This window comes from Thalia democratica, chromosome 8 (genome assembly GCF_965202585.1).
Source record: "Thalia democratica chromosome 8, ktThaDemo2.hap1.1, whole genome shotgun sequence".
Taxonomy (NCBI): Eukaryota; Metazoa; Chordata; class Thaliacea; order Salpida; family Salpidae; genus Thalia; species Thalia democratica.
Window position 1 is genome coordinate 46987838 of NC_139172.1, and position 72089 is coordinate 47059926.

The window sequence follows — 72089 nt, forward strand, 5'->3', positions numbered from 1 at the left end:
AATGTTTGTGAGTTTTCAGAATAAAATAAATTTCATATAAATTTGTTTTTGATTGCCTGGTTAGAAATGTTTAGCTTTTTATTTTCAAGTAATTTAAAACATTTTTTAGTGCATAATGTCATTAGTACAATTTGTTTATTTGTTTTTAATTGATTTTATTATTTTAGATAATAAGTTTATTTTATTTGCTTTACTTTAAAAATTCTTAAAATTAATTCTTCAACTCTGTTGTTTAATGACGTCACGTTGTATAAATACAGTTAAAAAACTATAATTTTATATAAATGCATGTAAAACTGACATCTATAGTTTAAGATCTTTGTTTCAAATTTTAACGAGCGAAAATGCTAGCCTACAACTAACCTTCAAATTTATTACTTCTAATTTAAATACTTGAAACTGTTTTATGTTTAAAAATTGAGCTGCATAAGATGCATAAACGAACTAAATATTTTAAAACAGTTTTCTATCTTTACACGTTCGGATATATATTTATTAGTTTTATTCAGTCTATTAACTGAAATATATATGTTTGAGTTATTTTTAAAAGTAACTGAGAAGAATAATTCATTTTTGTTTAGCTGATTAGCTTTCGATTAATGACATGAAATTTATATAAAACTTTACCCCAAAAAGATTTGATTCAAAAAGTAAATTTTTAAAACCGCTTTTTATACTTTATATAATAGACTTTTTATAGGTTAGACTAATTAAGATTTATATCTTTATAAAAATTTAGACTAAAAAGAACACCTTACCTAAATATTTTAATTTTGTTCATTATTATTTCTATTTTAAATCTTTTATTTTTGATTTTTTTTTTTCAATCGTTTTTATACTACTTTTTTAAAAATTGATAATTAAAAAAAAGTATCGAAATTAAATGAATGCAAAAGTATTTTAGGTCATACCATGATTTAACTACAATTTCTCACAATCGATTTTTAGTACAATGTTATATGTATTTTAATAAACAAGGTTATTATTACTTTGATTGAAATTTCGTATGGGTAAAGATTTCTTTTGTTTTTTTTTTAACAATCTTTTGAATATGTACGCGGTTTAATTAATGCACGTTCAAACTTTTTTTATTTAAATTTATATTTTGATTAAGTAATTATAGTTTAAATAACAAGTTCTTACTTGTCTTTTTTGTATGTTTGAAAAAAATTATACTATATTCTATATTGCTTAGCAATAAAACTTTATGAAATATTATACTTGCCAAAAATGTTTAATTAATAATTTAAGAAGTTTTCACAGCATTAAACATTTATTCAAATTTATAATTTCAAAAGCCTACACATTTTCCATATTTACACATAAAACTTTAATTTAAAATTCCGAAAAAATTAAAGTCTTTAAAAATACTCAACATAATACGAAAAAACAATCTATTCAAAAAACTAAGTTTACACGAAAAAATCCACGGATTAAACATTTTTAAAATTATTTTTACGAACTGCATCGTGACGTACAATATAAAAAAACCATATAAGTTTTTTTTTGATAAAACTTAAAAAAATTGTGACGTAGTACCCTAAGTAAATTGTTGTGAATTATTGATTTAAACAGCTATAAGCTTGATGCTTTTCTTTATAACCTAATGTTTACATATTACTTTTAATCAAAAATATAAAAATTGATATCTAATTAGTATTAAAATTATTTTACATAAAGATTAGTTAGAAAAACATAAAATATACTAGCTAAAATTAAATAATTAAATTTATATTTCACGAGAACATACAGTTTTTATTCTATACTCATTAATAATGTGAGTTTTCAAGATTTTATTGAGCTTAACAAAATATTATGGCAAAACTAGACAAACGAAAGTTTTGATTCATATATTACATCACTAATGTTTTGTTACATACAAAGATTAAATACAAAGTTCCGAAACTTCACCGTGTAAAAAATAAAAGTTGTGATAATGTTGCAATTTTGCTTTTGCTTCCATGCAATAAACATAGTTTAACGAGTTTAAGACTCTAGTATATAGTTAGATTTTAATATGATATATAAAATAGTTACTATGTTATATATTAAAAATACATTTAAGCTACTTTAATTTTATTAAACTTTGTGAATAAATACTTATTTGGCTTTTTTGCGTTATATAACTAACCATTTTGCAATATAATTTTAAAATTGCAAAAATTTTTTTTTTTTTTTATAATTAACTAACATAAATAAAAAATATGAATTTAGAGTTTTAAGAGCTACTGTATAAATAGTATAAGCTATTTAAAATTATGGAATATTGATGATACTCATTTTTTAAATTATAAATTAGTGCTAATATTTATTACTAGCTATGGAAAAATATATTGTCACGTAATTTTAGACAAGCAAGCTACATGCAAAAAACTATTAAAATTTAAAAACATATATTTTTGTTTTGTTAACAATACGGTTATAAAATCTTACTTAAGCTAAACATTCTTAGTAAACATTCAAAGTTGTTGAACTTGTTTACTGATACTATTTCCAAATTGATTAAGTTCCTAAAACATTACTCATAAATAATGAACATTTTGTTGAAAATGAGCATTATAAGCTTTCAGAATTAAAAAGTATATTTTTAATAACTTAAGAGAGTTATAAACTTTTTAAAATAGGTTTAAAACTTATGTCATCACAGGATAGTATTACTTATAAGTTAAAGTTTTTTACATAATTAGTAATTTTAACAACAGATTTCGAAAAAATCTCAAATAATGATTAAATTGTACTTATATATTACTTATTAAAGTTTGTATTATATATAAGCTTTATTTAACAGGTCAAACTTAAAAGCTTTGACTTTTATTAACTTTTCTTATAAATTTCATTTTAAAATATGATAAGTATTGTTGATTTTTGCATTTTTTTTACTATACGAATAATTGATATCTATTTAAGATGTTGATTATACTTTTATAATATTAGTTAATCCAAAAAAATCACAATAGTAAAGGAGAGCTAAAAACCAAAATAAATAAGTACTAGAGTCAGAACAATTAATATAAAAAAAATTATTTTAAAAAAATTATCAAGCTTTTATAAGCTGGCTCATGAATTTTTTAATGACGTTATACTGTAGTATACACTGATAAGAAATACCATTCATATTATACTAAGTATGTATTGTATTGAGACATAATTAACTATCTTATTTATCTTTATGGATTGTTTTAAAAGCTTTAGTAGCTCTTTGAAAAAAAATCAATCGTTTTTACCGCGTAAAAAATTTCGTAGTAATTTTAATCCACTAAAAATTTATTTAACATAATATTAGATACTATTTCCGAGGTACAGTTTATTTCTAAACTCTGTTAATTTAAAGCTTGTTTAGACTTTTAAAATGATATTTATTGAGCAAATTTGGTATAGAAACGAAAAAAAATTAAATTTTTTCACATATGTATATCAGTGGCGTAGCGTGGTATTTTGGTCAGGGGTGCGCAAATTTTTTTCTTAAAAAATCCTCTAAATTAAAACTTTTTTAATTAGCTATAAAAATTTTTTATAAGTAATACAATTGAAATAAATTTATTATGTAAAATAATTTCGTTAACTATTTTGAAAAAAAAATATATATTACAAAATTAAACAGTTAAATAAAAGTATAAATTTCATTAGAATTACTTATACTTGCAAAAATGTAAACTTACTAAATAAAAAATGTTTTTATTACTTACAGTAAACTTTATATCTTTAAAAATTAATATATTCAATAAAACAAAAGTATCTGTTTATTTACGAAAAAAATATCAATCTCTTTAATATACAATACTACAGTAATAACAACACCTCATTGAAAATAATTTCAATAAAGTTACATAGAAGTTAAAATAGACCAACTTTATAACTGTTATTACAGTTTATTAAAACTTTGTAAAATAGTTAAAAGTATACTTTTTAAATTTAATTCATTTGATTGTATTTGTTTAAAATAAAAATCACAAACAAAGTTTATTTCTTATAGGCCGACACGCTTTTTCTTGTATGTTTACAAAAACAAAGTTTAGAAAACTAGCATTAGTCTTAACAATGTAGCATAAAAAAAAATTGTTTAATTGTTTAATTTTTCTTTAAGCGTGACGTATTTTTGTAAACCTTTTTTAGAAAAATAATCTGCCATGAGGTTATACTACACTGGTGCGCTATATTAATTGCGTGCTTTTTGAGTATAAAGTCTTATGAAGTTCATGAAGTTATAAAGTTTTTCCTTATGGAGTTTTTCATCAACATCGGTGCGCATTTGTTATACTTTCACAATACCTCACTTTAACTTTAAATTAAACTTCAATTATTGTTCAATACTCTATAAACACTATTATAGCCATCACAAAACAAACTCCTTATAATTATAAGCTTTACTTCACAGATTTACTGTCTAGGAAAAATTTCTTTGCCATGTACATTTTTGAAATTTACTACTTTAAATTTAAAGTCGTTTAGTTAGGTTTAATTAAGTAACGTACTTATAAAACATTTATTAGATGAGTTTAAAGGCTAGACGCATAGACGAAATAAGTATTTACCTTGTAGTTATTGTTTAATTTGAAATTTACTATTGCGTTTTATCCTTACGTACATTATTTTGTATTTCGTATAAATTGTTGATTTTAAACAATATAGTTTTCCTGTTTTTACTTTTTTTATACTCCTTTATCTATTTAATGTTCAAAACTGTTTTATGGTAATAAAACATTATTAATAGAACATTTAAAATATAAAAACATCTTATACTTCAGTAACTTTTAGTTAGTGAAATTAACTATGTTTTAATTGTTTAAACCATAAAAAAATATATAAAAATGAACATCAAACATTACATTAATGTTTATCAAGTGTTTTTAAAAACTAATATCGGCTTCTATCCTATAATACTTTTTAAACTGTTGATATTTTTTAGTATTATAAATGCTATAAAAACTTTAAAAGAAAAATTAAACTAGCTGAATTAGCTATTTATATTCTTTAACTTCGTTAACTACAAAAATCATGTGGTTTTGTATCATGTAATAAAAATATAGCTAATACAACATAAATCACTTTTATTTTTTAGTTTTGTGTCACAGCTGTCAGTGACGTAACAATATAACTTTACTGATAAAGTTTTAGTTTTAGTACATTAAAGCGTTTTGCTTCGATTAATATATATTTAATTTCAAATGTTCGTTGGTTTATTTAGAGAGTTAATTGAGCTCTAAGCATTTTTAGAATAACGATTAGTTAATAACTTTTATTGTAACAAGATTAGAACTTTCTTGTTAATTTTTCGTTTGTATAATAAGTACATATCTATTTAATAATAAAAAATATTTATGTGTTCCTTAAAACAAAGCTTCAACACAAGATTTAATTAAAAACTATCGTATACAGAATATTTTCCTCATATAAATTATTTTTCTGTTTGAAATGTTCAATTTATATAACATATTTTTTGAAAACTTGTTTTGGCAATTTTCTTTACGGCTGGAGTGAGATTTCTTTGTGAATTGTCAATAAACATTAAGAAATTTGCACGAAACATACTAACTACTTTAAATGTCAAATTTAATCTGCAAATTTATTTTATTAAATGAAAAAATTGTTTTTTTTCTTTTGAATCTTTATTTCAAATGCTCAGGCTTATTATTAAAATTAGTAATTAAGATAATTTCCATTGTAAAACTTTATTATACTCAATATAGATAGCTAATCTTTTTCACATTTAATGTTTTTAAATTTGTTTCAAATAAATTATTTAATTAGTTTATATCGTCAATTTTCATTTTAAATAAACATAAAATTATTATAAAGTACGGTTAAGCATTTCAACTTAATAATATTTATATTATAACATAATTTAAAAAAAACCAGACAAACAAATAAAAGTTGTTTTGTATTGACAATAGAGAAGTTTATAAATCAAATTGTGGTTTTAAATTTGTTCATACTTTTATATTTTTAACTACTTTTTTTTCAATTACTAAACAATTGATGTATACGTATATATATATTGTAAAGTGTATTTTGTTATCAGATCAAATTTGTGTAAGTTATGGATTGTAAAATACAAATAAATATACTGTGTTGCATGAACTAAATCATTAAAACCAACTAGTGTATAAAACAACTCGTATATTGCACATTTCTAATAAAAATACTTTTGTTAACCATAAGGTATTAAAAAAAATGTCCGACTTTTCAATTTCTGTATAAGAAATATCAATTTGACTATTGTATTTTTCATTAAGACTTAATAAGGAAAGAATAGCACTGAAGTAGTTTAATGCTTCAGTAACTTTTGTAGCTTTAAAAAGTCAAAAATACTGTTTTGCATATTAGCTTTCTTATGACGCAATAATAAAGTTTTTGTAGTTAAAGTTTAGAGTTAAGTTACTAATTGACATGAGCTTAGTGAGATTCTATTCTAGTTTTTTCGTTTGGCGGGAACGTATATTTGAAGAGATATTTAAACTCTAAACATTTACAAAACAAAAACCAACTAATTATCTCAACTACTATATTTCAACTATTTTAAAATATAAAAACATCATATGATTTAGTTACTTCTATATTCGGTATGTGTAATTAATTATGTTTTAAATTTTTGTACCATAAAAAGTATATCAAAATTGTTATCTAATAAAAAGATCGAGTACAATAATCACAAGTTAGAATTTATACTAAACCTATTTTATAAACTACATGATGTTTTATAAAACTAAGACTATTTTTAAATTTGACAATAATAAAGAATCTCAGCTTGTTAAATTCTTAGAACTATTGCAAGCATATTTTCTAACATGAAATTAAAAAATAAGTAAATGTAGAGCATATTTACAAGTTGAAGTTTAATGCGAGCTTTCGGCTCGTTATTGTTATGGACACTGTATTTTTTTACTGAATAAAAGATTTTACATCATTTTATACAAAACTTTTAAGTTTTTTAACATAACCTGTTATGTCACGTCACTAAATAGTTCAGGCATCGGCTAAATTTAACAAAAATTTGATAGTTTAATAAATCTTTGAATCATCATATTTGAAATATAACAAATACTTTATATATTAACTAGTTATGTACACAGATAATTTGATTTAATAACTATTTTGGTTTATTACTAGTCTATAAAAACTTGAATTTCGCTTAAAAAGCAAATGTTATAAAAAAAATATTAGTTATCAAAAACATATGGTAAACTTTATTTCTAATCTATAATTTTATGAAATCATACTATATAAATAATAATATATAATGTTTGGTTGTAAAACACCAGTTTTATGCTAAAATATAAAAGTGTTTGTTTTTACACAAAACAAGTAAATTATTTTTAAACAAGTAGATCCTATAAGAAGTTCAAATTGTTTCGCCATAAAATTGTGGTAGACTAGAAATGAATACGAAATAAAACATCCCAAACTGAAATGTACTAATGATTATATCTGTTATTATCTGTAAAATACAATGTTACGTCTCAAGCCTGTTTACATTAAAAGCTTAAGTATTTCTATTCTATCTTTAAACCACACTGTATTTATTATTTTAACAGTAGTTTTATTAAAAAAAAATATTTATAATATCTTCTTTTTAAAACTTCACTGTATAAGTTATTAAATTATGAATACAAAACATAAAGCATAAAATGTTGTTATAGCTGTAGGAAAGTCTAACAAGTTTTTTTGATTCTAATATATATTCTTATTTGTTTTAATATATCTGTTGTATAACTTAATTTATATGACTGTAAGTAGTTTACAATATACAATCGAAATAAGCCAAATGTTACAAATCTACGATAGTATAAGGTCAAAAAATAAATTTTAAGTAAAAAAATTGAGTGAATTAACAAAATTTTTTTTTTTAAAACTTATGCAAATATTATAAAACTACTTACTTTCGTAAACTAAGCTTAAACATTTTTGAAAGCAAGTTTTTAATAAAAATTTACTTTTTTTTAGTAGTCAAACTAACAAAATTTTATAGTTTAACTTTAATAAAAGCCCAAAAAATTTAGCTTGGTATATTTAGTCATACATCTACTAAGTAGTAAAAGTATATAACTGCTTGTTTATCTAGAAACTATAAAAATAAAGATAACACTTTATAAATTTACCTATTTTAACAAATAACATAATAAATTTCTGTAAATCTTTCTGGTATTGAAACAAATAAAAGGTATAAGAAAACATAAAACAATAGAAGAATATATTAGGAGTTGAAACTATTTTTGTAAAGACTTTAATTAAAAGGTTGTTATTTATTGGCTTAAATAAATTTGCAGAAAAAAAATATGGTAATATTGTAAAAGAAATAAATCAACACAATACAAAAGTATAGCTTTTCAAAAAAATATGAGTTTAAATGCAGAACCAGGCTTATAAACTTTACAATTTTGTACGTCAGCTGTTTTGTGACGTAACACTATAGTTTTTGCTAGCAATAGACCTAAGCTTAAATACAATGTAATGATGTTCTTAACACAATTATCGCAAAACAAAATTTTATTCTATTTTATTTGAAGAGCTGCAAACGCTCTTTACCAACATGAGCAATAACTAATTAATTAATAATTTTAGTTTGTTTCAAATAACTAACATGTATTTAAATTACTGGCTTCTTTTAAAATCTTAGATGTTTATATTCCAAAGCTATTTATAAAGTAACAATGTATAGTAACCATTTAAAGTTATTTGTGTATGGACGATATTTATCTTTTTTCAATGCAATAAACTTCTTCAACAAAGTTTTGAAAACTTTATACATTTTCAATTTCATATTTATTAACTGGTTAGCCATATTTTTCTTTTTATTTAAAATTTTAATGTACATATAAATCAAAATATAATATCGGCAATTGAAGTTAATTAGTAGAGTTAACATTTAAAAGAAAAAAAGCTGTATCTAATCTTACCTTTTATAAGTTTTGTTGTTTATTTACTTAAAACTGTAATAATTGAACGTTAAAAAAATATTTGAAATTTATTAAATTTTTTTTAATAATTTATGTACTACATTCATAATCATATAAACTTTGTTTTTTTTTTTCCTATAACCAAAAATATTGTCTAATAACTACTTTTAATATTTTATATCTAACATTTTTGTAAGTTCTTTTCATAAGTTTTTTAAATTTGATTTTGATTTCATTTTATTTCCGATTAACTTTTGAATTTAATAGAATATATTTTATTCTTTCAACTTGAAATATTTCGTAAAAATTTTAGTTTAAAGGTAAATAAGTTTTAAGTTTTTATAAAGTTTTCAAATGAATTTAGTTTTATTTTATTTAAAACATCTTTAAACTAGCTTTGCTCTTTTATTTAAACTTACACATAACTCGAAAAAAAAACAGAAAAAATTAAGAAAAACCTAGATTTTTATTCACAGAAGGACGTAAATCATAAAACAACTAAGCTTCTCATAAAGTTGTTGTGTGACGTAGTGTTTAAGTTTAAGTAAAAAAATATTTTAAGTGTTATTACTGATGCGCTTTGCTAATACAACAATGTTACAAGAGAACCTAGACTAAAAATGTTTTAACGAGCTAAAATAGTCGCGCAAATCACAAAAGTTTAAATTATTTAGTTTATCTTTTTAAGCCTTCAAAATGTCCAATTTTACCTTGTTTTTTAAAATAATTTTTCGCGATATTAACTTTTTTTTTTGAATTTTAGCTAAATATATTTTTTTATTGTTTAGTCTTTTTTTTTCTTTTTTAGTTTAATATTGTTATTGCTTTTTTTTTTAATTTTAGCTATATATTTTTTTATTGTTAAAAGATTTAGCATATTTATATTTCAAATAATAGTAAAACTATTTTTTATATTTATAGCTTTTTTAAGCTAGTAGATGAAAATTGTATATTAAGAATAATACATTATGAAAAAATGAAGTAAAAATTATTAAATTGTTTTAAATCAAAAAAAGACTGTAATCATTTGTATTATAAAAAAATGCAAGTTAGAATATAGGGTGAAATGCTTTCTAACGTTGAAAGTTCTTATAAGAAAAATAACATATGCTTAGGTACAGAACAAAATTAGCTGTAAAAATATTAGTTTAAGCTTCTTAATCGGTTAGTGACATAACATTTCACGAAAAAATTGCAAATTCAATAATAAATCAGCATTGTTAAAATAATCTTAGTTTGGTTGACTCAACAATATAATTTGCTAACTATTTGAAAATCTAAATTTATATATATGTGTGTAATATATAAACAAAAAGATTTACCAGTTTTTAGTCTTTTTTCTTGAATGTTTTACAGTTTGATTTTTGTTTTTGCTGTTATTTGTTTAAATGATAATATACTATACATTAAATAGTATAAAGTTTAGTATTTTATTTAGACGAATATCAATATTTTAATGATAAAATAAATAAATACTTTTTAAGAACTGTTTAGTCGACTATTAAGTAAGTTAAAATATTTTAAATATATTTTTTTTTATCTTTTTTTATCTATTGATTAAATTTTTATAACTTTTTAAACTGAAAAAAATCTATTATATAACAGTTTTGTTGTTTAGTTTATTTAATTGATTTTTTATTTGACCTTAGAAAAAAATTTATAATGCCAAATTGTTGTATCAGTTATACATTTTTTTAGTTTAAGTAAACAATAAACATTTCGAATTTAATAATGCTTTGAAACAACTTTATTTCAAGGTTTTTTTGATAATTTTCAAAATTAGATCATACGTATTTAACTATTAACATTATTAGAATAAAATATATTAAGTTTCTTTCCTCATAAAGTAGTGTTTTTTTAAGTTCTTGCGCATTTGGAGTATAGTGTTTTATAATTTATAATAAAAAAAAAGGTTTAGTCCTATATTTTGTATAATATTAAGCACTTTTAAACTTTGGTTTAATTTTAGTTTAACTATTTCAAGCATTTGTAAATCGGAAAAAATGTAATTGATTTTATAAGTAAAAAATTTTATTTAGTTTTAAGTTGATGTAAAGCAAATTTTCTATATGTACTTTCTGTTTTTTTATTGAAGAATAAATAATTCATAGTAGTATTAAGTATATTAAAAAAAAGTTTTTTGATTAAGTTAATGCTTAATTGTTCGTGTGCAAAGAGACTATTTATTAAATTTAATTAGCAAACTTTTAAATGCTTGTAATGTACTGACTAAAAATGCAAATTAGTTTGATAAATTTATCAATTTTGTATACTTTTTATTAAGTAAACTAATATTTTTTAAGTTTTGTGACACAGGTTATAATTTAAAATATGTATGTTTTTTCCGTAAATACTTAAAAGTAAATTGTAATTTAAACGAGCAAAATGTTCATGATGAACAAACAATTGTTTTGTTTTTAAATCTTTCTGTAATTTTAACTATTTTATTAATGTTTTCATCTATGTATCTTAACTTATTAACTATGTAACTAGCTAAGAAATTAAACTTGTTAAATAATTTGTATAAATAATTTAAGAGCAAATTTTTATCATTTTATAACTTTAACTATAAAACCTTAAAGTTATAGATTTTTTTTGCAAAAATATGTTTTTCATGTGTACGATATTAACTGTTGCTTAAATTTTGCACACAAAAGTTATTCTATTTCTTTTTTTTTATTAATATGTTTAAAAGCTATTACATTATTAACTTTATATTAAAATAATTAAGAAAACGTTGTTTATATGCAAAACACTGCGAAAATAATAAAACAGTTATATACTGTAGATGACCAGATTTTCTGACGTAGCGTTAACATTTTGATAGAGAACAAACTCAGATAAGGTAAATGTGAATTATGCGTTCAGTCGAAGTTATTTAAGTACTTGACGATGTTGGAATGTTTTTTAAACGAGCTGAATGCTCGCACATTCATGCAATCAATTACCTCAGTTTGTTTGTAAATATATATTATAACGTTTAATATAACTGTTTTTTTTTTGCTTTGCTATGAATTTAAAGACTTAAGTCAAGTGTATAAATCTAAATGTTTTCTCAAAAAATTTATTTGCTTTGTCGATAAAAATTTATGTTTAAAACTTAAATGATCAGTAACTCAAATTTACATCATGTATTTTTTTTACAACTACTGTAGTTAAACTTAAAATAATAAAACTAAAAACTGATATTTAAACAGAACTGTGTGCATTGCTAAAGTTTTATTGAAATATTTTTGTAATATAATTTTACTTCAATACTTCATACTAATAAGTTGTAAAAAGTATTTTGGGTAACAAATAACCGATTTTGAAATAAACAAGTGTTAAAAAATACAGTTTAAAATCATAAAAAACTCAACTAACAATAGTTTAAGTTTTTCCTCTGAATGGTTTTGTGACGTGAAATTGTAGTTTATACTAGAAACAAATACAAACTTAAATATATTATTGATTATTGATTTATAAGTTATTATAATTAGTAGTAGTAAACATTAAAAAATAAATAGACTAGTTTAAATATATTATTTTTCGTTAGTGTTTGACAAGACGTTACGTTTAAGTATTTTAATCATAGATAATAACATAAATGCATTGAAAGTATTATTTTAAAAATGTGTATTTATTGTATTTTCAAAAATAAAAAAATTTTAGCTTTTAAGAATCAAATAAGTTAATTTTATAGTATTTTTTACATGGTTTTAAAAAATAAATATAGTTTTATCTTTAATAGTCAATGATTATACGCATTTTTGTTTTGTAATTATTTTGAAAAAATCTTCATACATAAAATTGTAAACTACTTTCATTCACATTTTATTGGTAGTTTAGGTATGATCTTGTTTTATATAAAAGTTGTAATAGAATTTTATTAAAAACCGTTGCAAGATGCTTGAAGCGATTTGTTATACAGTTTTAAGCAAAACTTCTTTAAAACTGCTCATGTGCGAGACAAGAGAAGTAAAAAAAAATATTTTGCATTAAACTGCATTGTGACGCGATTTTAATTTTTCACAGACTAAAAGTTGCGCACTTTAGGATTTGAGCGTATTATGTTTTAGTTGAGTTTAGTTGCATTTAATTATGTGGTCGTGCTGTAATTATTGAAAGAGCTAATTTAGCTCTACAATTTTTAAAAAATACAAATAACTGATATTTATTTTTTTCCAAATTGATATATATTTTCTACTTTGTGTGTTAATTTCTAAAAATCTTAGAGGTTTTTATTATTGCGTTTTTATTTGATAGTAATAATATTATAAAGTATTGTTTAAAAGGAAACAGACAAACCATAGTTAAAACATTTAAACTATAACCGTATTTAATTATACGACACTTTCCTAGTAAAAACAAAATATTCGTATACATATAAGTTGGTTTCCAGATTTTTGGAATTTTTTTTTTTTTTCGAAAAAATGCTTTGCTAATTTAAATAAAATGAATATTATAGCTTATAGAATATACTTTGAAAAATTAACAAATATGAATTTTAACAACTAAGTGTAAATTGTTAATAAGTTTATATTCAAACGTAACAGAAGAACTTTAATTATTCAGACTGTATTGCTTATCAAGCTTAATAAAAATTAGCAGCAAAAATGTTTAGCCGAATATGTAAGTTGTTATTCTTTGTTTTGATATGTTTAACTTACATGAGCTATACATAAAGTTTAAAACTTACTGAAACTTAGTAGTACAAAAAATTATATTTTATTTTTAGTTTTTATAATTAAAACATTTACTAAAGCATTTAAAAAAGAGTTTTTATTAAAAATTCTATAGCTTAATAATTTTGGAAGTGTTTGTTTACGTTTATGTCTAAACTGAATTTGAAACATTTGTAGCTAGAAATTTCAGCTTTATAATAAAATTATAATTTTACCTTTTAAGTTATTTTAATCACAAAACATAATGTAAGATTATTTACATTTAAACGTAAATTTTTTACGTTTTACATTGAACAATTTAACTTGTTTCGAGAATTTTATTTTAATGTTTTAAAAGTATACGTGTGTTTAAAATCTTAGTTGCATAAGTAGCTGCATAAGTTAAGAAAATCATTTCTTCTCTTATTCATAACTTAAAATCATAGCTTTACGAAAACTCAAAAGTATTGAATCTTCCAAGTTGACAATATATGATTTTTCATAAACAAATTATCAGCATATTTTCTTTTTTCAATTAGTTTTCTTATTTTTATTTTGTTTAGTGCAAGATTACTGAGAATCTCTAAAGTCTGAAGTTGTGTTCATTTAATCTTAAATATTTAATTTTACTTTTTAATTCACGACATTATTTAAAGCGTGATAAGAGTTTTTTAAATAGATTAAAGTGAAAATTTAAAAAAAAATACTGTTAATGTGCTCTAATGTTAATTTAAAAAACAACTAATACTTTTTTTGTTTGTCCTGCATTTATTATTATTCATGTACGAAACAGTACACTGTCATTATTCAAAGCGACAAACTTAAGCTACGCATTTGATTTGTTTTGTAAAGTAACAAGCAGACTTTGCGTAGAACTTTTTTTACAATTCGAATAAATTATCAGCTCAAATTCAACCAACGTCTCATATGCCAAATATGACGCAAAAATTTGGGTGATAATTTAAAGAGCTAAAAAGCTCTAAACTGATGTAAGTATCTAATACGATTTTGCAACAGTTTATAACTTTATTGTTTTCCTTTTTTATTTTATTTGTTCGTAAACCTTTTTTTTTTTTGGTTGTACATTTGAACTAAGTTTTAGCTGATAAATTCAGAAGTGCTTACAAAAGCACAACATTTTCTTTAAAGTTGAGAAATACTTATTAATATTGTACTTATTGTTAATTAATGTAAAACATTTTTTTAAAACTTTTCTCACCTACTAGGCGAGCATTTTAAAAAAGTGTTATAAGAGTTTTAGTATATTTAAGCGCTCTGACCATTCTTATTATTTGTTTTAATACATTTCAATCTTACTCTAAAATATTAAAAGTATTAACATTAACTTACAAAAAACTGAACGAACTTACTTAAAAGTATGTGTAAATGTTTAATGAACTTTTTCTTATATTTATTAAACGTACAAACTTTTTAATGCTGTAAAAATAAAGACATCAAGGTATAAGTTTATTTGTAAAACACAATATAATCAGTTTTTTCGATTCTTTTTCAATCGATAAGTTTGTATCAAAAAAAATTTAAAACGTAACGTAAAATCTTCAAAACTTAGGTTTTTAATAAATATATTTTTATTCATAGTGCAAAATAAATCATTAAATCTGTAAAATATTTCGACCAGTTTGTTAAGACAAGATAGAAAAAAATTAAAATTAACTTTCTACATGACCGTTTAAATAATAATGTTTTTAGATTGTTATAATAATAAAAAGATTATTAATTTCTCAGTTTTTTTCGTAAATATAAAAATGTTTCAGAAAAAAGTCAAAAAAATTTATGCTTAACATAAAAAATTTATATACCAATCATTTTAACCGCGTAGTTTATAAGAAAGTAAGTTTATAAACATAAAAAATTAGCTTTGCAAATGAACTGAGTTGTGACGCAACGTTAAAAAATTTGTAAGGAAGAATAAACGTCAAAATACTCATAAATTATGTGTTGTGCTGGTGATGTAGAACGTTAAAAATTCTATTAAGATGCTTTGATTAGACGACCTAAGATGCTCGCAATAAAAACAATTGTAAGAGTTGCACTTTTAACATATTATAAAACTTAATTCAAAGTATGTTTTTGAGTTAATGACTTTGTTTAAGGTATATAATATATTGATGTTTTTTGATATTTGTTATTAAGTAATAAAGATTTTTAAAACTATGATTTAGTTTGTAGTTATTAGATATCGTTTATTTCAGTAATACTTTTTCTATAAAAATCTGAAAAAATATATAGATTTTGAAACTAGTAAGATATTTCCTCAAAAATAATTACAACTGTTAAAGTTGCATTTTTAAACATATTAGATATATTTTTAAATTGTTTTTGCTTTGTTTTCATCTATATAATAAACTTAGTCTAAATTTAAGCTGCTTAGTATACATTGATGTTATTTTTGATTTCCGTATTTTTTAATTATCAATACTTTAATTCTTTTTTAATACTACTAGTTTTAAGTGTGTACATTTGTCCGAATCTATTACTTTAATCGTTTTATGTTTTCGTAGTGTTACAGCTTACAATAAATAATATTAATCACTGCTTTAAAAAACCTTAACAGTAAACTTAAAATAAACAGAAAAACTATTTTAAAATTTTAGTTTAGATACAAAGAAAAATGGAAACAATTTAAACTTTGCATACAATTTTTTTTTACGTAGAGTTTATAATGTTTCTACGAAAATAAAGTCTCAGTTGAGATTTGTGAGATGTTTAAAAGATAAATTTTAGTTTTAGTAAAGGTTTACGACTTGAAATATGTTTTCGAATTGATACGCTCACACATAAAAAAATAAAAGTATTATTTATCTACATTATGTATCATATAGTATTTTACTCTTAATTTGCTCTGCTTTAGAAATTACTTAATTTGACGTTATTTGATTTGCGAAAACTAGTATTTAATCGTTATAGATTTTTATTAATATTGACACAAGCATATTAAATTAAGTAATTTAATCACTAAATTTTTGGAGCTTTTTTAATTTAAACCAACATCAGTTTTGTTTTGCAACATAACGTAGTAAACATTGTATTAACAAGCTTATATAAATTAAAGTTGCGATATAATAGTAGCATTTAAAAAAAATTAATCAATTGACTTAAAATAAAAGCGTTTTTTTTTTTAAGTATTGTATATATGTGAATAAAAGTCAGTATATTACAAAATACAAGTTTTGCACCTTACATGCTTTATGACGTAGAATTTAAAGTCGTTACATGTAAATGAGTTAGCTGCAGTACTTACGAGTTATGTGTTCGGATGTTATGTTTTGTGATATGTGACTACGTTCCTATATATTTTTACGAGCTAAAATACTCGTTCAAAATCACAAAGGTTATGTTGAAGAAGCTGAAGTATAATAATACTTAAAATGTACCAAATTTTTGTTCTGCAACAATGTTTTCACACAACTACTAGAAATTTATCCTAAATTTCTATTACTAAATATTAATAAAATTAGTTCCATGCAATAATCAACTTTTAAAAATTGAACAGTTGATATAATTGTTAAAATTATTAAAAAAAAATCAATCTACAACTAAAGAATTTTATTACCAAAGACAGAACATAAATACGTATTAAAACAATGTTTTTGTTACAATAAGATAAAAATATCACTAACTGAACTCAACCGCTAAAAATATTATTTAGAATTTTTATTCATTTATAAAGTTATTATAGAAATAAGTGACAAAAAATAGTGTAGAAAAAACATTTAAATTTAAAACCATGTCCTTGAACTGCTTTTTGACGTAACATAGAGCTTTCGCTTACAAAAACTTTAACACTTGAATAATTAATAGGTTTCATTACGATCGGGTCAAGTATCGATTATTCGACAAATGTTAGGATGAATTTAAAAGAGCTAAAAAGCCCTCACATTAACATTTACAGAATACGATATGAAAATATTTTAGTCTTGAAGTATGTGTTCGTTAAGTTTATGAATTTCCTTAATTAGTTTTTTTTTTTGTAAACTTATATTAATGTAATACTATATTGAATTTATAACTAATACTGTTAAAGCTTTTGCATTTAAAATTATCTAAATGTTTGAACTTTCAAATAAACATTTAAAAAACAAATATTGTTCGATATAAAAGCAATTATCTTTAAAATTTCATAGTATTTTACTAATAACAATAAATACGTCTTTATTTAAACATTTTTATCAGTATTTTAAAATCGTATCTCTGTATAAAAATGTAGTACAGTAAAATAAAAAAAATTAGAACTGATTATAAACGATAATTCGTTTAAATATCAAACAAAACCATAAACACATTGTAAAAGACGTAGCAATAAAACTTTCGCCAGGAGTAAATTTAAATTTTAATATATTATATTGTTGTGCTTATATAAACTTATATTTATAATTGCTTACGGTCGTTATTTTACGAGCTGAGAACTCTTATTAGCTACAAGTTAGAAACCTTAAGTATTTAATCACTTAAAAGTTTGTCAAATATACTAAGTAGACTTAATTTTTTTTTTATTTCTTAGTTTTATATCGGTTGCGTTCATATAAAAAATTGAAAATAGAGTTTTATTAATGTAAGATTTAATAAAGATAGTTTATACTACTATTTTATATATAGTATTTGTGATAGTAAACTAAAATTATTTCTAGCTTTAACATTTTTATAATGTATTAGTATAAACTATAAACTATATAATAACGTATTTTTATATTTTTTTAACTTGGAAACGTTTTTATTACAGTATATGTCTTTTTTAATTTTTCATAAGATACGGTTTTTGATAAATCTAGGTCGAAAGAACAAAATTAATACTGAAATAATTTTGTTATACTTTTCAAAATTAAGTTTAAATTACATTTACTTAAAAACTGAAAGTTTATAAAAAATTTTAAAAATAAAAAAAGTTTTTTTTTTTATTTACTTTTCATAATAAAAGCCTTTAAGTAAATATTTAGCAAATATTTTTACTTAATTAAAACTTCAGTACAGCTGAAGAGCTAGCGTAGATTTAATATTAACTTATAATAAATTTATTTTTGTTAAACTACTTTTAAAATACTAAACAGTAAAATATTTATTACAGTAAAAAGTTAACTTTGTTTACTTTTTAACTAATCTGATTGGCATACATTTAATAAAATATGTAATCCTCCAAAAAAAAGCCATATGTTACTATTAGAAATGACTATTAGAAAACTTGTAACACGTTTTTAATATGTTTAGATATGTGTATTTTTATGTGCGTACCAAAAGTGAATAAACTGCATTTGTTCAGCAAACAGTTTAAAAACTTCTTTCCTTTTCTATCGATGAAACATAGCTATAGTTATAAATACATGTTTAGTAGTAAAACTTTGTAGCTTTGCTGTTTTATTTAAGGCTTAATTTCTTTTTTGTATTGTATTGTAGCACATTACAGAAAAAACATTTACTTTAGTTTTCCTTAATAATCTAAACTACTTTGTTTTATGAACGAGAACCTTCGCTCTTAGTTTATAGCACAATGTAGATTTAATACATCTAGTTTAAAAACTAGTATCGATTATGTTTATAAATACTTTTAATAAAAAAGCTTCTAGTTTTTAATTATTAAATAATTATTTTGTAACATTTTCTACATGGTTTAAAAATATTAATTTACAATTTTTTATCATTTTTTCTAATATTTAGTTTTGTTTATGTTGTTATATTTTTGGAATGAATTATTATACTGCAACTATAAATAAGTTTGTGAATTTCTAAAATTACAAATTTATTTTCATCAAGTTTTTTGTTAACATACAAGTTAGTAATGTTTTAATAAAGTAGTAATAACAATAAAATATTCAAAACATTATTAATAATGCTTATAATTGTAAATAAGTTAACTTTCTAAAAAAAATATTTTTTTGTCTATAAACGAGACAAGAAAAAACTAAAAAAAAAAGATAATTTGAACAGTATTGTGACGTATTAATGAACTGCCTACTGATAAGACTTACAAAGTATATACTTGTTCTGCTAAAATATTTACATTTCTTGAAAGAAACGACGTTTCGGTGATTTATATTTTTAAAGAGCTTCAAAAGCTCTTTGCGATTTATAAATAAAAACACTTGTTATCTAAAAATAAAATACTTATATAAGTTTGTCTAGCTTACATATCTTATTAAAGTTTTAAGTTTGTTTAAAACTTAATTTTAGTTTAAAAAACAATTTAGCTATGAACTGTTTTACTTTGTGATTAAATCTAAAATGCATTGAACATACAAAATATAAACAAATAAATTATATTTTTATATCTTATATACTGTGGTTATCTCTTTTATTTTTAATACTTTTCTTAACTAATCGTTTTAGTACTTAACTGCAAATGTTACTTAAACGTACATTTTTATGAAGAATGTAAATAAAAAAACAATTCTGAGAAACTTTGTACAAGTGTCTATTCGTTTTATTAGTGAATTAAAAATAATGCATACTAAAATGGTCTCTTACTAAGGCTAGATAAAAATCATCTATAAAGTTTTTAGAATTCTATAAAAAAGTATTTTGATGCAACAGTAGATAGTTTTTTTTTGGAAACTGTAGAAGGATGTGAAGGGTTATACTTTTATGGATGTGATACATTTTATAATACTAAAAAATATTTTAATTAACATTTGAAGTTTAAATCCTAGTTTTTGTGTTAATCCTTATAAATTAGATGATTTTTATTAACACTAAAAAGAAATTTAAAGAAAGAAACTAGGCTAACAATTATTGATGATTTTAAAAATAATTACTTAAAACAAAAGCAAAATATTTTAAAACTTAGAAAGGCTTGATAATTATTTAAATTATGTTTTTAGACTTAATTTGAATTCAATTTGTCAATTGCGTTAAAAAAAACAGCTTTTTTTTTTGAAAATTCTCAACATTAAAAGAAAAAGTGGCACTGCAGCAAAAAATTAAATAATCTTAAAAATATATACTTTTTATTTTAGGTTAAAATTTTAAAGTTTATGCATTTTAATTAAAAGTGTAGCTTTCACCAAACAGACAATATAATCAGATTTTTTTTAAACTTGATTAAGTTTTTTTCTGCAGCTAAAAGTGACTTAAAGTTCCAACAGTCTAGAGTTTCAATGCAGAGCATTTTTGTGTGATATATGCAAGTATTTAAAAAAAAAACAACAAAAATTAAATTTAACATTAAATTAGTTTTAAACTTTATAGAAATTTTTAATGCACTTGTATGTAAAAAAAGTTTTACATCATTCAATGCAAATGAATTTTTAATGGTTCTTATTAAATAAGTGTAGTAGATTTAATAATTTCTCTTAAAACTTATACTGCCTTTTGCAGTGGCAAAATAGTTTCATGTAAATTTAGACTAGTATTTTTTTTTCTAAAATTAAAAGATGAAAAGTTCCTAGTTCAGAAAATATTATAAAGACTTTATTACATGAGTAACAAACATAATTAAATATCATGAAAAAAAAAATTAAAAATTAAATTAATATGCTTTTTTTAATCTTTAAGTGATACTTGTCTTATAAAATTCAATTGGGTTTAACATTATGTCATAATAATTTGATGATTAGATTTAATTTAAATTATATTAATGATAACTGTTGTTTTACTATAAAAAAAAAGCCAAATGACGTAAAATAAAAGAAACATCACCATTTATATTTGAAATGTATCTATTAAATACCAATCAAACTAAGTGTTTTAAATTTAAAGTACTAAATAATATCTTTAATTTTTTTAAGTCAACTGTAAATAAAACTTTACAAAGTGTGCTTAAGTTTATATATTTAAATTTTAGATTAAACTAAAAAACTAAACAAAAGTTATGTTTGTAAGCTTGCATCAAAAATATGGTGTGACGCAATGCAATAATTTTCATATTTTTGTCTTCGACATATCATATAGTAGGTCGTGTTGTACTTGTATTGATAATTAAAAGTCTAAAAACCAAATATTTTTTCAGCGAGTTTTATACTCGTTTTTAAATTTAATGCTTAAAATTATACAAATTAAATGATATCTATTATTAGCTATACTTTGTTTTGCTTGTAGCTTTCTACAAAAGTCAACAGTTTTCTAAAGTAAATAATTTATAGTTTACTGATATTGAACTTAAGTTTTAAAGATTTATAACACATTGCTAATAAGGACATCTCTTGTAATTGTACAAAAGTATTTAAAAGCTTACAAATACAGTAATTATATAAAAACTGTACACTGCTTAACTTTTTCAAATTTATATTTATAATTGAGTAGTTTATGTTATAATTACAAAAAGATAAAAGTTTTATATCATAAAAAATAAGCTAAAATAAAAGTAATGTAAGTTTAACTATAAGTTTTCTTAAAATATAATAGTTTAGTTTTTCTGTAAATTTTTCTGTATTGGATTGTTTTTTTGTTGCTTTGTTTTTTGTTAATTCTGTATTCATTTTTATTAAGCTTGTTCACTGTCCATAAAACACGATTATCAATATGACCAGTCGCTGTAGAACTGATTTATTATTTCAAGTTTTATTCTTCAGAAGGTAAAATATTTAATTGTATTGTAGTGTAAAAAATGTATATGATTGCAATTTATAAAACTATTTACAGAAAACTTGTTAATTTTATGCAATATAAATTAGTCAGCTTAAAACGTATAATACAGTATTTTATCAATATAAAAGTTAGTTTATAATGTAACTGTCACATTTGTAGATAAAAAATGGTTTAAACACTTATAAAAGTACTTAAAAACACATAAATTTTTCTCCTTTATAAGTCGTTATACTTTATCTTCCCAATTTACTTCAAATTTTAATTATTAATTACACAGTAAATGATAAATAAGTAATTTAATGTCAAAAAATTTCAATCTTTTTTAAAACTTTAAATAATCCTTAGTGTTGTTTTGCAATATAACGTAAATAACTTTGTATTAACAAGCTTATATGTATAAAAGCTGCGATTTAATAATAGGTTTATTAAAAAAAAGTTCAATTGACTTGAAGTAAAAGCATAATAAACTTTTTAAAGTATTGTATACAAGCTAATAAAAGTAAATATAATAGAAAGTTAAGTTTTGCGCATTACATGCTTTATTGCGTTGAGTTTAAAATAATTACTGGAAAATGAGTTAGCTGAAATACTCACCAGCAATGAGTTTGCCTTTGTTATCGTGATAAGTAACAACGTTTTTAAATATTTTTATGAGCAAAATACTCATTAAAATTAAAAAAGATAAAGGTTAGTTGTAGAAGTAGTATGGAAGCAATAATATAATGAAACTTAAACATACCATATACAAAATGTAAAAGTAATAAAACTAATTTAAAAAATAAACATTTTTACTTTTAATCATTTTAGAAACCACTCATGCAGTTTAAGTATTTTTAAACAGACTAAAATTACATCTAAAAAAAAAGTAGGTGCTGTGCTAACATCAGAACTTTTTATGAAATTAGCTCTAATAACGACAAAAAGGCATTGTGAAATAAAAAAACTTAAGGATTATTGTTTAACTTTAAGTATATAGTAATGTAAATCTGGAGTTTTAATATACTAAATGCTTGGTTGCAACTAACATGAATAAAGAAGATCAAATATTTACTTAGCTAACTATTAAGTGTTCCATAGTTTCTAAGCTATTTAAGTTACTAAACAAGATTGTTAATTACTGTAAATATTTTTTTAAAGCTTTTAAAAGTAAAACTTAAAACTTTATTTAAATTTGTGTTTATTCGTTTTATAAAACTTAAGATTCAATTTTTCAAAAAGCTTCAAGAGCTTTATGCAATTTTAAATATAAAAAATACAATAGTACTAGTATTGTTTACTCAAAAATTAAAAATTACTACCAAGATTATATAAATCTCTAGTAGTATATACAGATTGTACAGTTTATAACCAGAAAACGTTTTGACACTAGATCAGTAAGTTAAAATCATAACAGAGTTTATAACAACCATTTATAGTTTAGTTTATTTATAATAATTCAAACTTTATCGTTGTTATAAATCTTTTTTTGATAATAATTATGACTTAGAAAATTATAGAAATAAGTTTGACTGGAAAATGTTCAAGTTTTTATAAAAAGAAACTTTTTAAAATTCTTTTTCTGAGTAACATCTGTTAAAACTTTTTTATTGATTAAAAGTTGTTTTAAAACTGACTAAATAAAGAAATAAAAAAGCAGGTTTCATAATATATAACTAGTTTAAAAAAAAAAAATTTCTGTTGCAAAATAGTGAAATATGAATTTTAGAAATTAACGCATTATATGTTGTGGCTTGAATTTTACAGTTTATGTGTTTTAGTGAAATTTGTTTTTTCTTAAATGTAATATAGTTAAATATAAAATATTTAAATTAACTTTTAAGTTTACATCCTAAGTGCTTAGTGACGTAACGTAAACAAAATGTTTCTATTTTTTATGCGGAAGAGAATTTGTAAATGTATTTAAAGTTGTTTGTGCTCACAAATTAACAGTTCAAACTTATTGTTTTAGCGAGTTTTTTATTCGTATCTAACATTAGTTAAAAATATTAAGTAATTTTATCTTAGAATTAATTTACAATTAGATTTGCCGGCTTTTTTGCTATATTTAAACTATATAATTTATAATATATTTAATTATTATTAATTATTATTATTAATTTATATAATTTATATTTATATAATTAGTGATAGAGAATATATCATAAATCAATTAAAAAAAAATAAAACTTTCTTTTAGTTTTTCGTGTATTTTTAAAAGTTTAAAACTTAAACTTCTTCAAAACAGAAAACGTAAAAAACTTTAAAAGACTTACAACCAACACCAGTTACGAACCTTGTGTAAAGCCTAATCAGTAAAATATCTTTATAGTAAACAAAACTAACTTTAAAAAAATTGCAATAAACACTCAATAAACGACAATTGTCTAAATTAAAGTTTTGTTGGAGTTTTAAACATATCTAATTTTTACTCAATTACATTTATTTGTTCTATAAATTTCTAATGTAGATTATTATTGTTGAATTTTAAAAACTTTGTAACATTTTTTGTTACCAAAAGACTGAATATCGTACAATATTGAAATAATTTAGTTTTTTTTATAAATTTAATGTAAGATTATTTTAATTCAATAAAAGTTTAAATGAGTTAAAGTACAATGCTTGAACATAGTTTCATAATGCAGTTGTAGTTGTAAACATACCATAGTTCTTTACGTTACTGCTTATATTTTATAAGTTGTACTTGTTTCATTTAGTTAGTTCGTCTAAAACTTTAGTTGCTTATTATATATTGCTGTAACTTCGCCTGTCATCATTTTAATTATTAATTTTTTGTTAAAACATATCATTGACTTTTTTTCTCAAGTTTTTTCGTTAATATAAAAATAATGAAAACTTTTTATAGTAAGTTAACTAGTCTAATAATAATTTTGTTTTAATTTTAAAAATAAGTTTACAATAAACTTTAGTTTAAAGTATAAGTTAATAAACATTATTTTAGAGTCTTTATAAATATTTCTAAAGTTTTTGAACATTGAAAGTTACCAAACTTAGACATTATGTTTTGTTGTTAGATTTTCAACATAAATTTAGGTAAAACTTACAAATAGACATTTATGTTAATGTTTTTAAGAAGTACAACATTTTTGAAATTTTTATGTTGATATTTAAATTGCTAATTTAATAAAATAGCATACCGTCATAATAATATAAGTTTGTTAATTTAAGTTTATGGTTTGTGTTATTAAATTGTTTTAGTAAATTTGATTACCATTACTGTTTAAACTCACTTATATACCTTTTTTTTTAATAAAGTATTGTATTATGTATATAATATATATACTATTACATTATGTTAATTGACGTTAAGTAAACATTTAATAAACAACGCTTTCTATCTAGTAATTAGAATTATTTTTTTATTATAAAAGCTGATAAATTTTTAAAATCTACTTCATTCCACTATCAATGTTCCTCAAGGGAATTTTGCAGCATTTAAAGCTGAATGTGTGATAAAAATTAAGTTTTTAAATTTTTCCTCACACAGTTTATTTTTAGAAGACTAAAATTCTTAATGGTTAGCTATATAGAGCTATATAGACTGTTTTGTTCAGTACTAATTAATAGTTTTAAAATTGATAATTAGAATTTTGTTTAAGTTAACAAAAAATGCATTAAGTTATAAAATAAATGAATATTTTAAAAGTTTAGTAAAATATATATATTTTAGCATAGAAATTTTTTCTGTTTGTTATTGAATATTTCGATACCAAAGTTTTTTTTTAGTTTAATGAAATATAAAACGTTTATATTGTATCATATATAAATGTGTATTTTATTTCGCGTTTATCTATATAAAAATAGTTAAAACTGAAATGATACTAGTTGCTAGCGTACTACAAATAAACAATTTGGTATAAAATTAACCTAGAACTTACAATTCCTGATAAATATCTAAAAAGCTTTAATGTATTTAAACACAAATAAGTTAATATTATCTGATTTAATTTATGGGTTTTAAGGAAAGATTTATTTTCTTTATTCTTTGTTATCGTATGTCAATTTATAAAACTTCCAAACTGTTAACAAAATTCGTCCTGCATAAGACGTTAAACTGAATCTAAGTTGTGTAATACTCGACAACCGAATGACTTTTTTGTACACCTTTTAAAAAAACCAATTATTTTGAGCAACTTTTTTGTCTTTCAATAAACCTTACTTCTTTCAAAAAATAACTTATCTTTTAGGTTTATATAATATTAATAAATTTAAAAATAACAAAAAAAAAAAAAAACAGTATAATATATCTATACATATAACTAAACTACGTGCAATCATGACTTGAATGTAAAAATTTTTTGACCCTTTTCAGAATAAAATATTTCATATATTACTGAAATTGTTTACTATATCTAAAGTTTTCTAACCTATAGTTAGTCTTGAAGAAATTAAGGAATTTAAACTACTTTTAAGCTAAATTAAGGTTTAATAAGTAAGAATAAGATTTTAACTTTTAAAGACTTTGATTAACACGACGTTATAAATAACGATTTTATATTTTAATAAGTTTAGTTTAACAACCTAAAATTGTAAAGTAAATCCTTTATAAATTATTATCTTGTAAGTTCAAAATAAATAATAAACGTAGTTTTTAACGAACAAAACGTTTTAATGCAACTAACATGAATGAATACTTAATAAATATCAAACAATATGTTAAATTTGTACTCAATAATTTTGATAAATAATTAAAAAATTTTTTTTTAAATAAAAGGATTTTATTTTTGTATATATAATGGTTGAATCATAATTTTTTTAATCTTAACAAAACATATGTTTAGTTAATAAATGTATTTATATTTTTATATAGTCTTGTTTTACAGAAGTCTTAAAAAAATCTGAAAGAAAAACTTTTTGTAATTTTTTTAACTAGTTTAAATTGTTTTTTTATTCATATTAAAAAAAACTCTATCTAAGTTTAATATAAAACTACAAAAAATCTTTATAAATTAATGTTTTTATGCAAGTATATAGAGAAAAAAAAGACTTTGCACATGAACTTTTTTGTGACGTATTTTTATTTAAACCTACAATAAAAAAACATTTAGTTAAAATTATAAAAAGAGATGCATTCTGTCAATAAAATTTAATGATATTTAGATAGATGCAATTTTTGAACGATCCAAAGTACTCGCACTTATTTACAATAATTGAATTAATGTTTGTAAGCACAAACGTAAATTTAAACTTTTACTCTTTATTCTCTGAATGTTGCTTTTTATTAACTTACTTTATTATTATAAGCTTATTGTTTTAATTTGTGATTAGTTTTGATTTTTGTTGTTTTAAATTGATAAGTATTCTATTTAAAAGTTATTTAAATTATTGTATTTTGAGTTTTTAAATTTTAGTTTTTTAGTTTACATTCAGATAAAAAACGCCTTTTTAAAATATTACAAAACTTAACAAAATAAGTATTAAAAACATTTTACCGTAGCTTAATCGTGACGTAACGCGATGAACTTTCACAGTTTATTAGCTTGAATATATAATATAGTTATTTACGTTTTACTTTAAAAAAATTCAGAGTAATAAAGTTTAATATTTTTTAAACGAGTTTAATGCTCGTAGTTAATTATAGAAATATAAATTATGATTACTTTTTATTGGCTATATAAACTTGTAACTTTAGTATTTTTTTGATATTTTAACAACTTTCAATTTCATTTTTCTAGCTATAAGTTTATTGAAATATAGTTTCAATTATTCTTTATATCAAATTTAAATACTTAATATAAAGTTTAAAATTTGTTTTAAAATATTTTAATATATTTAAAATAGTTTTCTGTTGTTTAAAATTTTGTAAATATGTCTAGATTAATATTTAACTCCCTCACTTCGAATTAAAAAATAGCTTAAGAAAAATAAAGTTAGCATTTTATTGTTTATCAAGATTAGAATATCATGTATATGAAATTTGTTTTGCAAGTAAACAATATTCAAGTTTTTCTACTGATTTCACTGATAAATATGCTATACTGAAATTTAAAATTATTATAGTTTTTTACGTAATCAACTTAATTTTTTAATGCTTTTCGAGCTTTACATAAAAGTGCGTTAAAACTAATAAGGGGTAAATAGACTATCACTAAACTTAAAAACATAGCACATAAACGTTTAGAAACATTTTTTAATGCAAAAAATATCGGTTTTACAAAACTTTAAACTTTGCGCAAGAATTGTTTTATGACGTAATTTAAAAAGTTTCAAGCAAAAATATAGATAAAGTGTTTATCAGCAATCTGTTAATGAATTAAAGTTGTCATGGTAGGATAATATGGTTTTAATATTGAGACGATCTAAAATGCTCGCTGAAAAACATAAAAATCAAGTTTTACAATATAGTATAACACAAAGCATAATTGCACTAATTTTTTATTCGTTTAGGGGGCAATCCTTTTAACGATTATTTTTATATAAAGTTTTTCACTATTGTTTTTGTATGAACAAAAATATTAAAACAAATACTTAATATCAAAATACAATTTAACATATAAAAATATAAATTTATTTAAGTAATACATTTGCACAGAGTTTCCTTAAGTAGTAGTTATTTATGTAAAGTTCAAATGTTCGTACCAATGTTCAGCTTTATAAACTTTTTACATTTATATCAAATGAAACTAAACTTCTAAACTTTACTCCTCTGTTTTGAAGCTTTAAAATCTTTTAATATTTATAGATTTATATGTTATTAAACTGTGTTGTTTTATTTGGTAGATAATAAAATATGCCTTATTTGAGATCTAACCTTCATTTAAACAAGCTTAATATTTGATGATATTGTAGTCTAAGATAGTTAAACAATACTTAAGCGTGCTTTTTTGTAGTTTTTATTAACAATTACTTTTTGTCTTTTTGACTATTTTTTTGCACAAACCAAACTATTTATACAAAAGTTAAAAAGCTAAAGTATTTGCATTGCACAGAGTTAAAAACCTTGCGAAGTTCAAATGTTTCAAAGATATTAATCTAAAATGCGAATTTCTTTCTTAAAACTCAACAACTTCATTTATATCTTCAACAACCTACCCACTAAAAAAATTAAAGTCGAAACGTCTTACAACCTTCTATCAAACAAAAACTTACTATTTATCTCTATATAGTTCCACTATTTTAATGTATTGAAACACAACAACAAATTTAAAGAATGAGTTCTGTAATAATTAACACTTCTTAAACTGTACTTGTTATGTGTATTGCTTTAAGTACAGTAACAGCTGCTATTAATCTATGGTTAATACAATTTTTGGAATCGCGTTTATTTTAGAGTTACAAAAGTTTTAACTAATTTTTTTAACAATTTTAAATAAGTGAAAACCAATGCTTTTTTATTTTTTCAAATTAAGTTTATCTTGTTTTTTTTTATGAGTAATAAAGTATTTGTACGCTATAAATACTTTAACTGGCAATACAAAACTATCTTCCGTATCTTTTCAAGTTTTGCATCACAGTTGTCTTGTGACGACATGATATAATTTCACTGAAAAAAAAATAAACTTTTTTTATAGAATTGTTGTGCCGTTTATATTTTACAGCGGGACTTCTTAGCTTCATCTAGTTATTTTATGAGCCGAACTAGCTCTATGAAAATATTAAATACTGATCAACTTATTAATTATTTTGCTAGAAAAATAACATTAGTAATATTTGTGTGTTAGATTTATACTTAAATAGTTTTGGTTATTTTCTAAGCTTATAACATACCTTTAAATACAAAATAGAAATTGTTTCTGATTTTATTTTTTGCTGTTCGTATTTCATGCTTATATAATCTAATTTGTAAAGTAAGATATTTCTTTAAATATTGAAATCAAGTTTAGCTTAATTTAATATTTTTTAATAATATTAGTTATTATACAATTAAAGTATTGTGTTAGGTATGGTATTGGAAGTTTTTTTTTAAATATACAACACAGTAAACTCTCAAAAAGCTTGTTTTCTATGATGTTGGTCTTAATGTTTTTTTTAACACTGCACTCTTGTGTAAAATCTCAGTTTATATCATAATGAAACCAGAGGTAATTTGCAGCTGCAGCCTAATAGTCTACTAGTTAGTTTAACAAGTTAATTTCTTTAACATATTTGAGTAAACTTGCACTTTGTTTTATGTTTTGTTCTGTACTTAAACATGCATAAAATTTTTATTACTGCAGAAAAGTAAGTTAGTAAATAAAATTTTATTTAGTTGAAACATTTTTTTAATACTGTTTAATTCTTATGTTCTTTAAATAAATACTATTAATAAATCTTATTGTTATCTAGTTATCTATTTTATATTTATCTCAAGGTGTTATTTGATTTTCTTTTGTTTAAAAAAAGTTTTATGGTAATTATTATGTAAAAGTTGCTTTGTACATTTAGTTGTGGCTTAAAACAAATTATAATTGAAAACTAGTTTAACAGATAACATAATATGTTAATTTTTTTTTTACTAAATAACAACTAAACTTGAATTACTTTGTTCATTTAAGATAGCTTTATGCGAGCATTTTGGCTCTTAGATTGAGGTAGAAAACAAAATTGTTATTATTAAACTAACTGATACTAATTTACCAGTTAGACTAAAACTAAAGTTTTATAAATATCTTTTTTTTGTATTATTTAAAGTTTTATTTTAACAATTACTAGTTCTAAAACACAAACAAGAAATACTACCAATAATTAATAAATTTTAAAAGAATTTAATTTTTAAAAAACTTATAATGTTGTCAACAATTTAAATGTGTATTAATTAATGATGTTTGAGTGATTTTGAACTTCTTTGCATAACTTTATAATTGAAGTATTATATTAGTTTAATTACATGTGTTTGTATTGTGCATATAATTTATTTTTACAAAAAGTTTTTAAATTGTACCAGTAACCAAAAAAATTCCCAGTAATATTATAAGTTTAGCAAAGATTTTATCAATACATTGTTTCTCTAGTTTATATTTTCACACCTTTTTATTTAATTCAATTAAATTTTTTAGCAGTTATTTTAATTTCATCTGCATATCTATTAACAACTTATCTATAACTTGTTTTATGCAATAATATATAAACTTACTACATTAAAATAATCAGAAAAACTTTCCAAAAATAAAATTTTGATGGTTTTCACAAAAGAAAGAAAACTTTTTTTTTTTAAGACAAATTTTCTTCTTTGTTATAAAACTTTAAGTGTAAGAATTTTTATCATATTTTTTAATAAAATAAGCATTTAAATTTTACTTAGTTAAAATTAAAGTTAAATTATTTTATTGTTAATATACTAGAAATAAAAATTTTGTTTATATAGGTTAGATGTTAGATGATTAAGTAAAAAGCGTGTTAATTTCATAGCATTTGTAAATGCTTTGTAGAGGTAAATAATACTATGTTTATAATATTAAGTTTTTAGATTGAGGTTTTTAAAATTATTATAAATAAATCTTAATTCAAATTATTTTAAAACATTTTTTTACATTGACTTAATACTTAAAATATTTTTTTTATCGTAAACAAAAATTACTTATTTTCTTAACCCAAAACAAAATGCATATAACGATTAAAAAAAAAAAAACTTTAAATTGTTCATGTGCGAAACAAGAGAAGTAAGAAAAACTTGAAATTTTGCATTTGTACTGCATTGTGACGTAACATTTAACGCCTTACTAATGATGCATTTAGCTTTTTAGTATGTGAAAGTATTGGGTTTAAGGTAAACTAAGTGATATCTAATTATATTTTCATGCTTCAACTATTTAAAGAGCTAATTAGGCTCTATGCATACACGAATTTACCACTAACCTACTATTTTTAAGTGAGATTTATTATTGACTACTTAATGATTTTTATTTTAGGATTCATTTTAGTTTAATTTTATTTGTATTTATTTTGATTTTTAATTTGTAATCGAAAATTATGTTTATTAAAAACAAAACAAACCATAAATAAAACATTTCAGTTAAAAATTATTTAATTAACGACACTTATTTTGTAGCGCAAAACAAACCTTTTAAATGTTCAAGTCTTTATGTTTTTTATAACAAAAAAATGTTTAAAATTTCTTGTAACGTATCAATTAAACTTTCAAAGTTTTTACTGGCATAAATTATACCTTAATTATACCTTAAATTATACCTAAAACTCTTTTCTAAATACAAAGATTATTACTTATGTTTTTTGAATGAGTAGAAAAGTAAATTTCTCCTTCATGTGTTTTTATATTTTTGTAGCCGAAAACTACAATTCTGCATAATAGCTTTCTTGTGCCGTAACGATAAAGTTAAGTACATAGAAATAAAAATTCAAGTTACTTATGGTCAGGTACTATTGAATAAAATTGGGAAATTCGGTTCATTTTTAAAATATCAATCAACTAGTTACTTAAACTATTAGAAAACTGTTTTTTAAATTGTCTGTTTTACATACTTTTATGGCAAAGGTGTCATAACATATTGAAAATATAACTTTTTTTAGCTCAAACAAAGTATTGCACAGATGTGTACTAAATGTTTTTTTCTCAAACTTTTATTTGATTTAAAATCAATATGGTTTAAACTAACCTCTTAGTTGTTTTGAGATTATATAATATAATTCATGGTAAATGAAATGCAGATAAGGTTGAAAAAATAAATATGATTAGTACAATAATAAACTTTATAAAATGTCTGTTTTACAGAGATAAGATAGAAACATTAATTTTAGTGATAAGTTTAAAAAGATGCTTTTTTTTTGTAAACATAAAAAATTAGTTAACACAAATACTTTGGTATTCATCTTTTACTTATATGTTATTTCAACTGTACTATATGAAAAAGTTTATTGTGTATATGCTTTTGAATAGATTCTAAAATACAATTAAGTTTCACAGCATAATTCTTTCGTAAACTATTTTTTATACATTTACAACATTTTCAAAAAGCAAAAAAAATAAGCATCTTTAAAAAATTAAACCTTTATTACGTTAGTATTGTTTGTTAGAAAACTAATTTGACTATAATAAATTAAGTTAACTTAAATTGAAATACCTTCATACCAAAATGTTAAAACAGTTGAAGAATGTTTATAGCTTTTTATCACTTTAAGTTAGGAAGTCAAGATTTTCACTTTAATTATTTATTTTACTTGTTTCAAAAGTTAATGACTTAAATTGTTGCTTAATATTGTTGCTAAAAAACTTTTTTGTAGTCCAAGGTTGAAAACATATTTTTGATATGTGTGAACTTATTGTTAGCGTTATTAAGTTGAAAAGTATATTAGGGTTATTACAAGGTTTTATATATCTTTAAAAATGTTAAACTTTAAGCTTTTGATTTAAAAAAAGGATTATTTTTTTTATTGAGAAACTTTAAACAATAGGCTTTGCTGCATGTAATAAATAAAAAAATGTTTACGTTTGTTTTGTTTAAAAGCTTTTAAACATATTTTTAACACCATAGCTTAAAGATATTTAAGATAATATTTACGAAAGTTAAGTAATGTTTAAAGAAAACTGTAACATGAACGAATTTTTGTAAGTTAAGAATGTGTTTCTATAGATAAAAACTCAATAAACTATAAAAATGTGCGCTTAAGTTGTTTTGTGACGTATTATTGTTGTTTTGAGCGTAAATAAATCAAAACTTAAAGACAATATGGTGCGACGTTAGAATACAAATTACCTTTCCATTTCACTATTGGAGTAGCTGAAATATTTTAAGGGCTTGATAAGCCCCATGCAATTTTCAACAAAATATATTTTTTATAGGTCTTATCATACGTTAACGTTCCAAATAAATCACAATTCATTAATTTATCAAATGATAGATCTTTATAGAATATTTTGTAGCTAAATTTTAAAAAGCAATAAAATTAATATACTGTTTATTTAAAATAAATTAGTATTTAATGTTTAGTGCATTTTTAATGTATTAACGTAAATATCTGTATTTTTATTATTGAAAGCACTTGTTTAAATGTCAACATATCATATATAACAAATAACTACTGCTAATTTAGTTTGTTTTAAAATTAGAATAATCTAGGAATACTTAAGATATTTTGATAATAAATTGTTAGATTTTATTTTTGTTGTTGCCTAGTAAGCACAACTGTGTTTTGAATAAAGTTGTTAGATATATTATAACTCTGTTATCAACATATGTAATTCAGTAGTTTTTTTTACAGTTCGTTGTATTCTTGATAGGTGGTTGATTTGTTTTACTCGTATACAATTTTTAGTTAAACAATAGTTTATTAACGTTGTTTAAAAAAGAAAACCAATAGTTTTTGGTAATTTTAAACTAAGTCCTGTAACTTGATGTTGTTTTATTTGAGTCGTATAAAGTAGTCTTGATTCTTGAACATTTTATTGTCTTCATCCATGACAATACTTAACAAACTTTATTGTTATCGATACTTTTAGTTAAAAAGTTTAAATATAAAAGTGAAATAAGTCACATAATAAAAAGTAGCTTGTTTGAGTTTAAGTTTATTATAGCAATTTGATGTTCTTAATAGTGATCTACCATGTTCAAACCTTTTGGATTCGGCCGAATCCGAGTCCGAGTCTTGTTTTCAAATTAGGATTTGGCCAAATTCGGATCCGAATCTTAATTTTGAAACTTGGATTCGGCCGAACCCGAGTCCAGTCCGATTATTTTAATAATTGCAATCCTAAAGATTTAATCTGCGTGTTATGTAAAGACAATATAAGTTTATAAATACAAATTATGTATTGTATTATCACTTATTTCTTAGAAAAATTTAGAACAATGTTTATATCGTGTTAATAAATAAATACATTTTTATTTTAGATAATTTGTTTCAAAAGCGAACAAAAAAATGAATATAATGCTAAAGAAAATTAAACTGCAGAACTCAAAACTTAGTTTCAATATTTTGATGTCCATGCAAGCAACTGATTAAGTTGTACTTTTGTTATACATAACAACTTAATTATAGACTTTAATAAATGCTTAAAGCAGAAAACAAATCACAAAAAAAAAAAAAAACTTTTTTCGCTTAACTTAGGAGTTAGTTTATATTTTGACTATAAACGAATTAGAACATAAACTTTTGCAAGTGTTCATATTTATAAAACTAAGTGCAGTTGAAAAAACATTGATCTGTAATAAATTAAAATATAATACCAACTGTAGTAAATGCTTAAAAAAGAATAGGAATTGCAATTGTAGTAAAAAGTTTTTAAATTCTGTTTAGTTACAATTTTACCGTGACACAAAAAAAAACAAAGATTAAATGAAGCAACTGTTTAAAAATTTAAAACGAATAACAATCGCAAAAGATGTCTCTGTTTCATTACATAAGACTTTTTTTTTGTTTATTTAATTTATGTTGGAGGCATAAAAAATTAAGCCGGTAGATTGCGCTATCGATTGCGCTGCTGTTTATTATATATTTATGTCATGTTATATAGTTAATCTTTAAGCTAGTTGCAATGTTCTCACATAAGTTCAAAGCTTTATCTATTAAATAATAATTATGATCAAAATAAGTTTTAGTTACACTACCACTTATTGTAAGAATTTATTATTACAATTCGTTTTTATGGAATTGATATATTGTTATTCTGAAATAATACTGTTAATAACTTATAACAACATCTGGTAGTTAAGTTGTGACACTAGTTATTTCGCTATTTAATTGTTTCCTGTAAATTAAGAAGTAGTGTTAATAATTCACTAAGTAAAAAATTAGTTCGTCACATTTTTATAGCAGCCTAGGATTATTTATAAAATATTACATTTTACAATTTAGACTATTTAAGTTGACTAGTAGTACTTATCTTTATATTATACAAAAAAAAATATTTATTTAAGTCTAATATGTATATTTTAAGTTAAAAAAAAGTATTGTTACATATACGACTATTAAATTTTTACTTACGTAGTACACTTTGTAAAACTAAAACTTATTAATAGAAAAAAAAATTGTGAAGGTCTTCAGTTTTAAAACCTTTTGTATTTTCAAGCAAATATTATTTCCTACAATATTTTGTTTTATACAGCATAAATTATAAAATACTTGAAATACTTTGAAAAGCTCCTATATATTTCTCAAAAAAATTTAATTGTATTATTTTATAAACAGTAAACAAAAATGTTTAATTTTGTATGATTTCTGAAATTTATGTAAAATATTTTGTTTGAGTTCTAGTATTTTTAAACTCTAAATATTTATTATAACTTTTGTGACCTAAAGATAAACTTTAATTATAACATTTTTATGAATGTAAATCTTTTAAACCAAATAAAATTAGGTTCGTTAAAGTTTATTTTTACAAATATTATCAATTTATTTATATTCCAAGCTTTTAAGCTAAATTAAAAATTGTTTAACCGTTTAATCTACATAATTTAAAATATTGCGTTTGAGTTGTAGTGTGACGCAGCAATATAATTTACACTGGTAATATATCTTAGCTAGTATAATTCTATAGCGCTAAATCAAAAAGTCTAGCGAATTCTAAGACTTATTTCGAAGTTAAAAATTTAAAGCTATATAAGCTTTATGCACAAATTAACATATAATATATTTTAAACACTATTTATGTTATCTTACTTATTTTTAAACAATCTTAAATGTTTGAATAAAAAACGCTATAGGAGTATGTTTGAAAATGTCTGAAAATGCAAATTATATTATAGTATTAATGTTATTAGTTTAACAGCCAACTATCTAAACAACAACTTTTACCGACATGCTTAAAAACATTAAAGTTACTAAAAATGTTGTGATTATTATTTGAGATACTGTTATTTCCAGTGAGCTTAAACTTTCCATTAAACAATATAATATAGTTATCTTAATAAGTTAAACATATTAGTAAATTGTTTATCAAGTTTTAAATCTGAGTTTATTTGATTCATTTTACTCATTTATAAATTGCTAATTTATAAAATAAAGAACAGAATTATTTAATGAAGTCACGTGATTGTTTTATAAAATTTTATTTAAAAAAAAATATATAAATAAAGATAATAGAACTGAGAGATGGTAAGTGTTTCTCGCTCTACTTAGAAATTTCAACCTAGTATTCAAATAGTTCTCAGCACCAACAGGGTTGTTAAGGAGGTGCTCTTGGATAGATGACTGTTTAACTTTCGGCTAAACGTTGTCATTTACTTTTTAACGCCAAACCTAATTAATACTTTTACCATTATATTTATTGTGTCTTTTGGTTAATTTATAGTTAAAAGCACGCAAGCTGATTTTTTATTTAATTTTACTATAAATTGAAAAGAGAACTTTATTAGAGTAAGCACTTTTAAAGTTTAGTTTTGAAAAACAATTAAAAGATTTTTAAAATCTAAATTAATTTTTACAATTTAGAAAAAAATACATGTTGTAGATAAATAATTTTTATTTGTTTTTCAAATTTGATCTACTTTTACTTGTTAATAACGATATAAAAGAATATTCTATATAATGTAACTGGTAAGAAAAACTTCGCTTTGTTCTTATGAAATAACTGTTAAGTTTATAGTTTTTCAACTACTTTGTATATTTGAAAATTGACTAATATTTTTAAATTTTCAGTTTGAATACATACAACAATTAAGTCAAATGTGTATAAATGCTTTTTGATGTTCACAGCATCCTTTATTAAGCATCTTTTTGATTCTGCTAATTAAAGAACAATTTTAATAGTTTAAACAGTTTAAACAATTTTAATAGTTAATAGAGTTTACTGATAGATTAAGCTTCATTTTAATGAAATTTACTTTTAATTAATCAGCAAATTAGTTTTCTTATTTATGGCACAATTTCGTTTCTAACTGTTTTTGTTTTATCTAACATAAAAATTTGAATGAAAAATAATTTAACTAAGTGAACTACTATTTAACATAAAACTAAGAAAATTAAAAAAGAACTATTTTATACGATAGGAACTACGGGTTTACCGTTTTTTTAAATATTTGCAAATAAACGTGTTTGTGACGTAATGTTTAAAAACTTAACAAAAAAAAAACACCGTCAAAGATCATATAAATGCTGCTGTCTGTTGTAAAAATTTTTGTGGGATTAAATAATAGTCACAATGTTTAGACAAGCTAAAATGCTTGCAAATAATTAAAAATTTTAATTTAATATAATTTAGTTTTAACAACAAATTAAATATTCAAAGTAAGACTAACCTTTCTATTAGAAGTTTTTTTTTTTAATTATGTATATCAACTTAAACTACGGTTTATTGTCTTGAAGTAATTAAACGCTCCAAGATTTTGTATAGATAAACATTAAAGTTTAAATTTATTTAAATTTTAAAACGTATATGTTATTATAACAATAGAGCAAGTGTATTGCAAAGTCATAAAACGATAAACACTGTTCTAGTCTCTTGTGTTTTATTTACAACAAATAAATATTTTTCATAAAGAATAAAAATTTTTAAGTTTATGTTATTTCTCTCTTTTTATAGTAATTATTTATAATTTATGTTTATCCAAATGTAATAATTATTAAGAAGTTTTACATAATAATAGTAATTACTTAACAACTGTTTAATTTCGTAAATAAAGTTTAAATACTTTTTAAACTACTTATTAGGTTCATCAATTTTTTCAGTATTTTAATAAATCAAAAATTTTTTTAACGATAATTACATCATACTTTGTTTGTAGTTTAAAAATTCAATAGTTGAAATGAGTTTTTTAATAGTTCTTTATTAAAATAACTTGAATTACTTGTAAATACTAGTATAATACTCTTTTTATGGTTAAACTTCAAAATGTATCATCTTAAAGAATTTTCAACAAAAACTAGTCGAGCAACTAAACAATTTTTAAATTTTGTCAGACTTCTACTTTAATATTGAATTTGTTTAAAAACTAATATTTTAATTTTTGTACTAGCTGTTTAAAAACTTTAAAACGAAAATAAAACTATTCAGTTAACAAAACAACAAAAAATAAGAACTTAGAGACAATAAATTTCTAACAAAATAATTAAAATAAAAGAAATATTCAAAATAAAAATTTTTACTTGGCACAAAAAAGGTTTTGTGATGTACAATTCAATGACTTTGAAATTAAACAAAACTGAAATATATTTTTTATTGTGTGTTTAGATTATAAGATTTAAAAAAAAATGTGCAAGTTAGTTCAAAATTTAGACGAACTAAGTAACTTGCAAGTTCTGATAATTAGCAAGGTGGAATGATAAGTTTAAACATACCATAAATATGTTTGTCTGTATCAAACTTTAAAAAATGTGATTTTGATAAATTATTCTTTTTGTCCAATGTTTTTAATTTTAAAAGGTAAATTTTCTTTCAAATTGTTGATTTCAGTTTAGCAAAAATTCGATGTTAGTTAAGTGAAATTTTAATTATCTTTAAATTCTATCACAGGTGAAAATTGTGCTTATATGCAAAAAACTCATGAATTTCTAAACAACGCACGGTTACTGTTTTACGACGTAGTATTCATATTTTATACGGTATTCAACTAGATTTTATTTTTATAAACAGTTCATAAATAATAAAATGTAATCATAGGTTGTTTAGTAAGGTCCCAAAATGTATCAAAAAAATGAAAGATGTTTTTTAAACTCTTTATAAATTACTAACTGTATACAACTAATGCCTTTTATCTTCAAAACAAGCTAAACTGCTTACACATAACAAAATCAGAAAAAGTTTATATATTCAAAACTTTTAAACTGTTTACAATTGATGCTTGTTATTATTTTTAAAATCTGAATTTCTCGCAAATAACTAAAAAAAAATAGTTTAATATAAATCTAATTTAACTTATATATTTTCAAAATGTTCCTGTAAATTAGTTGTTTTTAAAAGTATTAAACAATTTAATATATTAACTCATACACATAAAAAATGTCTTCGTTGGTTTAAAGAAATTTTTGTGGTTGACAATGAATTAATGTAGGTTTGTTTTTACAACTATCGAACTATTCAAAAAATAACTTCAAATATAATTTAGAAACTCGTTTTAAAGTTTTGTCTTTAAAAATTAAGACATGTGCTATTTCAAATCATAGTTACTTTACAATTAAACAATATGTTTCATAGTATGCTAAAATAGTAGATTAACAGTGTTTAAAATTGTTATATATTTTCAACGCTTTTTTAGATAAATCTATTGTTTTAATTTTTAAATCATAATTTATCATTTAATAGATAATTCATTTCAAGAGTTTTTTCTTTAATTATAAGATATACTAAAAAATGTACTAAGCCTTAGAGTAAAACCAGCAATTTTATTTTAAATTATCTCGGAAATAATTTATGACGTAATGTCATAACATTTTGCATAAAAAAAGTTTTATTTTAAATATATTGTAGTTGATTAATAAAGAGACCGCAAAGATTATTACTTTTTAATTTGCAACGAGTTCAACGAACTCGTATAATCAATTAGTGTTGTTTAAACAATTCATATCAACAGCTTTTACTATTATATAAGCTATAATACATTACTGTAATTGTTTTAAAGTGTTTGGCGTTATTAATTTTTTCTACAGCCAAATAAAAATAAGTTTAAATAAACGATACAGCAAAAATTTAACTTTTGGAGTTATTAGTTTAGGAAAATAGTAAACTAAATAATTGTTTTAAAATTTTTGGCTTTATTAATTTTTTCTACTGTCAAAAGAAAATTAATTCTACTAAACGATACAGCAAAAATTTAACTTTTAGAATTTTTAGTTTAGGAAAATAATAAACTAAATTAATAGAATTATATATATATATATATCTATATTTGTAGTAGCTTGCTTTAAAATAATTTGTGTGATAAAATATAGATTAATCTAATACTTTATTGTACAAAAAAAAAAAATAATCGAGAACTTAAAACAGTTTTTGTACTATTTTTAACATATATTGAAAACATTTAAACGTAACAAACCATTTATGAGAAACCATATGTATTTTATGCTGTACAAAAACTAATTGAAATGAACATAAGAAAAATGATTTGAAAAAAAAAAATTGTATTGAAATTTTAAAGCAATATTTGTTCTCTAAAATAATGAAGTATATCTGTATATATATGTTTATGTTGTATGGTATGTTTATAAGCACATTAAATTAACAAACTTGTTTTATATTAATAGATTATCTTACAAAGATCTTGGTTTATAAAGTGACAATGAACTTAAAATCATATAATTTTTATTAGAATACTGAAGATAACTTATAATTACTTATTTTTTATTTCACTAAATTTTCAACTCGTTGTAATAAATTAGAAAATTTATTTAAAATTATCTTTAATTTAAACGCAGAAACTTATAATAAAATAAAAGTTGTGTGTATACATAAAGATGTTTACCTCATTTATCTGTACGACCAGTCTTTATTGTATATTCGTTATACATTCCTAATAACAAAAACTCTCATAAATTTTAGTATAAAGTTTTAATTTTGTTATTCTGTATATTTGATATTTATAAAAACAGATAAATGTTTTTTTAATAATCTGGTAATTAATTAACGATGCCGAGTTCTTCGAATAAATTTTATGAGTAAAGTAACAAAATTTGTTTTGCATCTTGACGTTAACAACTAAAAATGAAACACTTAACATTTTTTATTGTTTAACAACCTATAAAGGTTTAAAAATTAAAAATCATAGATTTTTTGCTGTAAACCACAGGGATTTAAAAATCCTATTTTATAAAAGTCATGCAGCAAAAATTAGTTTATTTAATTAAATTATAAACAGGTAATGTATATGTTTGACTAAAGGTAGCATAAACAAAAAAAATTAAGTTTAGTTGCATACTTTTAAAAGTAGATTTGGTATATTGTTTTAGCATAAAACCAATCATATAAAATCGTTTAAAAGAAAGTATTTTTTTTATTTGCAACTTTTAATAAAGTTTTGCAAATTTTTTTGAACAAGAAAAACTTATATAAAATATTAATACATTTTTTGAAGTATATATTGGCATTATTAGCAATAATTCTTGTTGTACAAATTATAGAACTTGAATCCAAGTTTTTAAATTTAAAGATATCGATATTAAACATCAATATCAAAATACTTGAGTTAATAAGATGTTTAACTTGTACACATTTTTCCTTAAAGTAATTAAACGCACAAACATTTAAATGCTGTAAAAGACAGACTTTAAGTTAAAAGTTGAGTTGTCAAACACATCATTAAACTTTTTTCTTTTCTAAATTAATAAATTTGCATCAAAAAAATCTTGTAATGTACAACAACCTCTCGCTTATTCACGCACATTGTGTCAACATAAAAAATGCGTAAAGATACGAGATGTACCAAATATACATACTATAATATAATGGCTGTTTTTTAATATTGCTCCTAGTTAAAAGCAGACTGGGGACTTTCTCACTTTTAAAGATTTTTTTATTTTATTTTTAAACATAAAAAAATAAAACTATACATATAATAAAAATTAAGCTAGTGTTACATAAGAAGAACTTAAACTTAAAAGTTAACGTCGAATTATATGTTAACTAAAAAACAATTGATATTTGTGTTAAGTGTAGGCTCTATATTTATATAGTATCATTGATACTTTTTGCTAAGAACTATCATTAGATTTCTTTTTTAGATGTATTTTCATATAAAGGGCAAATGTGCTGTAATATACGAAATTCATATTGGTAGTTATTTAAAGTGCTTTGACAGCTCTACGCAGTAGTAATTAAAAGATTGTTATATGCTACAGTTAACTTGTATGAAATTTTCCATATATATTCTAACTTGCGTTTTGTTAAACAATTTTTTGAAACATTTTTAAACAAAGTTTAAATTTTGATTTTAAGTTTCTTAAGTTGAAATTACTTTGTATTTAAAAGTTAAAATTAAGGATTTAGTACATATATTGATTTCTCAACTACTTTTCCACTTTTTACACTTAGAGAATGTTATTTTCAAAAGATAACTATTTTAATTTTAATATTTAATATTTAAAACAAGATATAGTAAACTTGAAAGTAATAACTTCTTACTCCTCTTTTTATACAACTTTAAAAACTTTGAGTATTTTTTACATATTTTCTACAATAAAGTTGTGTTAATTAGTTAAAAGAATAATACAATTTAAATCTAATCGTTCGTTTTTTTTAAAAGGCTTTATTATTTTTTTACGTTTTGGTAGCAATATTTTTAAAAATTATATAAAGTTTTTCAAAACTTTTTTATATGAACTAAAATATCAAAATAAATACTCAATATCAAAATACACATTTAAAACTGCAAAAATAAAAGTATAAATTTATTTAAATAATATATTTGCAAAGAGTTTCTTAAGTAGTAATTAATTATAAAATATTTGTACCAATGTTTAGCTTTTCTATATTTATTTCAAATGAAACGAAACTTGTATACTTTACTCTTTTGTATTGAAGCTTAAAAATCTTTTAATATTTATAAATTTATATTTTCTCAAATTGTGTTGTTTTATTAAGTAGATAATAAATTAATTTTGCTTGAGATCTAACCTTCATCTAAACAAGCTTAATATTTGACGATATTGTAGTCAAAGATAGTTAAATAACAAATAAGCGTTTTTTTGTAGTTTTTTTCAACTAATATTTATTGTCTTTTTGACTTTTTTTTTTTTGCACGAACCAAACTATTTATACAAAAGTGAAAAAGCTAAAATATTTGCATTGCACAGAGTTTAAAAACTTAAAAAGTTTAAATGTTTGAAAACTATTAATCTAAAATGCAAATTATTTTCCTAAAACTCAACAACTCATTTAGCTTTTTTCAACAACTTACCAACTAAAAAAATTATAGTTGTAACGTTTTACAACCTTCTACCAAACGAAAACTTACTATTTAAGCCACTTATAGTTCCAATGTCATAATGTATTGAAAAACAACAACAAATTTAAAAAATGATTTCTGTTGTAATCAACACTTCTTGAACTGTACTTGTTATGTTTATTGCTTTAAGTATATTAACAGCTGCAACTAATCTATGGTTAATACACTTTTTGGAATTGCGTTTATTTTAGTATTACAAAATTTCGAACTAAATTTTTAAACAATTTTAAATAAATGAAAACCAATGCTTTTTTGTTTTTTCAATTTAAGTTTACCTTGGTTTTTTGTATGAGTAATAAAATATTGGTACGCTATAAATACTTTAATTGATAATACAAAACCATTTTCCGAAACTTTTAAAGTTTTGCATCATAGTTGTCTTGTGACGATACCATATAATTTTCACTGATAAAAAATAAACTTTTGTACATAAAATTGTTGTACCTTTTTATAATTTACAGCGGGCCTTCTTCGCATCATCTAGTTGTTTGAAGAGCTAAACTGGCTCTATGCACAGATGAAATACCGATCAACTTATTAATTATTTTGCTAAAAGTACAACATTAGAAATATTTATGCGTTTGCTTTTTACTTAAAATAAATTTGGTTGTTTTTCAAATTTATAAAACAATTTTAACTACAATATAGAAATGGTTTCTGGTTTTATTTTTTGCTGCTCGTATTGTATGCTTATATAATCTAATTTCTCTAGTTAGGTATTTTTTCAATATTGAAATCAAATTAAGCTTAAATTAATCTTTTTTTAATAATATTAGTTATTATACAATTATAGTATCGTATTAGTTGAATAGTATTGAAAGTTGTTATTGTTTTTAAAAATTCAACAAAAAATAGCTCTTAAATAACTGATTATTTATGCATAAAATCTAATGATTTTCAACACTGGATTCTTGTGTTAAATCTTAGTTTAGCTCGTATCGAAAGCAGAAGGAATTTGCAGCCGCAGCCTAATGTTCTACTAATTGGTTTATAGAGTTTTTTTTTTTAATATTTTAGATTAAACTTGCACTTTGTTTTATGGTATTTCTGTACTTAAACATGCATAAAATTTTTGTTACTACAGAAAAGTCGGTTAGTAAAACAAAAATCTCAATCTCTTAAAATGATTTTACTTAAAACAAAATAATGCTTATACTAAATTCAAGTTTTGAGTTCTTAATCAAAAATATGTATAGATTTATCCAAATAAATATATTTTATTAACATCTAAGCCATTTTTTTCTCGTTTATTTTTTTTTTTTGCTATGAAGTATTTATTATTTAAATAAAGCTTTTTAACTACATTTCTATAAAATTTACTCAAATTAAGTAAGTTAAAGTTATACCATAAGTTTTGTATTTCTTAAACTACTACTCTTACTAACCCAAAAAAAAAACTTTTTTTTTGTTTTAAACTTGTTTCTAAAGACAGTTGAACATTTAAAGTTTATAAGCAGATCAACTAAAATTATGCTTTTTTTAAACACATTAAAACATAAAGCTTAAAGTACTTTTTTTTTGTTTTTTAAAAGTTTGTGTTTAACTTATTGAGCTTATTTATTATTTACTAATATCTAAAACAATAATTTAATTTAAAAATTATTTAGACCAAATTCTTTAATATATACCTTTATATTTAAAAAACAATTATATCAAAAGAATTTAGTGGTTTGTTTAGGATAAATCCTAATAAAAATAACTTGAAAAATTTTTTTAATCAAAACACAACAAGTATTTTAAAAATCTTGTTTATACGGTAATATGAAATATAAAAATATAACATTGTTTAATATTTGCTCATGAACTGTATTGTGACGTATCAAGAAAAGTTTTAAAAGAAAGAACCTTAGTTGGTGTTATATAAGTAACGTTACTTTTGTCTCCCTAACACTTTTACGTTATTAACACTTATTTAGACGAGTTAAAATAGTAGCATATAAAAAACTAAAGCAGAATCTAATAAATAATATTTATTAAACAAATTTTTCAGATATTGAAAAACTACATTTTCACAGTGATAAGACTTCCAGTGATCATTAGTTACAACCAGGGACGTAGCTAGCTCAAAAAAGTTACGAATCTGCAAAAACTAAAACATCTAAAATAACACGTCCTAGCGGTAACACAGCAATTTCAACTACCTCTAATATTATTGAATTTAATCTGAAAATATGCAGTCATGCTATTACATCAAAAAATGATTGTTGAAGTACGAGTGATAACTGTATACAAGGCAATTTATTTTGATCCACACCCCATACGACTCTTTATGTCATGCGACTTGTGTAAACCCAGAAAACTTTCATTAGAAAAAATCACAATTTAACTCAAAAACATTAATATTGTTTTATTCAAACATTTAAACGTATAAAATCAAACATTTAACAGAGTCAATAGTAACAACAAGTTATGCAAATTTTTGTAACATAAAATTCTATGGTTTTGATTTTGAAGCTACAGCTTCCAATAGATTTAATTTTGCATTGTAGCTTTTTGACAAAACAAAGCTTTAACGCGCTAAATGTTACAATTTGGATGTTATTATTTCGTTCAATTTTTTTACGACACTAAAAATGCTAAATAGTACATATATGTCAAAATTATCTCTCAGGAGTGCATAACTAAGCATAAATGAATACTAAAAGCTAAGATAGCAGAGTCTTTTTAAGCTGAAACAAAAGCAAGTTTTTTCACACATAAGTATACGTATTGTAGATTTGCAGAAACGTACCAAGCCAAGTCCCTGGTTACAACAATATCATCTGAAATTGTTTCATCTTAAAATTAAGCTAAGTTGTATAAGCTTAATTGTGTTTATTGTATAACAATACCTTTGTTTTATAAGTATTAATTAAACGAGATAAGTAAATTAACCAAAAAAATTCGTGCGTGCTTGTTTTTTTATACTTACAGTTTTATAAGGTTACAGTAGTTTAAAGTAATTTTAACTTTACTTTAATTTTCTATTATAAGTTTATAACCTTAGCAAAAGTTAAATTAACGGTTATAAAATGAAATTGAAATTTTTTAAACCAAACAATTTTTTAGCTTATCATAATATAAAGTGTGTTTAAATGAAAAACAAGACTAATTACATTTTAAATCTTGCACGTGAATAGTTAAATGACGTAACGACCTAGTTTTTGCTGGTAATAAATCCCATCTCGAAAAAATATAATGTTAGATTCAAGTACATAGCCCAAAAAAATAATTTCTAAACCTATGTATATTTAAAGAGCTATCAAAGTTCCTTGCCATTGGTTAATAGTTGTATTTTAAAATTTTGATTATAAACGTAAATCTAAAGTATTTATAAGTGATGTTTCTGTCGATACGAAATTGCATTTAAAAAAAATTGTCCACAAGTTAAAATTTTTCATAAAGTTACGATTAATAAAGATATTTTTTAAATATAACTTTATTTTCTCTTAGCTATAAGTTTTTATAAACTTTTAATTTAACCTTAAACTTAAACCGCTTAAAATGTATACAGTATAGTTACTAATACTATTGTTATTAAAGCTATTAATAAACTACTACGTGGCCATTATTTTAGATTTAAAGTCTTCAATTTAATATTCAACATAAATTTAACTATTCGGAGTTTATTAAGTTAAGAAGTATATCAAATTTAGTTTACAAAAAACATAACTCAAAAATTATCAAACGTTAAGTAATTAAGAAAATAAACCATTAAAACAGCTTTTGATAAAAAAAAATAATTGAATGATACTTTTTACTAAAATTTATTTTATTCTTCTAATAAATTACCTTTAAATGATTAAATTTAATATATTTACAACTAATTTGCTGAATTTTGCACTAATTAAGGCTAATGGATCGCTAACGAGATTGTGATTTACTTTTCCTTTGATAAAGAAACCAAGTGTTAGCTTTTTATATTTCACATATCAACATTTAAAATAACAGATACAAATCTTTACTGTTCTCGGAAGTTTATTGTTTTTATTGATGCTGTAACTCAGTTAAAACTTTTTAAATGTTTTGAAAGCTATAATATTCTGCATGTAAAGTTCTTTTATTTCAAATAAAATTCAGTATTTTAATTAAAAAAAAAACAATTTTTATAGTGAGGATTGTTTAATTTTACTTTTTATTCATTTTTTATTCTTTAAATTTTTAGCTGAGCTAGTTTTATGTGTAAAGGTCATGTAAATTATTATAAAGAATTACTTTTTTTTATCACTTGTCTTCTTAACTAATACAAAGTGTTAATTTTTAAATTAGTAATATTAATTGGTATATATCTATATGACATTTTTGTTTATCCAAAATAAAAAAGTAAAGTCATTCTGTCATAATTATCGTTCAGATATGAGTAAGATAAATGGACTATAATATTTAACAACATTATAAAATTGTATATTGTTAAAAAAACAATTATTCCGTGTAAAACCTAATGCATGTATTATGTTTTATATAAAAAAATGTGGTTAATTTACACTTATCTTTAATCAAATCAAAACTTGAAAGGTAAAGTTTAGTATTTATGATAAATTACGTTTAAGAATAAAGTTAAAAAATACAAAGTAAAAAACATAAATATGTTTTATTTTTAAACTTGGATGTCCACATTTACCAATTTTTTTTGATAAGGTTGGTGAAATTATTTTTTCATGTTCATAGTATTTCAATGTGTAGTATGTATTATACTCAGGTTTTTTTGTTTACCTAGTCAGACGACAGTTGTTTTAACAATTGTCATACAGTGATAATTTCGGTTAAAAAACTGATAAATTTGTGTACCATTTTATTCCTTTTTGTCTATAAAAGTTATCCTTCTTTGCACTAGCACAAATGCTTGTATACAAATGTTATTAAACTTGTTCTTTCTTAGTAAATTTTCTAAAGTTTTTACTCGGCAAAATATTTCAAAACATATACTTTGCTTAGTTATACGTGTGTAAGGAGTTTTTTTTTTAATTTTAATAAAAGAGAACGCTTATTATTGCTCGTAATCCACTGATTAGAAATGAAAAACAGTTTGCAAAAGGAAAACAATTCTATACTTATTTATTTATGTTAAGTTAACACCTAATTAAATGAATATTAATTACAAATGAACTTTAATGAATTAATATTGATTTTTTTTCCTAAATAAGGTTATAGTTGAAAAGAAAAAAGTAAAATAACTATAAATTATATGTTTAGCTGTAAATAGAGTAAGTATTTTGAGTTATTATTTTAACAAGCAGAATACTCGAAATGAACAAAATTAAATCACTGTTTTTATGAAACTAGTTTGGTATTTAATTTAATTATGTTTGTTTAAAATGCATTTTACATACATAGTGATATTATGTACTTTTTTTTTGTAAATTTAATGAATAAATAACTTAGTTTGATTTAAAAGTTATATTATTAAAGTTAACAGAGGATTTTAATCCTTGTAAAATTTAACTTTAAGGTGTTTATGTGAAAGCATATCAAAGAAAAGTTTTGCTACTATGCAACTTTGTTTATCAATTTGTACACAAGTACAAATGTATAATATGTTTTCTTTTTCTAACTTATTTTAATTTGTTTAAAAACTATAAACGAACGAAATAACTTTAACTATTAACACAAAAGATCTTAAGAAAAAGCTAGATTATAAGAATTAATTACGGTATTAATAAAACAGTTAAACTTTGCAGATTAACTGTTTTGTGGCATAGTGTTAAAATACTCACAGAGAAAAGTGTTAGTTTATGTATACTTATGTAATGCATTTTACTGATTTCATTTATTGATACTTTATAATTTATGGGTGTTTTTTGAACAAGCTAAAATGCTTGCAATTAGTAAGTTTTAATTTATTTGTTATCATGTAATGTAAGGTTTTGTGAAGTTTTTTTAACACCATGACATTTATAAGTTGGTTTATAAAATTAGCAATCTTTTTAAAAGTTTATTTTTTACATCTTTAATGTGACTTTACAATAAACTCCTGTTTATAATACGATTCATTTAAGTTTTATAATTTCGAAAACCTACACATTTACCATATTTACACATTAAACTTTAATTTGAAATTCTAAAAAATTAAAGTCAATAAAAAGTACTCAACATAATACGAAAAACCTATCTATATTAAAAAAAACGAAGTTAACACGAAAAAAATCACGAAAATAAAGTTTAAAAGTTATCTTTACGAACTGTATCGTGATGTACCGAATGAAAAACCATAAAAAGTTTGTTTTTAATAAAATAAAATAAGATAGTGACGTAGTATCCTAAGTACACTGTCATGAATTAGTGATTTAAAGAGCTATCAAGATTGATATGATATTCTTTTTAATATAATGTTTACATATAACTTTTAATAAAGAATAAAAAATATAATATCTAATTAGTTATAAACTATTTGACATAAAGATTAGTAACAGAAACATAAAATGTACTAGTAAAAATTTCATAATTAAAGTTTTGTTTACGTATTTAAACATAGAGCATACATTTTTTTTATACTCGTTAATAATATACGTCTCTAATATTTTGTGACATAAAAAGATAAAATACAAAGTTCCGAAACTTCATCTTATGAAAAATTAAAGTTGTGATAATGTTGCAATTCTGCTTTGGCTTCCATGCAAAAACATAATTTAACGAGTTTGACAGGCTAGTATATATTTAAATTTTAAAGTGATACTTAAAATACTACTATTTTATTCTTTAAACAAATAAGACATCTAATTTAAATTTATTAAACTTTGTGAATTAGTATTTAATTTGCTTATTTATGGTATATAAATAATCATTCTGCAATATAGTTTTAAAAACTTCAAAAAATATATAGATTTTTTTAATCAAATAGCATAAATGAAAAAAATATTTAAATTAGAGTTTTATGAGCTAATGTTAAAATAAATTAAGTTATTTAAGGTTTTAAAATAATGATAATGCTAAGTTTTTAAAACAAATAAAAATATTTAAAAAAACGTTAAAATCTTACTAGTTATGTTAGATCATAGTATATCTGAAAATAAAAATTTTTGATTATGTTTTTTTTTTATTTAAAGACATAATGAAGCATTTTATTACTATTAACATTGTAAGAACTTATTTTTTATGTTAGTTTGTTTACTAGATTACTATTCAGTTAGTAAATTTTAAAAACCTAGGAAACTTAATAAACTAGCTTTTTAATAACAGTTTCTCTAAATATTTTCTACGATCAGTTATGTTACTTAAAAAAAATATTAACCTAATATTTATAATTGTTGAACTTATTAAAACAACACTAAATTATTTTAACGATCAAAACTTTGTCCAAGTATGTTTTAATTTTTTTGCACTAATAGAAAAATAATAAAAATTCTAAATATTCAAAACGCTTCCTTTTAATATATTTTAATATTAAAAAAAAATACTTTATAATGCTATACTAATAGCAAGTTATTGAAAAAAAATCAAACACTTGTTACGATATTAAAATACAAACGTTGACAAAGTATATCTAAAATTGTTCATGTGCAAAAAAAGAGAGAAGTAAGAAAAACTTTACATTTTTACGCATTTGAACTGTTTCGTGACGTAACATCCTACGTTTTACTGATAGTACGTTTAACACAATAGTATTTGAAAGTGTTGTGTTCAAGATAAACTTTGAAGTATCTGATTACATCTTCGTGTGCAAGCTATTTAAAGAGCTAATTTAGCTCTATGAACTTAAAAATATCGAGTTAGTAACAAATTAAAAAATAGGGTTTACTGCTGTTTAATTAATGTATTGTCTATAAGAGATATATATCACAAAACTGAAAAAGTTTTTCACGCGAATTGTTTAATAGCATTACCTAGTAGTGTTCATAAGTAGAAAATCTCAACTTAAAAATATTAATTTCATTACTTATCTCTAAAATTGTTTTTACTTGACCACGTTGATATATTCTAAATATTTAAATTGCTCAAAAAGCTTTATGTCGCTAAAATCAAGGATTTTTTTACAAATTTTAGTACGCTTAATACATTTAAAGCCTGTACTAAAGTACAATATTTTTAAGCAATAATAACTTTACATTTAACTAATCTGAAACCTAGGTATTGTTTTAAGCACTTTATAATTTAATATTTGTGTTATCTATTTTATAAAACTTAATATTTAAAAAAAATAACAGTTAAAATTATTGATTTAAAAAGGTCATACTTTAAGTTAAGCTGTAAACTAGTTTGATAAAAATTTTCTATAAATATAGACAACTTACAAATTACTTAATACTTTAAATCTTAAGGTAGACTTATTCAAAATAAGCGAATACTTGGTAAATTAATCAATATAGATATAGTTTTGATTATTAAATATTCTAATACAAACTTTATAGATGCTTAATAATTGATTATAAACTATAAGTTAGTTAGAACTTTAATTTTTGTAATGCTCTTTTTTTTCGCTTTTTAAGGTCGTAAAGACTAGTTATGTTTCAAACAACTTCTTTTTTGTCTTTAAATAGTTGTTATAATCATAAAATAGCCAAGTATGTACATTAATAGAGTTGCAGTTAAAAAAATATTATTATAACTGGCAGTTTTTAACCATTAAGTTATAAATCAGTTTTGATTAAATGTATGTTAAAGATAATGTTATTAAAACGCCATTGTTAAATTTTACTTAACAACCTAAACCTTTTCCAAATTTGTACATAAATCTTTAATATCTAAAAAAAATGTTTTTTTACGTTTTTATTTAATAAAAGCAATTGAAGTTAAAACTTGATAATAAACTTAAAATTAACTGGTAGTAAAAAAAAATAACTTTTTAAAAATCGTTGTCTTTATTTAAAGAAATATATATTTGCACAGAGTTTTCTCTTTTAGTTATTGAATTTGTTTAAAAAACACTGTTTAAAAGTGAACAGTATTCTCTAAATTTACAACAATTTAGTTCAGTAGATTTATAAAATTCTTTTAGATCTAAAAAGTTTTTTGACGCATGTTTATATAATAAAAAATAAAAGTTTTTATTCAAAATTTATATTTAATATTGTTTATAGCTTTTACTTCTGTTACAAGCGATTCAGTTTAAACGGGCAAAATGCTCGCATGCAACAAACTTTAAATTGATGGTTTTGCTAATTTTTAAGTAGTTTCCCTTAAAATAGCATTTATTAATTCATAATATATTAATGAAAGCGAATCATACGTGCTTGAAGTTCTTGGACTTATAATCTTTGGAAGACTATAAATTATTGGTATAAAATTTCATATTACATATTTTACTGCTTACAATGCTTAGTTAGTTAGCGAAAAACCGTTTTTATGTTTTAAAACGTATAACGATGGACCTACAAGTGACTGGTAAATTCTAACGCCCCTCAAAAATTCTAACGATTAAACGGGAGAAACCTGTATATTATTGCAAGAGCTGAGTACACTAATCCATTACGTACTTAAGCTATTAAAAAACTTAAACTACTGCCTAACGCTAATATGTAGATAAAATATGCTGTAAATAAATATTTATATAAAACACTTGATATTATGAAGTTGGTACCTTACCTCATTAATCGTAGTAGTATTTAAATTCGTTATAACTTTAAAAACCGCCCTATCGCTCTCAGCAATATTTACAAGATAATTATTTTGTTGAGTTTTATTAACTCATTTTATAACCGATATTAATTATTTTCATCTTGTAACGACTCGCACACAACTTGTTTAAAAGATGAAAATGCTAAATATTATCACTTTAGAAACATAATAAGTTTGGATATTGATTAGAGAATAATAATGTTATAAAAAGTATATGTGAAACTCTTTGTATATGTTAAGTTTTATTGAGTCAAAAAACTGGCTTTTTAATGTATTTTTTGTTTTTTAAATGATCGCAAAATCAAAACTAAATTGAAAAGATAGTTGTTGATTTTTAGTAATTTATTTTTTGATTGTTTGGTTTTTATAATGTTATTTTTACTAGAAGTACTATTAAGTATATTTAATAATTTATGAAATTTTATATATTTAATAGTTTAATAAACGTTCACATTGCTTAAAGTATGTAGTATTTTGTTACTCATGCATCAAATCTTTACTAAACTAAATCGAGATACAGTTATGTCGTGACTCAACGGTATAATTTTGAAAAGGTTAAAGATGTATTTTACATAAATTTGTTTACCAATACTAAATTTACGACATTCTGAAATTAATCCATTTTTTAACGAGCCAAAACGTACGCAACCAACGTAAGTTAAATACAATTTTTAATTTACTTTAGAAGTTTTATGTATTTCAAATTTTCAAGTCCTGTGCGTTTAAAAGCTAGGTTGCAAGTAGTACACTAAGTAGAGTTTTTTACTAATATTTATTCTTAACGAGCAAAATGCTCGTGTGCAACTAAAACGAATAAAATTTGATAAATTTTAATTTTGTGACCTATGTTAAATTACATTTATTTTAAATTGTATCTTGTTTTTTCAGAAAAAAAACATCATTGGTATTAAACTTTAATTATGAAATAAAAACTTTTTAAGATAAAATTATAAATTACGCTGAATAGTATATTTGTGATTAGTAAAAGTAATATTATAAGTTTTATTTATATTTGAAATATATAAATTTACATTTCAAATTTTTACTTTGCACAAGATATATCTACGCTAGTAAAAGTAATTCTAATTAAGTTTTTTTTTGTGTTGATTTTGAAATGTTTGATTATTTTTAAAACAGTAACGTTGAATTTGTTTTATTTAATAAAGTTATTTCAATTATATTACTTATAAAAGATATTTTTGTAGCTAATTACAAAAATCTTAAGTTAAGAGATTTTTTAGAAAACCCCTGATTGAAGTACCACGCTACAACACTGATGCTTAGTAATTCTAATTTAAACTGCTACGATTTTAAAAACATATATATTTCTAAGATTTTGAAATAAATTAAACTAATTTTATCATGTAACTTGGTGTTTTTGTTTTGTTTAATCGACTTTACTCTTTTAATTTATGATTGAATGAATAACTAAACAGTAAAGCAGTGTTTGTTTATATTTATAAAAAAGTTATAAAATTTTGATAAAAAAATATAACATGTTAGGTCACAAAACAGCTTTAGATAAGAATTTTTTTGTTTAAAAAATTAACTTAAAAACTTATGTCAAGCAAACTTGTTTAAATTAGTATAAAGATTTTGATAACAATATATAGTTTCAACCTAATTGTTTATTCCTAAAACAAATATACATTTAATCTAATTGTAAACTTATGTTTGTTAAAGTGTTTAACTTAATGCTTAAAAGTTACGAAAAACAAAATAAACTTAGTATAAATGTAAAAGACCTTTTTTTTCTAAAAACTTAAGATATTAACAATTTTGCCTAGTAATTACTAATGTATAAAACAAGAGGAACTCAGTTATACTTTAGATTTGTAACTAGGGATAAATTAATTGATTTTTTAATACTTGTTAAGTTAGTTTGTAACTTTGATACAGAAAAAGAAATTTTGTAGTAGAAACTTACAAGTTAATTTGTAGCTTTTTAAAATATATTAATAACTTTTTAATATATAACTTTATTAGAGGCAAACCATGCTAATTAAGTAAAACTAAAACTTTAAAACCAAATAACTGAATATCTTTTTAACACTGTTTAATTTACGGTATTTAAAAAAAAGGTACTTGTTATGTTATGTTATCTTGATAAAAGATAAAAGTATTGAATAAATTAGTGTTACATTTTTCAATAGAGCTAAAAATATAAGGTGTGTATAAATTTTACAAACTTAAAGCTCGCACATAACTTCTTTTTGTAAATATTCTTTATATATATAGGTTTCTTATTTTAGTTTGGAAGTTTTTAAAAATATGCTTATATTAGTTTCAAGAATTAAACAAACTAATTTTTTTATTATTGACAAAGTTTAAGCAAAATTTAGATTAATAAAATATCACGTATTTCACGAAATTGGTTTACTGTAGTTTCTACATTGTGGTCATATCATTAGATTGTATAGTTTATTTCTTGCTTTACTACCACTACTAAGGCCTTTGGTCAGATGTGAAAGTTTTACAGCCCGTAAGAAACTGTTATTTAAAAACGAATATTTTTTAAACTAATACAAATAAAGCTTATTGTGATAAAAACTTACAGTTATAGTAAAATTTTAAATAATTACAAACTACTGTAATTTATATTGTTATTGTTGATATTTCGTTTAAAAAAGATAAAAAAAAAAAGAAATTTAAACCACCATAAATTCTATTTATTCACAATAAACAAATGATCATGAATTCATGGTTATGTTAATGTTTTTTTAATAAGATATCTATTAAAAGTTCTATTGTATTAAGATATTGGATTGAGGTAGTGTTAAATTCTTTTTCTTATAAGATTACGGTTTGTACCCTAGGTATAGTTCAGAGTTTTTACAATTACATACTTTTTTGAATGCATTAAATAAAATTAAAAGAAATATATAACTGTACAGTTAAAAAAATGGGAAATTTTATTTAAATGCGGAACAAAAGTAATTGCACTTAAAAACTTTACACGTAAGTTGTTTACTGACGTAACAAATACTTTTAAAAGATGAAAAATTTTCAACTGGAGTATAATAGTGTAGATATTTAATAAATTCATAAGCTTAGATATTATAATGCTCAACTAGATATTTTAAGAGCTGAAAAGCTCTATGCGACTGTAAATAAGTAAAAACGTTATAAATTAAAAACACTACATATATATATATATATATATATATATATATATAACTAGCTAATTTATTGAACGAAGTTAGTTGCATATTTATTTCGAACTAAATTAAAAGTGCTGTTCAGTTTTTATAATATATTTTGTACTTTTAAATTGTAGTGTCTATTTTGTCCTATCAATTTATAATATCTGCTGGTTTGCAAAGATTTTTTATGTTACCTTAGTTTGTGTTTCTGTAATAAAATGAATCAATTAGATCATAAAATAACTTATTTAATAACTAAAACTCTGCTATACTTGCCTAAAATATTTCTAAGTAAAAAAAGCTGAACTAGTAGAAAATTTTTTGATCAATTTTTTTTTAATAAGATATTAAGGTAAATATTTTTTGAGTTATAAGCTGTTAATAGTTAATTAAAAAAAATTAATTCAACTGAAAATATTTTGTCAACATGTTAATTAAAAGTTAAATAAGATTTAAGCTTTGATAAACTTTTCAAATAAATCTAAAAATAAATTTTCACTGTTTTATTTTATTTAAATAATCTTTAAACTAACTATGCTTTTAAATAAACTCACACATAACTCGAAAAAATAAAATAGAAAATTATAATACAGTTAATATTTGCGTTATAACTATTACGTGACGTAGTGTTTAAGCTTAAGGAAAAAATGTAATTAACAATTTTATAAATGATGCGAATTGCTAATGTATCAAAGTTATGATGGGCACCTACACTTAGAATATTTTAACGAGCTAAAACGCTCGCTCAATATCACAAAAGTTTAAATTTAATGTAGTTATTTAAGCCTTCGGAATGTTTAATTTTACCTTCTTTTTTTAAATAACTTTTCCCGACATTAAAATTTTTTTATTAAACTTTAGTTGCTTGATATATATTGTTAGTGTTAAGTCTAAGGTCTCTAGTTTAGCATATTAATATTTCAACTAATTATAAAACTATTTCTATACTTATAACTTATTTAAGCTAGTAGAAAATAACTTTATATTAAAAATAATATATTATGAAATAATGAAGCACAAGTTATTAAAGTGTTTAAAAAAAAATTTTAATCATTTGTATTACAAAAAAATTCAAGTTAGAATATATGGTGAAAAGCTTTCTAACGTTTAAAGTTCTTATAATAAAAAATAATATATGCTTATATACAGAACAGAAATAGCTGTAAAAATATTAGTTAAAGCTTATTATTTTGTTGGTGAGATAACATTCGGTTTTTGTACACGAAAAATTTACAAGTTCAATAATTAATGAGCATCTTTAAAATAATCTTAGTTTAGTTGACTTAACAATATAATTTGTCAACTATTTGAAAAGCGAAAATTATCTATATGCCTGTAAAATGTAAACGAAAAGATTCACCAGTTTTTAGTCTTTTTGCTTGAGTTTTTTACAGTTTGATTTTTTTTTTGCTATTGTTCGTTTAAATAATGATATACTACATCTTAAATATTATAGTATAAAGTTTTGTATTTTATTTGGCTGAATGAAACTATTCTAATGATAAAATAGATAAATACTGTTTAATCGACTATTTAGTAAGTTATATTTTTTTCAATTCGTTTTTTATTTATCTCGGTTGCTACTTGTTTTAAACTTGGTATAAAATTAAAAAGCTTATTTTTTTTCTTATAACCAAGTTTTTAGTTAAAATAATTTATAAGTTTTATCAAGAAAGCGACAATTTAGCTACTTTTTGTAAGGTTTATGTATAGAAGTTTTTTTCTTGGAATTTATTGTTATTCCAAACTAAATGCTTGTAGATAATGTAATTATGTTACATTTATCATGATCGAAAAAAAAAAAAGAATATTGTGTTTCTAATTGTTAGAAAAATTGTTTTGCACCTATTTAAAACAAAAGAGAAACTTGCAATTTTCAAAGTTGCACCACCACTGTCTGGTGACGTAACGTGATAGTTTTTACATTTTTAGTTTCACAATCTGTATAAACTGCGCTAATGTTTACGTTTAATATGAATACCACGGCAAATATTATGAGAATATTTTCACGAGCTGCTCAATGCTGGTAAAATATAAATAAATTCTTAAATAAAAACGTAAACATTAACTGAATTACTTAATAAAAGTTTTGTTATGCTTACTAACCAGTTAGAACTTTCAGTTTAAGATTAAATTTTCAAAATTAAATTATTTGACCAAATTAATTTTTATTAACTTCCATTTTTACTGTTAAAAAAACATATATGTATGTTTTATTTAGAAACATTTACCACAACCATCATAAACAAATCTGACATATTTTACGCAAAAATAAGCTTCAGTAGTTATATTTAGATATAAATATACAACTATAAAACTAAGTTTATTCAGCCGAAAATTGAAACGCACTAACTAATGCTTATCAAGGTTTAACTTTTTAATAGTTTTGACTTTAAAGAAAAGAATAGTGTTGAAATTGTGTCAAAGTAAAACAATTTTAAAGTTTTTACTGTATATCAAATATATTTTTTTTTTTAAGATTTTAAATTTATTAAAACTTGATAAATAGTTTAAATAAAAAGACATTAAAATTTTAGATTTAATTTATGATATAAACAATTATAAATTAACTAGTAAAAACTTTAAACTTCTTTTGCATAGCGTATACATTTATAATTCTCACGTTTGCACAGTTTAAAAAAAAAATATTTTAAATGCACAGTGTTTTTAGTTTGTAAACATTGATTCACTACATTTTTAATTTGTTTGTTTCTAAAATAAATTTTTGATATAAGGTTATTTTTTATAGAACTATAGTTGACAAGTGGTTTAAATAACTTTTTGTCAATATTTTACTTAAAAAATCAGTTTTCAAGTTAAACTAAATAAAACGAGGACAACAAAGTAAATAATAATTTTACCAAAAGTAACGCTAATCAGCAATTTTATTAAATTTTAAAAACAGTTTCAAGAAAAAAAAATTATAGTTAAAATATAAACGTTATATATTTTGTGAACTTTTACTTAAAATTTCCTAAATTTTATGTTTTTCTTTTTGCTTGTATAGTTTATTTTATTTAAACTTAATCTGAAAACTTGTCTAACTTGATGAGAAATTTCAGTTACGTGTAATAAAAAATCTTGAGTTTAATTTCTACGAAGCTTAATATCTTAGTTAAACTTTCTTTTTTATATAGACGACTTACGAGTGATTTAAGTTTGTTTCAAAACTACAGTTTCACAGTGGTAAGACTACCAGTGATCATCATTTACAACATTATATCTTAAATTATTTCATCTTAAACTTACGCAAAGTTTTATTTGTAGTTATTGAGTAACGATACCTTTGTTTTATAAAATAAGACGAGATAAGTATATTCACCCTAAAATTTATACGTTCTTATGTTTTTTATACTTATAAATTGTTGAGATTTGCAGTAGATTTTAAGTAATTTTGTTTTTTTTTTATTTTCGTAATTTTAATACATTACCTCGGCAAAAATTAAATTAACGGTTATAGAATAAAACTGAAATTTTTTAAATCAAACAAATATTAAGTTCATCATAATGGAAAATGTGTTTAAACGCAAAATAAAACTAACAACACTTTAAAAATAGCACGTGAATAGTTTTATGACGTAAAGACTTAGTTTTCGCTTGTAAAAAATACCAACTCGAAAATATTAAAAAGTTAGATTTGCAAACCCATTGCGGTGATAAAGTTGGAGAATTAAGTATATTTAAAGAGCTACAAAAGCTCCTTGCAATTGTTTGATAGTTGTAATTTCCGATTTTGGAATCTAAAAGTATATTTTAAATACTTAGTGGTGATGCTTCTGCTAATACAAAGTTACATTCTAAATAAAAGTTGTCCACATTTGAACGAGTTATAACATTTCATACAGTTTATAAAAATGTTTTTAATATAACAGTATTTTCTGTTAGATATAATTTTTATATACTTTTAGCTTAACCTAAAACTTAAACCGCTTAATATGTAATCAGCATCGTTACTAGTACTATTGTTATTAACAGTGGCGTAGCGTGGTATTTTGATCAGGAGGTGCTCATATTTCTTAAAAAAATCCCCTAAATTAAAACTTTTGGGCCGAAAATTTTTCAGGGTCAATTTTCTCGGAAATTTGAAAAAAATACTAAAAATCTATCTCCTTCATTTTTCAAGCTATCTTCTTCTAATTTTAGAAAATGTTCCTTACGTTACAAGAAAAAAATGTACTTATGAATTTGAATTAATTAAAATAAATAAAAATTTTATATAAAAAATAACAAAAAATTGTCTTTTTATTTTTCATAAAAAAAAAAAATTCTACAAATTTTTTAATTCACAAGTAATGTTTTTTTGTTATTGTATAAAGATTAAACTGTTAAAGTTTGAAGAAGATTGCTTGAAAAAAGTATTTGTAGATAGATTTTAAACAAACTAGCCTTTTTTGCTGTTTTAGTTTTCCCTTCCCATAGGGAACCTATTATGCGGCCCGACTTTGACTGTTCATATCTCAAAAAATAATTCGAATTTTTTAAAACAACAAAAAGTATCTTAAAACTTCAAAAAAATCTATAAAATAAGATCAACTTCTAAAAAACATGGCTTACCCCCCTCCCTCCCTATGGTCTTAAACTACAAATAAATAGTCAACTAAGTACAACAATTAATACCTCAAAACATTTTTCTCTGTGCAGCTTCTAAATAATGTTCAATATCTATTCTATATCAGCAAAAAAGAATTGTATTAAATTTAAAATAAGTCATACTTTTAGTTTGTTGCAGCTTTTAATGTACTTTTTTAATCTTATATATAAAAATGTTAAATTTTTAGTATTAAAATTGAAAGTTTTAAATTTTTAAATTTTTGTAGAAGAAATCTAAATTGCTAGTTTTTTTTTTAACTTCTACATTTTTACCTACATTACAATATAAAAATGTAAAAATAAATGTTAACAAATAAAGAGGATCTATAATACAAACAAAATTTAAAATAAAAATATTATACCACTTGAACTGCAGTCTTGAGTAATAGCAATATCTGATGTTGGTCTTTTATTTTCAATTCAAGCTTTTGAACTTCAAATAATTTTACTATCTGACATATTTTTAGACTTGCAACATTCCATACAATATCACTTTGCATAATTTTTTAAATAATATACTAAAAATTAATAAAAACAAGTGTTTACTTTTTCTTTAGTATAATAAAACATATTTTACAAAAAAAAAAACAAAAAACAACCAACTTTGAAGATATCAGGATTGCCTTGCCACTCTTTGAGTAAAAATAACTGTCCTGAGGTAGTCATGTGTCATCATAAGCAATTTAAATTATTTTATAGTATTTTTTTATTGTTTTCAAACTTATAGATACTAGGCTTTATAACAAAGCTTTTAAAACAACTAAATCTACCCTGAGTTAAAAAAAAAAAACAAATCTATCCTTAGTCTGCCTTAGCTTAAAAATACTTAAAACATTCTGAGTTATCATGCTTTTTACTGAGTCATACTAAAGTTTTCAAAACTTCAAAAAATCCTGAGTTATCCTGAGTGTGTGGAAAAATTTTACTAAATGTTTCTGTACAAAACAAAATAATTAAAAGATAAATTTAAAAGGTCAACTTTTTCAATACTTTTAAAAACTCACAAGAAATATAATTTTTACTTATCTTAAAATCAGTTTTTCTAAGATCTTTAGGGAATAGCATTTTTTAAATACTACAAACAGTTGGTAGAAAGAAATTTTTTTTAAATATCATTTAAAATTTGATTTAAAACTAAATAAATTTGAAGTTAAAATTAATCTATTATGTCTTTTAGACTAAAAACTGATTGTAAAAATTTTGTTTTCCAAGTTGCTATAAATTAATTCATGATGTAACTAAAGAAATTTTAAAATAACTTGCTACAAAAATTGTTTAATTGTTAAACTTTATGGCTGATAGTTAACAAAGTTTGATTTGTTTCCTATTTTAATAAAAATAGAAACTACTTTTAATAAAAATTTTAAGTTAAGATAATTTAAACAATACTTTTTGTATAGTAAGATTAAAACTGTAATCACAGTATGAACTGTTTGTTTATTATTTATTTAAATTTATATTTTATTTATATCTGTTTTTTGTTATTTTTGTCTTAAATTATGTTCTTAAAATTTTTTATTTTATTCTCAATTTATTTTTATTTTATTAGCAGTTGTTTATTGCTATTTTTACTAGAATTTGTTTATTTTTGAATCATTATCACTATAAAACAGGTTTAGCTTTATGGTTTGCTAACAAAATGTTAGCATTTGTCCTTGTAGAAAATTCTCTCATAAGGTTATACTACTCCGGTGCACTAACTGGTTGCGTACTGTTTGAGTGTAAATTCTTATGAAGTTAATGAAGTTTTAAAATTTTTCCTTATGGAGTTTTGCATCAACATTGGTGCACATTTGAAATTACGCAACAAATCAGTATACTCGGTAATTTCCCTAACTTGTCACTAATTGATATTTGAAATTCCGTTTTACTTTTCAAATACTAGAAAAACTTAGTTGAAAAACGGCAAATCAAACAGAAAAATTAAACAATAAAGAATAAAGATATTACATTTTTATTTTACTTTTTTTTTTTTTTGGGTGGAACGCATGCGCCAGCGTCCCTCCCCACGCTACGCCCCTGGTTATTAACACTTTTAATAAACTATTATGTGGCCATTATTTTAGATTAAAACTCTTCAATTTAAAATTTAAATATTTTAATTACTCGGAGTTGTTTAAATAAAGTAGTATAAAAAATTTAATTTCAAATAAATTAACACTCGAAAAATATCAAACGTTTACTAATTAAGAAAACAAACCATTAAAAAAGCTTTTGATAAAAAAAATATTTAACTGAATGAGACTTTTTACTGAGAATAAATTAATTTTAATATTCTAATAAACTAGTTTCAAATAATTAAACTTAAAATTTTTACAACTAATTTGCTTAAGTTCGCACAAATTTAAGCTAATGGATCGCTAGCGAGATTGTAATTTAATTTTGCTTTAATATAGAAAACAAGTTTTAGCTTTTTTTCTCTTATCAACATTTAAAATAACAGTTACAAATGTTTATTGTTCTGTAAAGTTTTTTGCTTTTATTGGTGCTATAACTTAATTAAAACTTTTTTAATGTTTTGATAGCTATAATATCGTGCATATAAAGTTCCTTTACTTTAAACAAGATTCAGTATTTTAAAGAGAAAAACAATTTTAATATTTAGGATTGTATAGTTTTACTTTTTATTCTTTTTTTAGCCTTTTAATTTTTATTTGAGCTAGTTTTATGTGTAGTTGTCATGTAAACTTTTATTTAAGTTTATTTTTATTTATCGCTTAACTTCTTAACTAATACCAATAGTTAATGTTCAAATTTGTATTACTAGCTGATATATACGTACTATCTATATGACATTTTTGATTATAAAAAAATTAAAAAGTAAAGTCATTTTATCATAATTATCGTTCAGATATGAGTATGGTAAATGAACTATAATACTTAACAACATTATAACATCGTATACTGTTAAAAAACAATTATTCTGTGTAAAAGCTAATGTATATATTATGTTTTATATATTAAAATCTGGTTAATTTAGACTTATAGTTTTTTTTATTTGTTTGCAAATGTCTGATAATCAAAGCAAAACTTGAAAGATAACGTTTAGTATTTGTGATAAATTACGTTTTAGAATTAAGTTAAAAAGTACAAAGTAAAAACCATGAAGTTTTTTTTTTGATTCGGATAATAACATTTACCAAATTTTTATAATAAGATTGGTAAAATTAATTTTTCATGTTCACAGTATTTCAATGTGATGTATATATTATACTCTGGTATTTTTTCGTTCAACTAATTCAGACAACAATTGTTTTAATAATTGTCATACTGTGATAATTTCGTTAAAAATACTAATAAAATTGTGTAGCATTTTATAACTTTCATTGTCTATGAAAATTGTCCTTATTTTGACGAGCATAAATGCTTGCATACAACTGTTATTAAATCTGTTCTTTATAATAAATTTTCTAAAAAAATTTAATCGGAAAAATATTTCAAAACAAATACTTTGCTTAGTTATACGTGCATAAAGATTTTGTTTTTTTAATTTAATAAAAGAGCAAGCTTTTTATTGCTAGTAATCCACTGATTTGAAATGCAAAATAATTTTTGAAACGAAAGCAATGTTATACTTATTTATTAATGTTAAGTTAACACCTAATTAAATGAGTTTTTATTACAAATGAACTTCAATGAACTAATATTTAAAAAAAATTTCTGACATAAGATTATAGTTAAAAAGAAAAAATAAACTTAAGTTAAGTAAATATAAATCCTATTTTTTGCTGTAAATAAAGTCAGCATTTAATTTTAACGAACAGAATGCTCCAAATGAACAAAAATGAATAATGTTTTTATGACATTCGTTTGGTAATTTAATTATGTTTTTATAATAAATATTTAATTATATTATGTTTTTTATGTGAATTTAATAAATAAAAAACTTAGTTTGTTTAATAAGTCATATTATTAAAGTTAAGAAAGGGTTGTAATCCTTGTAAATTTAAACTTTAAAGTGTTTATGTCAAAGCATATTAAAAAAAAGTTTAGCTAGTATGCGACTATGTTTTTTTTTAATTTGTACACAAATAGAAAATGTTTACTATGTTTTCTTTTTTTAGTTTCATTTAATTTGTATAAAAACTATAAAGGAACAAAAAACATTTAAATTAAACTTAATAGATCTTAAGAAAACGATAAATTATAAGAAACAAAAACGGTAATAATAAAACATTAGAACTTTGCAGCTAAACCGTCTTGTGATGTAGCCTTAAAATACTTACAGAAAAAAGTGTTAGTTGATATAATATTAAGTAATGCGTTACACTAAACAAATTTAAGTATTACTTCATAAAATTATTTTATTTTTTGATCAAGCTAAAATGCTTGCAATTAGTAATTTTTAATTTATAGCTTATCATATAATGTTAGGTTTGTGAAGTTTTTTTTTAACACCATACATTGATAAGTTGGTTTATTAAATTAGCTAATCTTATTAAAAGTTAATTGTTACGTTTTATGTTGACTTTACAATAAACTCCTGTTTAAAATACGACTCATTCAAGTTTTATAATTTCAAAAACCTAACTATTTACCATATTTACACATTAAACTTTAATTTAAAATTCTAAAAATCAAATTCAATAAAAATGCTTAACATAACGTATACTACAAAACAATCTATATTCAAAAAACGAAATTTATTGAAAAAATATACGGAATTAATATTTTTTAAGATATCTTTACGAACTGCATCGTAACGAACAATATAAAAAATACTGTTTTTTTATATAGTATATTATCAATTATCTAACCCTAGATCATTTCTAACCCGATCACTTTTAACCCGATTATTTCTAACCCGATTGTTGCTTACCCGATCAGTAAATAATTCTTATTTCTCAATTCATTTCACTCAATGTTTATATTTCAAACCAATGTAATGTTAACAAATCGTTGTTGTATCAGATATAGTTTATATTGTTATAACAAAAAATTAAAGTTTATACAGTTTTAATTGGAACAAATTTTCAATAATAATTTTGTTTTAACTTCTATTTCATTTCAAATTATTTTCTTTATTTTTATTTTTTCATATCAACCTGCTTAAGTCGAAGTTTTCATAGATTAAATAATATTAACTAGATTGTCTTTTTTCTCACAATGATTATGCTTTGTTAAACTCTTAAAGTAAGCTGATTTAGCGCAAACGTTGTATAAAAGTTGACTATTTAGTTACCATTTTATAGTCGCTAAGTGTCCACTTTAAGCTTTAGAACTTGCACAAATCGTTATACAACCTGCAAAGACCTGTTTAGCTGATGGAATTAAAACAATCTTTAAACGATTTATAAGACTTTTGTTTAGCTTATATGAAAACATAACTTATAGATATAACTACTTAACAGATTTATTTATAAGTTGAACAAATCTTAAGGTTATTAATTCTCGTCTAGTCCATGTTTAAAAAAAAATTAATTAAGGTTATGTGGTATCTAAAATATTTTAATTACTACTCGAACTAGTACTTTAGTTGACATATTTTTTTTTACAATTACATTCACTTTATATAAATGTGTTTTTGGTTGTTTTTAGTGTTAACTATAACTATAGTTATAGTACACAGATATTTTTTTAAATTGTAAGTATAAATTAAAACGATTAAAGAGAAAAAATAGAAACTTAACACGATAGGTCTTAGAAAAAATCGTTTATATGACCAATAATAAAAATTATATAATTTTTAGTTTATGCAGATAACCTGTTTTGTGACGTAGCGTTTAAAATATTAACAGAAAATAAAAATGAGTTAAAGTTGCTATTAAAACTGCGTTCAGCTCTTATAGGTTTAGTAATTCTGAATGTTGTTTACATAGTATTTGGATAAGCTTAAATTCTTGCAATGTTGCAAAAAATAATCTATATTTTTATTTGTAGATATAAAATAGTACTTAGTCTAATTATTTTTTTTATACTTTATTTTTATAAATATGATAAATTAACAAAATAAAATATTTTTCTTAATATACTTACATTGTTAATATTTACTACCTAATGTATGTAAAACTTTTAGCTTTAAACTTAAATGATTAGTGATTAAATTTATAACTTTTTATTATTATGTCAGCTATTGTGATTAAAACTAAAATAAATTAAACTAAATTTACATAAGTTAATATTTAAAATTAAGTTATTATTAGACTTCTGCACAGCTTTTGCTTTATTTTAAGATTAATGGTTAATATTATTAATGGTTATTAGTTGAATAACTTATACAGTTAAGTTATTGTATGTTTATTCTATAACATATTTATTATGAGCATAATAATAAAAAAACTGTAATTTCTTATATAAAGTTGTTTATAAAAATATAATTACGCAAGTAAACTTTTTATTTATTCAACGTTGTGATTATACTAAAAATAAGTATCAATTTTATTACAGTATTCATTATTTGTATATTAGCGTAAATTTAACAATCAATATATATTTTTAGATTTGATACTATTTAAAAACCGAAGTAGGGTTATAAAAGTGTGAAACAAAAACCCGTTTCATATAATTTAGTTTAACAAAATAACAAAAATATTAAAAAAATAATTTCAGTTTAAAAATTTTTAATGTTTTGATATATTTTAATTTAATGATTTAAAAAATTATTAGTTTTGCTAATAGTTTTTGTTTCAGTAAAAAGATTTGCTTTTATTAAATGTTTTTTTAAAACACAATAACTAAAAAGAACGAAGTTAAAATAAAAAAAAATTAATTACATTGTATTAAATTATACTAAATAACACTCACTTTTTACAAAACGATAATATTTATTTTTCAGATCACAAAAAATACATCTTTCAAGTTGTATAGAAAGTAGTTTAAAAAATTAAAACATTAAATCATTAAATTAGTAGTTTTTATTTTTTATGTAAGAATATTTTTAACTTCATTTTTTTATCATTTAGCAATAAATGAAAATTGTAAATATAATTCAAAAAGATTGAAAGTAATTACTTTAAACTTAAAGCAGATTTATGTGCAAAACAAAACTATTTATTTAGAACTTAAACTAAGCGTAAGATTTGTTTTATGAAATAATATGCAACTTTCTTAGACAAAAGTTCTAAAGTTTATATAATTAAAAATTCTATGTTAAATTTTACTAGATATTCTACGTATGAGTATTTTAGATTCACTATTTGAAGAGCTAAAAAGCTTTATATTAATATTAATACAATATAAAAGTTTATAACAATTACAGTTGTTTAATATTTGTTAATATGTGCTTAAATTGCCATTTAAAATTTTTTCTATAAATTTGATTTCAAGTTAATAAATTTATAAAAAGTAATAAAAAAATATCTAAAAATATATCGTCAAAAATTTTAAGCTTATGGTATTTTAAAGCTTTAGTGAAAAAATGTGTTTGAAATATAAAAAGTTGATAAATAAAAACTACAGATTTATAAAGTGAATTAACATTAAAATAAATTTTTTAAGTTTAAAAATCAACATCAACATTTATATATTCAAACATTTTCAAGCATTAAATCATTATCAACTAGACTATTATTTGTACTAAAACTAAAAAAAGTAGTTCGCCTACTAAGTTGCATATTCACTTAAGCTATAATTTAGAAAAAAACTTTACAAGTTTTATATATTAAAATCATTATTTGGCCTATAATCTATCTCCAAAAATTTTGACGAGGTAAAACGCTCGCATATACCAATATTTAATAATCTTAAAATCTTATTGAATTTCTAATTGTTAAACTCAACTCTAAAAAATTGCTTAGAAAACTTGCTGTTCATATGTTAAACATTTTTTAAACTACGAATAAAGCATAGTTTTGGATATTTGTAAAAAAGTTTGTATCAGTCTTAAAATTTTTTATACTATTTTTAAGCGACTTAAACCTTTGTTTTATGTATTTACGCTTATTTCTTGAAGCGTTAATGATTTAGATAAATGTTGTTTTACATACAGAAATAAAACAAGCGTACTAATAAATTAAACAAATTACGATCTTACATTTCTTTTATACACATAAAAAATATTTTTAACCATTTAATTTAATTAAAGATACTTTTGGTTTTGTTATTTGTAGAACTTGTTTTAAATTGCGATTTGTTGTAATTAAACGCATGTACATTTATTATAGCAATACAATTGTTCTGTAGCTAAACCTCATTTGAAATTTTTAATTGTTAATTCTTGCATTTTAAGTTTTAACAAGGCGGGTTAAATTTGATTACATCTACTTTAAATTTTAAAAATAACAATATTTTAATACTTTGATGTTTGCAAAAAACTACGATAAGCGTTTAGATTTCATAAAATTTTGCAGAAAAAAACTAGCTTTGTTCATGAAATGTATTATATATTAATGTGAAAATTTATAAAGTGTACATTAAGTTTTAAATAATGCGATGAGACAACTTGAAGAACATTTTAAAGTAGTTAAAACTAATATATGTTTTTATAGCTACTGTTAGTTACTAGTAGTTTATTGTATAAAAAAGATAAAAATATTAAATTAAACATACAAGTTTTGCAATAATTTCTTGTAATATTTTTCAATCTATTTTCATTTGTACTTTACATCTGAAGCGATTTGTAACTTTGTAATATATTTTTGTGAATATAAAATAGTTTAATGTATACTAAAATTAATTTATTATACAACTACTTCTATCAAAACATTGTTTTTTTAAATGAGCTATAGAGATACTAAAATTAAATTTTGAAAATTAAAAGGAATTTTTACGTTAATTAATAGGTTTGACAACTAAATTTTATCAACTTATACAATTTTGGGATAACTTTGTGGTAGTAATATCTTTATAAGTTTAATGAAACTTACTAAAAAATGTTGCCTAAAGAAAGCTTGATATTTCTAAAGTTATATAGAAAAACACCTATCTTGAATAAATATAAGCTCACTTTAATGTTATTTAAGTCATTAAATGATTTTTATTATACAGACTTAAATAGTTAAACTTAATAACAGAAACTTGCATTTAAAACATAAAAACTTTTTCAAAAATGTTTACAACAGGGTTACCCAAAGGAATTGATAATAGGCGGTTTCAGTAGGTAACAAAATAAGAGACTGACATTAGACAATTTGTTATAAAGGCCAACTTGAAAAAAAAATTATAGGCTGCAACTATAGCTTTATACTTATTTAAATAAAAAAATTACGAATTTTCTGCAGATTTTACGTAAAACCTTTTATTTGCCTCAGAAAATCTATTAGTAAATCATATTCTTTGAGGTCTAAATTTTTATACTCGCTGTCCTTAAGTTATTTCTTTCATGGGTCTTATTTAGTGAAATTTTTATTAAGCTTTATAACAACAAATTTTAAGTAAGCTAAAATCATAATCTTTGAACAAAGATAAAACTTAAATGTTTACTAATCTATTAACTATAAACTGATATGATACTTTCATATTAAGTTAATTATCTTAAAACTTAGTTCAAAAACTAAAGACAATAACCAAAAACATATTTTAAACATCATAACAAACTAAAAAAAACAGCAAGAAAAACTGATTGCGGTAAATCAAATTTATAAATACAAAATTATTCGAATAATTATGAAAAAAAATCTTACTCTATATAACTAAGTAAAAACTTAAATAATTCCAATTGAAACTTTAGTTATAATTATATTGGAGCGTTTTGGCTCGTAAAAATTAAGAGACGTGAGGACAATAGTTTTATGGTTATCGTTCCACAAATTTATTTAAGTATTTTAAAATAATTCTAACAAAACCTAATGACGTCACTAATTAATACAGGTTTGATTTAATTTAAACAATATTGTTACGTGATCAAAATTAATTACCTATATTACATATTTAAAATAAAATAAACAGTTGTTAACTTTTTTATCTAGTAATTGACTAATAACAGTTTTTGATATTTATGTTTATTATTAATTTTAGTTAAAAAGTTAGTTCATGCGCACTAGATACTCAAAAAAAAACTTTTAGTAAAAATAAAGTTATTCAAATAAGCTTACTTCTTTTCTATAGAAATAATAAAAAGTTTTGTTCACGATCACATTGTTTCATCTAAAAAAAATATTTATATTTTTAAACTAAATTTGTTTGTTAACATACCAGTTAATTTTATTAGATTTTTATACATGTAGTAAAATATTATACAATTCTTAAAAAACACACTGTTTCAACATTTCAATACAAAACTAATTTATCTAATGCTGTTGTTGTGAGTTTTTAAAAGTTTACTCCAGTACATTTTACATAGCTTTTTTTATACAACTTAAGTAACTTATAAATTCAGATAATTGGTTCGTTGAGTTTTAAGGTTATCAATAATAATTTTAAAAACTTGTAGAAATTGTTTAACTACTTAAATTTTTACATTTGTACTTTTTTGTTAAGTATATAGTATTAATAAAAGTTAAGTAAAATATTACTAAAAGTATTAGACTTAACATAAAGAACTCTTATTAAAGTTTAAGAAACACAAGTTTATAAGATTAGACTGTCATTTAACATTCAAAAAGTATTTACCATTAATGCTTTCATTAATTAAGTATTTACTATTAATGTCACAAAGTTACACAATATTACATAAACATAAAACTAAGTCATAAAGATTGCATTATAATAATAAACAAAGAACTTCACCGCACGATCAACAACAACAGCATCCGAGACAGTGCTACGACTGGTTTCGTCCTTGTTAGGACTCATCAGGCAGAAATAGTCGCGAGAAACTGCTGTTATCTAACCAAGCGGGCTCAAGTACGAAATACTGAAGCGACCGTTTGTAAGTAAAGTCCGAAAAAATGACACAGGCAAATCTTCACAGCCTAACGTCTTAGACATTGATAGCTTAACGTGAGATTTCACTCTCTACGTTCGTTTTATCAGTTTTAGCCAGTATTTATTTCGAGCATCATCAACAAAGTTGAAATGTTTTATTGCATCGATAAAAAACATGAACTTCACCGCGCGATCAACAACAACATCATCTGAGACAATTCTACGACCGGTTTCGTCCTAATTACGACTCATCAAAGTAACTAAATA